This window comes from Salvelinus fontinalis, chromosome 12, assembly GCF_029448725.1.
Source record: "Salvelinus fontinalis isolate EN_2023a chromosome 12, ASM2944872v1, whole genome shotgun sequence".
In the NCBI taxonomy this organism is placed as follows: domain Eukaryota; kingdom Metazoa; phylum Chordata; class Actinopteri; order Salmoniformes; family Salmonidae; genus Salvelinus; species Salvelinus fontinalis.
The window spans coordinates 31375624-31447712 of record NC_074676.1 but is presented as its reverse complement, the minus strand read 5'-3'; the positions used below and the strand labels follow the sequence as shown (position 1 = coordinate 31447712).

Genomic DNA, 72089 nt, shown 5'->3' with positions numbered 1-72089 from the left:
CAGACACTCAATGAATCCCCGATTAACTGCCCTGATGCACACACATGCGCACACACACACACACACACACACACACCACACACACACACACACACACACACACACACACACACACACACTAATTCATTGATGAAGTTCCATGGATGGCAGGGAAGTTTGCTGATGACATCGAGGCCTAATGTCATTAAACCCTGATAACTGTGATGTGTGCAGCCAGCCATGGGTGGCTGTGTTGATACTTACCACTGTGGGCGCTAAACCATCGGGGTGCAATGTGCAGGGGCAAGGTGTCTGCCAATGACCCTCGGGAGCCCAGATAGAGCATACCATCTGTGTGATGCCCGCTGCCTGTTTCCTGGTAGCCATTACCATGGGCGGCGTTAGTGCCAGACCCCCCTCCGGCCCTGTCCGAGTCTGTTCCTCTGGGGGTATAAAACCCAAAGGGCACCGTAGGACTATGTTCTATGCCCATACCAGCCACAGAACTCACTGAGCGGCTGCGTAACCCCATAGTGCCACTTGGTCGGTAGTGCCCAAAGTGGGCCGAGGGTGGCACTGCGCTGTCATCCGCCGAGACACCGTGAAAAGCACCCCGGGGCCGCCCTGCCGTACTCTGCTTGCCCCCCATCCAAATCGCCCGATAAAATTGGGTGGGGGCTGTTGAAACAGGGCTCCGCAAAGAGTCGAAAGCCGTCACTGGAATCGCCCCCGACACGCCTGTCTGCAGTGCACTTGATCGCCCCTTGCCAGGGACAAAACGGCAGCTTTAAAAAATCCCGGTTGTCAAGTCTGACTAAAGCAGCTGTGTATAACAGACGCAACAGCCCATTTCCCTGACAGGAACATGAGCGACTCGAATGTTTTGATTCAGCTCAACAGAGAAAAACGATCCTTTATAGGAGGATGATGTCAAATTAATGATAGAAAAACAATTCCCCTTGATGAAGATAAGCTAAACGCAAGACGTTTTCCCCTCACAACGAATGACAGGACAGCCTGCTCCAAATCACAACAGGGATGATGACAAGCACAAAGCGCAACAACGGTTCCGACAGTCGCGCTTCTCTGCAGTAGGCTAGGCTACCCCCCTTTAATGTTATTATTTTTGTCTTGAAGACTGGTTCAGCTGATCATAACCATAGCCATGACAACTGTTGCTGTCTGTCTGCCAGTCTGTCTTTCCAACGACGTATGTGTGTCCGGGTCCGCTTGTTCTCCGGTTCCCGGAGATTTGGGTCAATGTATGCCGCTCCCCTGCATTCTCATATCCGCGCGCTCGCTCTCACTCCTTGCTGCTGGTAGACAATGGAGGCGTTCAGTGCGCATACTCGGATTAACAATATAACGCGTGTGAATAGGGAATATACAGTAGTCTATATATATTCTTAATCACGAGGAATTGAATATAATATTGCCCTAATTGTCTGTTTATCTTTTAGAAATCCAATGAAGGCGCTTGTCTGGCTCGCCCCAGGCTACCATGTCAGACGAACGCAGTGTGAGCAGAGGACAGAGATTGATATGAGCTAGTAACGCTGTCATAACCAAGTTAACATGCAGATGGCACAGCATTCATATACGTTTTTTTTAACCAAATGCTGAATTATTGAGATTGTTGACAAATGGAAATTAGCAGCCTAAATGTATTTCCCCCAAATAGGCCTACTTGTTATTGGCATGAATTTATCACGCAATTAGCATACAACTGTTTATTACTGCTTCTTAAACTATACATTTAAAAAACTATAAACACTATTAACCATTAACAAACCCTTTATAAACGGTACGTAAATTATTACTGCCTCTGTTTGCTATCAATGAGAAAACTATTAATCATGCATGCATCAAAGTTGAAAGACAAATGATATACCATGAACACATCGTGTGTGTGGAATGTATCAGTATGACGAGGATGATCTCTTGGATTTAGGCTAATGAGCAGGTTCGAGTGACAGCACAGTCAGTCACTCCCATTCACTCCTGCAGAATAAAGCCAGTCTAACACACAGATTCTCTGATTCTCATATCTGAGGTCAAATAACCCAATTTAGGACATCATTGTTGATGTATAGTCATTGCTGCTGCATTAAACATACACACACGTACAGACATACTGTACACACACACACACACGTACAGACATACTGTACACACACACACACACACGTACAGACATACTGTACACACACACACACACACACACACACACACACACACACACACACACACACACACACACACACACACACACACACACACACACACACACACACACTAATTAAAATGCCAACCTGGCCCTCATACCTTCATGGACACTTAATCCCCAGCTTCCTATTGGCTCATTCAATCATCCCTTCTCCTCTCCCTTGTAATTATTGCCCAGGTCGTTGCTGTAAATGAGTATGTTCTCAGTCAACGTACCTGTTAAAATAAGAGTAAAATAAATCAAAACAATTAGGGAAATCTACCAACTGCTTTTTAAGAAGGGGCAATTCCATGGTAACAGAATGATGCTGAGACTTGAATTATTTCACTGTAAAATGTATGTCAAAATGCAGATGCAAAGTTTGGTAACAGAATCAGGGCACAAAGAGCACAACCCATCATTATGTTACTAATCTTTGCATCTGCACGGTTCTTCAAGTGATTTTGTAAAATCTTCTGTGGAAATTGTTAAAGGTAGTCCTTGTTTAACCTTGCAATCATTGGTTTTTGTTTGACATACATTTAAAGTGAAACATCTGAGTCTGAGGATCATTCTGTTATCATGGAATTGCTCAAAGGTAGCCCAACAGGCAGCAAGATGGCGCTATTATTCCTTTTAAGTTGTTTGTCATAGGTTGTTTTGACAATATTCTGTTTTTTTTGCTTGCCAAAATTATAATATAATTTGTTTTTTATTCCCAAAATTATACTAGCATACTCCTGTCTGAACATACATGAATAAAATAATTTAAAATACTACACCAGAGAGCATCATTTAGCCACAGAGGATCAATAGCTTCTAAAAAATAGCTGTGGAAAACATTTTATAGTAAGCACTTACTGTCATGACGGCTGCAATTTGGGCAGCGCTTGCCAAATATAGAACAGCTTGTTGCATTGTGGCCATAGACATATAATCCATAGAAGGATTTTGGAACTTTAACCCCGGCACTTTGACTGTTAAACTCATGTGTACCCTAGAAATGGTTGCCAATCCTGATTTGACTGGAAACTGCATCTATGGATTATATTTCTATGGTTGGTTGTGGCTGTCAATTAGCTTTTGCAAATTTCAAAATACAATCACGAGAAAATCGTAGGCATACAGTTTGGAAAGCAAATGCCTACTGCTGAAAATAAATTACTAATCTGCCTGTAGAAGCTAACCACAATTTTTTGAGTGATTCTGAGCGAACAGCGCTGTTTTTCAAAGTAACTTATTTTAAGATAGGCTATTGATTGGCACGAGCGCATCAGCCATGACAGGTGAGTAGCCTAGGTTTCATCTTCATCATTGGGTGAGTCAGTGTCACTGGAAAGTCTATTTTGTAGCCTACTGCAGCCTATAATATATACTGTATATATATATTTACTGAGTATAGCAAACATTAGGAACACCTTCCGAATATTGAGTTTCACTCAGAACAGCCTCAATTCATCAGGGACATGGACTTTACAAGGTGTCGAAAGCGTTCCACAGGGATCCTGGCCCATGACTCCAAGGCTTCCCACAGTTGTATCAAGTTGGCTGGATGTCCTTTGGGTGGTGGACCATTCTTGATACACACTGGAAAATTTTGAGTGTGAAAAACCCAGCAGCATTGCAGTTCTTGACACAAACCAGTGCCCCTGGCAACTATTACCATACCCCATTCAAAGGCACTTAAATATTTTGTCTTGCCCATTCACGCTCTGAATGGCAACAATACACCATCAAATCAAATCAAGCTTTATTTATACAGCACATTTCAAACATGGAATGCCATGCAATGTGATTTACAGGAAAAAACAAATTAAAAACAATGAAAATTAAAGCAAAAACTTTACTACACAACAAACATAAGATAAAAAATATAGAATGACACAAACTGAACAACTAAAAAGCACCCTAAGGAAAAGCAGTGTTTTAAGATGTCTTTTAAATACTGTATATCCACCCACAGTTTCAGCCCCTCTCAGGTTCTCTGGCAGGCTATTCCAGAGGCTGGGCGCATAATAACTAAAGGCTGCCTCTCCATGCCTCTTGGTCCGAGGCATTGGGATAGTTAAAAGGCCAGTGATAGATGACATGAGGGACATACTGGGTACATACCTTAAAAGGATGTCTGACATGTATTAGGGATTCAACAAGTGACATGAATAAGGGATAATAGCATGTGAACACTCCAAGCCGTTTCCCCTAAGTAGACAAGTCATTCCTCCGATCACTCCGACATGACGTTAAGGCAGGTTCAATCGAGTTAAGAAGGAAACCGACTCCTTTGCAGCCTGAATGGAGGATGTTTTATATACGAGCCGGTCCATAGGGGACGCTAATGTATTACCGGCTGGGCTGACTGCGTCGAAACCTACAGGTATTACAACATCAGGAAAATTACGCCCTCTAGGGGTCTCGGCCCTAGCTCAAAAGCGACCTTGGGCACTCCACTGGATAAATTACTAATTGCAAATGAAATCGCTCACCTACACTGAAACTTTTTTGTTGTTGCAAAGGAATACAAGTCACCTAAGATAAACATGCTGTCTACTTTATCTTCAGAATTTAATATCGAGAATGTGTTTAATGAGACAGGTGAGCCTATTTATTCTGTGAAAATGTAGCAAGTCTGCTATATATTTTTTAAACGATTAAGCTAAGCACATGTCTCTCATGTGCTCTTCTCATAATACCACGTAATTACAGGCCAAATGTTTACAAAGCTCTCTGTTTTATCCAATTGTTTTGACTGTTGGAAATTGATTGCTCTCGCTTGACTCAATAGCTGACTGTTGCGCCATTTCGAAGTTTCGTGCCAAATCAGGGAAGCAAAGTGTAAACACACCAGGGAAGCAAAGTGTAAACACACAGCAGAAACTAGTAGCTAGCGAATTACTTGTTACTTGGCAGGTATCTACTTTTTAACTACAGTGACTTTTTAATGGAGACAGTCGGACCTTCCCCTGCCTCCCTCTTCTCCCTTGAAGATATTTTGCTTCCTCACGAGAGGCTGCCTAGCCGGACAGAACGCACGTTTCCCTGACTTGAAATCCTGGAGAAATCTAGTGACCTGCGGGGCATTCAAGAGGTCCGTCGCAAATGCGAAACAATGAACAGTGCATTCGGAAAGTATTCAGGCCCCTTAACTTTCTCCACATTATCTTACGTTACAACCTTATTCTAAAATGGATGAAATTATCTTTTCCCCCTCATTTCCCCTACACACAATACCCCATAATGACAAGGCAAAAAGTGAAATATCACATTTACATAAGTATTCAGACCCTTTACACAGTACTTTGTTGAAGCACCTTTGGCAGCGATTATCAGCTGAAGTATTTTTGGCTATGACTCTACAAGCTTGGCACACATGTATTTGGGGAGTTTCTACCATTCCTCTCTGCAGATCTTCTCCAGCACTTTTTATTTTGACTGTATTTTATTTAGTAAATATTTTCTTTTTCTTGAACTGTACTGTTGGTTAAGGGCTTTTAAGTGAGCATTTCATGGTAAGGTTGTATTCTGCACATGTGACAAATAAAATTTGATTTGATTTGAGTGAAATGCTCGCACTGTGGAGCCCTGATAACCCGCTACTGTGGCTGGTGAACTAGTCATCTTACCCGCCAATGCCAAAATGGCAGGTGGCGGGTGTTAATTTTAGGCCCTGACCGCTAGGTTTCATGGGTATTATGACACCACTGTGGGGCTCTATTATACCGGCACCAGCGCTCGTCGTATGTGGTAGGGCTTGCAGACGATAACGGATTACAAAAGGAAACCCAGCCGTGAGTTGCCCAGCGATGCAGAACTCCCAAATGAGATAAATGTATTTTATGTTCGCTTCGAGGAATATAACACTGCCTTGCATGAAAGCTCCAGTTTTTCCGGATGACTGTGTGATCTCGCTCTCTGTGGCTAATGTGAGAGAAACTTTTAAACAGGTTAGCAATCACACGGAATACCAGGGCGATCTTAAAACATGCACAGACCAGCTGGCAAGTGTCTTCATGGATTTCAATCTCTCCTTGTCTCAGTCTGTAATCTCAACATGTTTCAAACTGACCACCATTGTCCCTGTTCCCAAGAGCACCAAGGTAACCTGCCTAAATTACTATCACCATGTAGCACTCACATCTGTAATTATGAAGCGCTTTGCAAGGCTGGTCATGACACACATCAACACCATCATCCCAGACGCCCTAGAGCCACTCCAAATCGCATACCGCCTCAACAGATCTACAGATGAGACTCAATATAAATTGCACTTCACACTGCCCTCTCCCACCTGGACAAGATGGGAAATAACTATGTGACAATGTTGTTTATAGACTACAGCTCAGCGTTCAATACCATAGTCCAGTCCAAGCTGATCACCAAGCTAGGGACCCTGGGACAAAATTCCTACCTCTGCAACTGGATCCTGGACTTCCTGACTGGCCACCCCCAGGTGGTGGGGGTAGGCAACAACACCTCCTCCACGCTGATCCTCAACACAAGGACCCCTCAGGGGTGTGTGCGTAGTCCCCTCCTGTACTTCTTGTCACCCATGACTGCGTGGCCACACACAACTCCAACACCATCATCAAGTTTGCTGACCACATGACTGTGGTAGGCCTGATCCCCGACGGCAACATAGCAGTGTGGTGCCAGGACAGCAACCTCTCCCTCAATGTAAGTAAGACCAAGGAGCTGATCGTGGATTTTAGAAGAAAGAGGGGAGAGCATGCCCCCATCCACATTGATGGGGCTGATGTGGAGCGGGTCGAAAGCTTTGAGTTCCTTGGCATCCACATCACTAAGCACTTAACATGGTCCACACAAACCCGCACAGTCCTGAAAAGGGGAAGGCAGTGCCTCGTCCCCTTCAGGAGACTGAAGAGATTTGGCATGGGCCCTCGGATCCTCAAAAAGTTCTACAGCTTCACCATCGAGAGCATCTTAACTGGCTGAATCACCGCTTGATATGGCAAATGTACGGCCCTCGACTGCAAAGCGCTACAGAGGGTGGTGTGTATAGCCCAGTACATCACTGGGGCTGAGCTCCCTGCCATCCAGGAGCTCTATATCAGACGGTGTCAGAGGAAGGCCCAAAGAATTGCCAAAGACTCCAGCCACCCAAGCCATGGACTGTTTGGCAAACGGTACAGCAGCATCGGCTCTAGGACCAACAGGCTCCGAGACATCAAAAAGAAAGAAGGACCAATGCACTCTTCATATCAATTCATTCAAATGCCTTTATTTGTATGGCAAGTTCAATGGAACAAAGAATTTAAAACTTCATGGCCTTCATCAGGGAGTTTAAAGATACGATGATACGTCTTATTTTTTAACAAAACATTTTCCAATCAATTCTGATTGAAGAGGGAGTGGTTACAGAATACTTAATAGTCAATATTCATTGGACTAAACAAGAGGCCGCTTGAAACCCCAAAGCCAGGAGACTGCTAAATTCCCAGACTGCTAAATTCCCAGACTGCTAAATAGCCAGACTGCTAAATAGCGAGACTGCAACATAGTCAATTAATGGTACCCAAAATATCTGCACTGACCCTACCTTGTACTGACCCTACGCACACACACTAAACTACAGTATATACTGTATACACACCATATACTACTCACTCATACACACTACATTGACACAAAGCCCACACAAATTCACATAGACTACATACGCACACACACACATAAACACACACGCATACCGACACAACGCGAACACACATATATGCACACACACACACACACACACACACACACACACACACACACACACACACACACACACAGTGCCTTCTGAAATTATTCACACCCCTTGACTTTTTCCACATTTTGATGTGTTACAGCCTGAATTTAAAATGATTTAAGTTGAGATATTGTGACACTGATTTACACATAATACACCATAATGTCACAGTTGAATTTAGTTTACAAATAAATTATAAATTAACAGCTGAAATGTGTTGAGTCAAGTATTCAACCCCTTTTGTTATGGCAAGTTCAGGAGTACAAATTTTGCTTAACAAGTCACATAATATGTTGCATGGATTCACTCTGTGTGCAATAATAATGGTTAACATTATTTTTGAATGACTACTCCATCTCTGTACCCCACACATACAGTTACAGTATCTGGTAGGTCCCTCAGTTGAGTAGTGCATTTCAAACACAGATTAAATCCACAAAGACTATGGAGGTTTTCCAATGCCTCACAAAGAAGGGCACCTATTTATAGATGGGTAAAACAAGTTTCAAGGTGAAGTTAAATTACGCTTTGGATCGTGTCTCAAAACACCCAGCCGCTACAAAGATACAGGCGTCCTTCCTAATTCAGTTGCCGGAATAATACTGCAAAAACTATGGCAAAGAAATTTTTAAAAAGCCATGAATGCAAAACGTTATATTTGGGGCATATCCAACACAACACGTCACTGATTATCACTCTTCATATTTTCAAGCATGGTGGTGGTTGCATAATGTTATGGGTATGCTTGTCATCGGCAAGAACTAGGGAGTTTTTTAGGCTCCCAGATGCTGCACTTCGACAGCCCTGAGAATCCAGAGATTTAACAGGTGGTGCTTCAGGATACAAGTAGGCCTACAGCATGCCCTCAAACACGCAATGCACCTACTCCCTGCTAGTATTTTTGTGTTGAAGAGCACCCTGTCTGCCACCACACGAAGGTGTGTTGCTCAGTTGGTGGGGCATGGCACTTGCGATGCTCACCCTTACAAATGCATTTTTATGCACGACGTAGGTCGCTTTGGGTCAAAGCGTCTGGCGTATAGGCCTATCTGAATCTATATGAAACAGCTCATTTTATAGATTTTGTTTTGTAGATTTTGTTTTGTTGCTGCCATCGGAATCTACTGCATATAGGCTATATTGATCTTGAACTGCTTAATGTGCTTTGTGCAGCACATGATCAATTAACTAGCCTACAGGATTTCATACCACTCAGCTATTGACCTTTCAAAACCCTTTCATAGCCCCTTTGTTCATAATCTTATTCATTACTATTTCTCATTTGTTGTTGCATTGTCGAGAAGAAACCTGCAAGTAAGCGATGTGTACCATACATATCCCGTGCATACAACTAATACAACTTGAAACGTGATGTCCATGAACAACTCATTCAGTGTTATGTCCCATAGTGGGCCACTAGAGGGTGCCATCTGATCATGTTGTCCTCATTGGGCAAATTTGTTTTGCATGGCCCGGTGCCCAAGAAAAGTGGAGATTTATTTAAGGGACAATGGAATGGTTTAAAATATAAAATATAAAATTCAACTCACCCGGGGCACCGAGCCATGTAAAACGAACTTGCCCGTTGACCAATGTAGGCTACTGTGGTGTTGGTTTTTTGCTGGGCAAATCACATCACAGTAATCTTTGAAAAACAACAAACAAGTGAATTCAACAGGATTGTTAGTAGATTCATTTGTGTTTTATCATGTTTTTATTAACCTCTTCTTCTTGAGGTATGTACACTCCCACACGTATTTGTTTGGACAGTGAAGATGAAACATTTCATTTGGCTCTATACTGCTGCATTTTGGATTTGAGATCAAATGTTTTTGAGGCGACAATACAGAATGTCACCTTTTATTTGAGGGTATTTTCATACATATCTGTTTACCGTTTTGGTATTGAAAGCACTTTATGTATCTAGTCCCTCCATTTGAAGATGTCATAAATATTTGGTCCCATATCCCTACCACACATTGATTACATCAAGCTTGTGACTCTTGTCAGATGCATTTGCCATTTGTCTTGGTTGTGTTTCGGAGTATGTTGTGCCCAATAGAAATGAATGGTAAATAATGTAATTTGGAGTAAATTTTATTCAAAAAAAAAATAGAAAATGTTTCTGTACACATTAATGTGGATGCTAGCATGGTTACAGATAAGCATGAATGAATGATGATTGAGAAAGTTACAGATGCACAAAGATCATGTCCCCAAAACATGCTAACCTCTCAACATTACCAATAACTGAAGAGATTAGCATTTTTGGTGCGGTATGATAGTTAATGTTCTCGCTCAAAATTACTTACCATTAATTTATATTTGGCACAACATAATCTGAAACACACCCAAAACAATCTGCAAATGCATCCAACAAGTTTGTAGTTTGATGTAGTCATTGCGCGCTAGGAATATGGGACCAAATACTAAACTTTAGACTAAATTTAATACGATATAAGTGAATTTGTCCAAATACTTATAATACCATGAATGAAAATAACCTCAAATTAAAGGTGACACTCTTTACTGTCGCCTCATATAAAATATATTTATCTAAAATCAAAAATGCTGGAGTCTAGAGTCAAATGAAAAGTTTTAGCTTCACTGTTCTAATAAATAAATAGAAGAGTGTATGGTTGTGTGTATTATAAACCATTGTATTCTGTATGGGGCTCTGTCTTACTTCACCTCTTGTATTTCCTTAAGCTGTTGGTATGGTTGTGTGTATATTTGTTTTTGTTTATTGGTTACCTCTAGACATTCATCTGTCGTTTCTGTCGGACAGTGGATTCTTCCCAGAATGCCTACAACGAGGACACGTCTGCCCTGGTGGAACGCCTGGACTACCTGGAGAGAGCGCTGTTTAGGGCGGGGCAGAGTGGCCTCAACAGCTTCCAGAGCTGGGAGGGGGGCCACGCATCAACCCTCAATGCCTCCAGCCTGGTGCTCAACTACCGCAAGAGGATGATCGCTGATCTGCAGCCCTGAGGGGCATCTTCAATGATACGTCCAGAATGGCACCCTACTTCCTTTATAGTGCACTACTTTTTACCTGAAAGTAGTGCACTATAAAGGGAGTAGGGTGCCATCTGGAACACAATCCAACACAACATAGGCGAAAAAGGACTGAGTTGGAAGTTGAGCAATGAATTAGTGTGTGTCATAAAATATACGTTTCATGTGGGAATCAGTTTAAGGCTGCGCTTAAACTGGCAGCCGAATTCTGATCTTTTTTCTACTAATTGGTCTTTTGACCAATCACATCAGATCTTTTCACATCGTATCTTTTTCAGAGCTGATTTGATTGGTCAAAGAACAATTAGTGGGGGAAAATCAGAATTGGGCTCCTTGTCTAAATGTGGCCAATATTACGGTGTAAGCTTGTGTTTGATTTCTGAGATTTGCACACACATGCTGTACACATGTTTTTCAAAGGCTTTGTTCTATGTTATGTAAGTCAGTCTTTGAATTGGATGTTATCCTTGTTCTTATGTAACATATGAATGCTAGGGAAAAACGGGAAAGGTTTTGTGAGATCTTATTTTGAAAAGTATGTGGTTTGCATATGATCAGAGATGATGTAGGTCAAATAACTTTAAAATGGTTGTGTAACATGTATTTATTACCATAGTCTAGCTCTGCATGTGTAATGAATATAACCTACCCTTTCTCCATAAATGTCATTTCTACAACAACTTAATGTAAATATGCCATAACTAATTTACATCTAATGAGTCCATTTGAACCCCATCTACAGTACATAAACATTAGTCTGCAGAAGAGCTTGGATCTGCCATAGAGTCCATAGTGTCAACATAGTAAACAGCGCGGGAGGTAGCCTAGCTGTTAAGAGCGTTGGGCCAGTAACTGAAAGGTCGCTGATTCCAATCCCTGAGCCAGGTGAAAACCTGTCTATTTGCCCTTGAGCAAGGCACTTTACCATAATTTCTCCTGTAAGTCACTCTGGCTAAAAATGTGAATGGCACAGAGAGGTTGATGCTGCTTCATTGGCTCTTTTTCATTACACTGATACTGTCATAAGGTATTGCCTAGTTAAGAATAGATCTCAGTTGTACTATGTCTGCATCATAAAGTTTCAGCCTGTGAAAAAAAATGAATCACAGGGTATGATTCTTGACTAAAACACGTGTAAGAAAAACTCATTCTCGCATTTCTTTACCTGTAATGTTGACATTTAATAATAATGACATCTGATTTTATCCTCTCTTTACAGTATATATTCATGAGATGCATTGTCTCCATATATATATATATTCTCACCAAGCTGCTTGCCTATTGTCCTGTAGCCCATCCCAGCCTTGTGCAGGTCTACAATTTTATCCCTGATGTCCTTACACAGCTCTCTGGTCTTGGCCATTGTGGAGAGGTTGGAGTCTGTTTGATTGAGTGTGTGGGCAGGTGTCTTTTATACAGGTAACGAGTTCAAACAGGTGCAGTTAATACAGGTAATGAGTGGAGAACAGGAGGGCTTCTTAAAGAAAAACTAACAGGTCTGTGAGAGCCGGAATTCTTACTGGTTGGTAGGTGATCAAATACTTATGTCATGCAATAAAATGAAAATGAATTACTTAAAAATCATACAATGTGATTTTCTGGATTTTTGTTTTAGATTCCGTCTCTCACAGTTGAAGTGTACCTATGATAAAAATTACAGACCTCTACATGCTTTGTTAGTAGGAAAACCTGCAAAATCGGCAGTGTATCAAATACTTGTTCTCCCCACTATGTCTGTAGTGTCTATGTTAATGTTTTAAATATACGTAAATTGTAAAGTGTATTTTTCTGTAATGTCTTTTTCGTTATGTGTTGGACCCCGGGAAGAGTCCCTGTCACTAATGGGGATCCTAATAAAAATCATAAATCATGTCTGCAGTCAGGGAGCCCTCAGGAGATGTTATAGCCAGCTGAGGGCACATGCTTACAATGTCAACCTTTAATGTTTTATTTGGAGAAGTGTTTTAGTGTTAATGTGTGATACATGAATGTGAGTGTGTTGAACTTTTACTGCCGCTGTCATTCACTAGCCTTAGTGTTAATGTGCACTGCCTGTTTCCCAGAGGTGACATTGACACACGCATCACATTTCTGTGTGTGAGAAATCAAAAGCTCCATCTACGTCATTATGCACAAGGGCAAATCTCAGACTTGGTCCGCAAACCTCAGCACTTCACACGCACACACACACACACACACACACACACACACACACACACACACACACACACACACACACACACACACACACACACACACACACACACACACACACACACACACACACACACACACACACACACACACACACACACACACAAATGACAGACCTATAGGAATTTAATAGGACCTATAGAAGTTTACTAAGGAGACTGAGTGCAGCACATTCTCTGTTGTCAAACTATTGCACTTCATCCCTGTTGGGAGGAAATGCACATACCATTTGTGTCGTATACAGGTGGTTGGTGGCACCTTAATTGGGGAGAACAGGCTCGTGGTAATGACAAGTGGAATAGGTGGAATGGCATCAAATACATCAAACACATGGTTTCTAGGTGTTTGATGCCACTCTATTTGCTCCATTCTGGCCATTATTATGGTGTGGTAGTTAATCAGAGTGTGTTTGTTTAGTGCAGTGAAAGTCCTAGCTGTTCTCTCATGTGTTAAATGTGGGTCAGCTGATGGCTGTCCTGTCCTGTTAGTGAGTTGGTGATGTGATGGACGCTATTGACGTTCCCCTCGTGGGTCTAGCTATTGATCCTGGGGTGACTGCCCTCTATGGGGAGGGGTGGGGTTGAAGAATATGATCAAACTTTACCTCGTGATGGTCCTACATCACAATGTACTGTAACTTTTTATGCTGGACCATCAGGAATCTTACCAGTCCAGACCATTTGGAGGGACAATGCAGTATAGATGGAAGAGGAAGCGAGACATCCCACTCCCTAATATTTATGTTTAGATGAAAGTCAATGAACTTAACAGACTGCTATCGCATTGGTGTCTATGGGAGAGCCACCCCCTTAAGCAGACAATGGTAAATGGCCTGAGTGAGCTATCTTAATTTATTCACCATCTTTGTCTGCAGTTCTGGTAATGGTAGTAGTGTGTTGTCATTGATTGGGCAAAGAGTGTTTCCTGACCACATGACCTGACCAGGAAAACTTCTGGTTCCAGTCATTGATGCTGAAGAAATGTTCTTAGCTCTAGCACGGGATCTATTTCTCCATGGTCTTGAGGTAAGAGTGAGACTATCATGGCTTGGCTTGAGTAGCTGTCAATCAATGATCCGCCAGACTGAGCCAGGGTTGTCTATCAGGGATTCCCAAACGGAGTCCTGGGGCCTCCCCTGGGTGCACGTTTTGGTTCTTTCCCTAGCACTAAACAGCTGATTCAAATAACCAACTCATTATCAAGCTTTGATTATTTGAATCAGCTGTGTAGTGCTAGGGCAAGAACCAAACCGTGCACCCAGGGGAGGCCCCAGGACTCCGTTTGGGAAACCCTAGTCTAGAGCACTGGTTTTCAACACTGGTGTTCTGCGGGGTTACTGTAAGTGGGCCGCATTTTTTTATAAAAAAAAAATATATATATTCCAAAACTAACATTTGGGAGTATTCATTTTACTATAAGCAATCATTTTGATCTACAAGTTATTTTATGTTAAAAAAAATCTGGGATTCCATTTAATGGTGTTCCTCGAGCTTTTGGCAGTGAATTGGTGGTCTCCGGAAGGTAAAAGTTTGGGAACCGCTCATCTAGATATCTGAAGATTGTAATGCAATGTGTGTGCGTGCGATTGTAATGTATGGCTGATTTGCAGACTTCTAGAAAGTTCTGGTCTGCTCTTGTCTGGTGCTGTGACGACTGTCAGAGCTCTCCCTGGAGCCAACTAGAGACTATGCTTGGCCAAAAGATTATAATTAACAGGGTAGAGTTGCAGATGGAGTCCAGGAACTGACACACACAACCCCATACAGCAGCCTCTGCTTTCTGTTTAGTTTAAGGGTCTCTGACAGGGGAATTTAAAACTAACCTATTTATGTACTCTTGCAGTGTTGAAGTAAACTTCCATCTAATTTTCTAGATGTTATGCAGGCAGAGTTGGGCTTTTATTATGACCGTAGTGGCCAATACTACTACAGCACTTCTCATTAAAGTCGTTGTCCTTATTTGAATAATGGTGGAAGTGGACGAGTACTTTTTCTGCTATAACACTATCTCGTCGAAAGTTGTGTATTCTCACCTTTCTACTTTCTGATCGTCTTCTGTGGTGTGTCTGCCCTTCTTACCCACATGACTTCACAGATAAAAATCAAGGTAATACCAGCATAAAGTATCTTAATAGGGTTTTGTGTCACCTCGAGACAGATAAGTTTCAATGCACTTTGGCATAGATTCTACACATGTCTGGAACTTTTAATTTTTTAAATTATTTTTTAAAATAATGTAGAATAGTCTGTATAAATACTAGAAGTACACAAATAGACAAATAGTCTGGAACTTTACTACCATTCTCCCAAGAGAAATTCCATAATTTGTTGTTTTGTTGATGGTGGTGGAAAATGCTGTCTCAGGCACTGCTCCAGAATCTCCCATAAGTGCTCAATTGGGTTGAGATCTGATGACTGTGAATAGGAAAACTGCACAAAAAGGTGAACAATACCCTACACACTGGAGTTTTATAAGAAGGTATTATCATGAATTTTAAGGAGGTATAATGCCAAATTGTACTCATGTACGTTATGTGTTTGTAATCTTGTGTATAAAACTTATATGCTACTTTCTTGGATACGGCTCACTTGTAAAAATGGATGCCCACCGCAATGTGAACTTCCTGGTTAAATAAATGATAAGATACATTTTTTATAGAATGTCCAATACCTGACCATGTTTTGAACTACACTGTCCAGTGGCATAAAGTATCTTGTTTAATCAGTACCATGACTTCAGTGAGGTAAAACTTTAACACAAGCAACTAAAAGTCAACTTTTGATGAGGTGTACTTCTGTGAGAGATGACACCTTCCTCTCATCCTCACCACAGGGAGCATGTAGCCTAGCTACATCAATAGAACTATCGCTGCATCTGTCTGCTTTCTCCTCTTCCTCTCTGTCTCCTCAGACTCCATGTCTGTGTGAGTGCTCTGCAAGAAGCTGAGGCTAACAGAGGCCCCCTGCCTGAAGGCATAGTGAGGGAGAGGAGCTGAAGCGAACATTGCAACCACAGTGATGAGGTGTCAGGATTAGCCATATCTGAGCGAACACCCCCACAATGCTCTTCAAATGGTTATAATCTCCCCCCCACTTTGCACTCATTGGCACCGATGCAACAGCCCAACAACGCCATGGGCTGGAGGTGGGAGGATAGAGAGAGAGGAACATATTCTTCCCAAAATTATGTGGCAAACACTGGTTTTGTAATAGGTTGTAAACAGCTAGGTAGTGGTAATGTAAAAACGGTGATACAGAAACATTGTTTGCCTATAGTAGGTGATGACACACAGCATGGCTAAACTACCTATACACGCTCTATAAAGTATACCTTAATGTACAGTACCGGTCAAAAGTTTGAACACACCTCCTCATTCAAGGGTTTTTCTTTATTTTTACTATTTTCTACATTGTAGAATAATAGTGAAGACATCAAGACTATGAAATGACACATATGGAATCATTTAGTAACCAAAAACCAAAAAAGTGTTAAATCAAAATATATTTTATACTTGAGATTCTTCACAGTAGCCCACCCTTTGCTCCCGAGTGGCGCAGCGGTCTAAGGCACTACATCTCAGTGCAAGAGGCGTCACTGCAGTCCCTGGTTCGAATCCAGACTGTATCACTGTAGTATCTGGGATCTACATCTGTTTATATTTGTTACTAAGCGGTGATGTATTACGACAGTGTTACGTTACTACACCTAATAGGAAATGCACATGCACACTATTGTGCCCGGGAACTGTAGAGCACGAGAGGTTTTGACTAAACAAAATCTAACTGTACTCCCGTCTCCTGCCTGGTAATTTCTCCACAACACAAATATTACAGTGGCGACGAGGTGATTAAACTTCTTTAACGGACATTGCTTGAAGGGAAGAATGTTGCGTGAGTAATGAAACTCCAAATGATGATGTAATTCGTCAGTTATTTTTTATTTTCTTTCGGCAGTGGAAAAGGCTAGTACTGCTAGTAAGTACAGTGTTCAGGAGCTGCCAAGTAGCAAGACTATTGGAGTCCAGAATAGCAACACTGCTCTCTGGTGGTTACATTTTTTAAAAACTCATTGAACCCATTGAAATTAGGTGATCTCAGTGGAGAAATATTGTCAAGAAGAGAAAAAAAGGAAGAAGGAACGTAACACGGTGTGTACATTATTACAAATGAGTGCAGTGAATGAAGTAATTGCAGAAACTTCTGAAGTGAAGAATTAGATGAAAATCCTGAAAATTAAGGAATACAAGGAATAAGGAAACTGAACAATTAACTGTGAAAATGGAAACCATTGGTTGAGTACCAGAGTTTGAGGCTACAAAAGAGGATTTTGATTCCTATTTGGAGTGTTTTGAGCATTGGCTGGCTGCAAATGAAATCAAAGATGAAAAGAATGCAGACGTATTTCTCAGTGTTTTGGGTCCAACTGAGTATGGATTTCTGAAAGGTCTCATTGAACAAATAAAAGCAGTGGAGTTGAACTATGCAGAACTGACTGAAACTCTTTCAAGGCCTTTCGAGCCTAAGCCAATTCTCATTGCAGAACGTTTCAGATTTTACCAACGTCATCAGAGTCAAGGGGAAACCGTGGCTGACTACATCCTTGCTTTGAAAAGGCTGGCAAGTACATGTGAGTTTGCACAATTTCTTGATGATGCTCTTCGAGACAGGTTTGTATGTGGTCTCACAGGTGAAGCATATCACAAAAGGCTTCTGTCAGAGAAGGACCTGACCTTTAAGAAAGCCTGTGATATCGCACTTGGACTCGAGCTTGCCCACAGGGATACTATTGAGCTATCGGGACATGCAGAACGTCAGAAAGGTGTTTACAAGGTCAGTGATGCACGTGGTGTAAAAGGCTCACAAAAGTCACACTTTTCTCAGTCCCAACCTCAAGGTTACACAAGAGCAAAGCAGCCCACATCTCAAAGGTCTAAGCCAAGTTGCTACAGATGTGGGAGAGATAATCATCAGCACAGTGAATGTCGATTCCAAAATGAAAAGTGCCACAATGGTGGAAAGGTTGGACATTTACAGAGAGTGTGTAAAGCCTCAAAACGCACAGCAAGAGCGCACAAAGTGTCAGACGTAGCACAAGAAGAGGAAGGTACTACTGAAACAGTATTGGAACTGTTCACAGTGTACACAGCTCAACAACAAAAAGATGGAATCTATCTCAACATGGAGTTAGCGGGGAAACCAGTAAAAATGCAGCTGGACACTGGAGCGTCTGTATCTCTGGTTCCAGAGAGACTCTACAAAGAAAAACTGAAAGAGTGCCCTCTTCAACCAACGTCCATCCGCCTTTCTTCATACACTGGTGACACTATTCCTGTGTTAGGGCAGATCCAGGTACCAGTCCGGTATGAGGGGAAGGAGTGGACGCTACCGCTTGTCATTGTTAAAGGAGACAAATCAGCCTTGCTAGGCAGAAACTGGCTACAAAAGATCAAGTTGAACTGGGAAGAAATCTTCGGTCTGAGAAATGACAAACCAGTGAGTCAGGCTACACTCACTAACATGCTGGAGAAGCACAAATAACTTTTCAAAGATGGCTACGGCGAAATACAAGACTTCACAGCTAAAGTCAGAGTGCAAGAAGGAACCAAGCATATCTTTCACAAACCACGTCCAGTTCCCTATGCTCTTAAGGAAGCAGTAGAGAAGGAACTGGACCGCCTACAGAAGAATAACATTATCACGAAAGTAGCGAGGAGCGACTGGGCCGCTCCGATTGTTGTAGTCCCAAAGAAAGACAAGACCGTCAGAATGTGCGGTGACTACAAGGTCACAGTAAATCGCTGCATACTACCAGAGGAATATCCACTACCAAACGCTGAAGATCTGTTTGCCACTCTAGCTGGTGGGAAGGTTTTCAGTAAGCTGGACCTGGCATTCGCTTATCAGCAACTGAAGCTGGATCCGGATTCAGAGCAGTATCTGACCATCAATACACACAAGGGGCTATTCAGATTCAATCGCTTGGCCTATGGAATCTCAACAGCTCCAGCGATATTCCAACACACAATGGATCAGATCTTGGACCATATAGACAACGTTGTGTGCTTCATGGACGACATCCTCGTGTCAGCACCAACCATTGGAGAGCACCTTGCTCCTGAACTATTACGGAAAGTGTGTGGCAAACTTGTCCACATTGTTGCATCCGCTTCACCAACTGCTGCAGGCCGATACAAAGTGGAATTGGTCCCCACAATGCGAAGAAGCATTCAAGACTTGCAAACAGCGTCTGCTAAAGAGCAAGTGGCTTGCCCACTACAACACAGAGATGAAGCTGAGACTCGCGTGTGATGCATCTCCATACGGAGTAGGAGCCGCCATCTCACATGTTCTATCGTCAGGTGAAGAACACCCTATTGCATTTGCATCACGGACTCTGTCACCAAGTGAGAAAAATTATGCTCAAATTGAGAAGAAAGCCCTGAGCATAATATTCGGAGTGAAGAAGTTTCACAAATACCTATACGGAAGGAAGTTCCAACTGCTGACAGATCACAAGCCTCTGTTGGCCATCCTTGGACGAAAATCAGCTATACCAACCCTTTCTGCACTTCGAATGCAACGTTGGGCTCTGATATTGTTAGCCTACGACTACGAGATTGAGTACAGACGATCCAGTGATCACGCAAATGCAGATGCACTATCAAGACTACCATGCAATAGTGACTCCGACAGTGAAGATGACAGAGCAGTCCTCCAGATCTCTCTCATTGACGAACTGCTCATATCTGCTTCAGACATAGCAGAGGAAAGGAGGAAAGACCCAGTGCTTTCCAAAGTCTTGGACTTAACATTAGGCGGTTGGCCAACCTTCGTAAATGGCGATAACCTTCGTCCATTCATCGACAAGAAAGACCAGTTGTCCACTGATCAAGGATGTGTTCTGTGGGGATCAACGGTGGTGGTACCTCACAAATTCCAGAGACTGCTATCTGACCTGCATGAGGGACATCCAGGGATCACTCGAATGAAAGCACTCGCTCGCAGTCATCTGCTACGGTCCAACGCCCCAGGAGAGACGTGCCGAGAGAACAAGAACAATAACGACCCCCAGGACTATTCTCCTGACTGTGGACGTATGGGAGAGACAGAGCCTGACCTTCCACCCGAACCTAGCCCACCACCGGAAGCCCATGAGGAGCGAAGATATCCTATTTGACCGCAAAGGGCACCTCAAAAGCTTGACCTGTGAGTTGAGCTGTTTAAGGAGGTAACAGACAGTAAAACAAACAAACACTTTAATATGTCCTAGATAAAAGGAAAGAAAAAGGACATTACCTGGGTTAGTTATTAGGACACAAACTCCATCTTCAGGGCAGAATAATCCCCTGGATTTGTGCTGGGCTCTGAAAAGTCTGCTTCAACCCAGTAGTTGAAAAATGTTTAAGAATGCATTGTTCAGATATTGCATTAGTAGTTCCCTAACATATTTACCTTGTTCTCTGGGAGTTAAACACTACGGGGGAGGAGTGTTGTAAGGGCAGTCTAAGTCGTCCTCCTCCTCAGACGAGGAGAGGCGAGAAGGATCTGAGGACCAATGTGCAGCGTGGTAATTTTCCATGATTTAATTAACACAAAACAAGACACTATACAAAATGACCAAACAAACTAACCGTCACAGTCCTAGCTGGTGCAGACAAAACACAAAGACAGGAAACAACCACCCACAATCCCCAACACAAAACAAGCCACCTATATATGATTCTCAATCAGGGACAACGATTGACAGTTGTCTCTGATTGAGAACCATATTAGGCTGAACACAGAAACAGACGAACTAGACACACAACATAGAATTCCCACCCAGCTCACGTTCTGACCAACACTAAACAAGCAAAACACATAAGAACTCTGGTCAGGACGTTACAGTACCCCCCTCCTGAGGTGCGGACTCCGAACGCACCCCTAAAACTCAAGAGGAGGGCCTGGGTGGGCATCTGTCCACGGTGGCGGCTCCGGCGCAGGACGAGGACACCACTCCACCACTGTCTTTATCCCCCTCCTTAGCGTCCTTTGAGTGGCGACCCTCGCCCACGACCTCGGCCTAAGAATCCTCCCCAAGGCCCCCACATGATTTAGGAGGTAGCTCAGGACAGAGAGGTAGATCAGGACAGAGAGGTAGCTCAGGACAGAGAGGTAGCTCAGGACAGAGAGGTAGCTCAGGACAGAGAGGCAACTCCGGACAGAGAGGCAGCTCTGGACTAATGGCAGATCCGGACTGAATGGCAGCTCCGGACTGAGTGGCAGCTCCGGACTGAGTGGCAGCTCCGAACTGAGTGGCAGCTCCAGACTGAGTGGCAGCTCCGGACTGAGTGGCAGCTCCGGACTGAGTGGCAGCTCCGGACTGAGTGGCAGCTCCGGACTGAGTGGCAGCTCTTGACTGTAGGGCAGCTCATGACTGTAGGGCAGCTCATGACTGTAGGGCAGCTCATGACTGTAGGGCAGCTCATGACTGTAGGGCAGCTCATGACTGTAGGGCAGCTCATGACTGGAGTGCAGCTCATGACTGGAGTGCAACTCATGACTGGAGTGCAGCTCATGACTGGAGTGCAGCTCATGACTGGAAGGCAGCTCATGACTGGAGGGCAGCTCATGACTGTAGGGCAGCTCTGGCAGCTCCTGACTGGCTGGCGGCTCTGGCAGCTCCTGACTGGCTGGCGGCTCTGGCAGCTCCTGACTGGCTGGCGGCTCTGGCAGCTCCTGACTGGCTGGCGGCTCTGGCAGCTCCTGACTGGCTGGCGGCTCTGGTAGCTCCTGACTGGCTGGCGGCTCTGGCGGCTCCTGACTGATGGACGGCTCTGGCGGCTCCTGACTGACGGACGGCTCTAATGGCTCGGGACAGACGGGTGGCTCTGAAGGCTCGTGGCAGACGGATGGCTCAGATGGCGCTGGGAAAACGGATAGCTCAGATGGCGCTGGGCAGACGGATGGCTCAGATGGTGCTGGGCAGACGGATGGCTCAGATGGCGCTGAGCAGACGGATGGCTCAGATGGCACTGGGCAGACGGATGGCTCAGATGGCGCTGGACAGACGAGCAGTGCAGGCAGCTCAGACGGTGCTGGGCAGACGAGCAGTGCAGGCGGCGTTGGACAGACGGCCGACTCTGACCTGCTGAGGCGCACAGTAGGCCTGGTGCGTGGTGCCGGAACTGGTGGTACCGGACTGGAGACATGCACCTCAAGGCTAGTGCGGGGAGCAGGACCAGGGCACACTGGACTCTCAAAGCGCACTATAGGCCTGGTGCGTGGTACCGGCACTGGTGGTACCGGGCTGAGGGCACGCACCTCAGGGCGAGTGCGGGGAGAAGGAACAGTGAGTACAGGGCTCTGGAGACGCACAGGAGGCTTGATGCATGGTGCCGGAACTGGAGGCACTGGGCTGGAGACACATTTACATTTACATTTAAGTCATTTAGCAGACACTCTTATCCAGAGCGACTTACAAATTGGTGCATTCACCTTATGATATAGAGTGGAACAGCCACTTTACAATAGTGCATCTAAATCTTTTAAGGGGGGGGGGGGGGGGGTTAGAAGGATTACTTTATCCTATCCTAGGTATTCCTTAAAGAGGTGGGGTTTCAGGTGTGTCCGGAAGGTGGTGATTGACTCCGCTGTCCTGGCGTCGTGAGGGAGTTTGTTCCACCATTGGGGTGCCAGAGCAGCGAACGGTTTTGACTGGGCTGAGCGGGAACTGTACTTCCTCAGAGGTAGGGAGGCGAGCAGGCCAGAGGTGGATGAACGCAGTGCCCTTGTTTGGGTGTAGGGCCTGATCAGAGCCTGAAGGTACGGAGGTGCCGTTCCCCTCACAGCTCCGTAGGCAAGCACTATGGTCTTGTAGCGGATGCGAGCTTCAACTGGAAGCCAGTGGAGAGAGCGGAGGAGCGGGGTGACGTGAGAGAACTTGGGAAGGTTGAACACCAGACGGGCTGCGGCGTTCTGGATGAGTTGTAGGGGTTTAATGGCACAGGCAGGGAGCCCAGCCAACACCGAGTTGCAGTAATCCAGACGGGAGATGACAAGTGCCTGGATTAGGACCTGCGCCGCTTCCTGTGTGAGGCAGGGTCGTACTCTGCGGATGTTGTAGAGCATGAACCTACAGGAACGGGCCACCGCCTTGATGTTAGTTGAGAACGACAGGGTGTTGTCCAGGATCACGCCAAGGTTCTTAGCGCTCTGGGAGGAGGACACAATGGAGTTGTCAACCGTGATGGCGAGATCATGGAACGGGCAGTCCTTCCCCGGGAGGAAGAGCAGCTCCGTCTTGCCGAGGTTCAGCTTGAGGGGTTGATCCGTCATCCACACTGATATGTCTGCCAGACATGCAGAGATGCGAATCGCCACCTGGTTATCAGAAGGGGGAAAGGAGAAGATTAATTGTGTGTCGTCTGCATAGCAATGATAGGAGAGACCATGTGAGGTTATGACAGAGCCAAGTGACTTGGTGTATAGCGAGAATAGGAGAGGGCCTAGAACAGAGCCCTGGGGGACACCAGTGGTGAGAGCACGTGGTGAGGAGACAGATTCTCGCCACGCCACCTGGTAGGAGCGACCTGTCAGGTAGGACGCAATCCAAGCGTGGGCCGCGCCGGAGATGCCCAACTCGGAGAGGGTGGAGAGGAGGATCTGAGAGGAGGATCTTCACAGTATCAAAGGCAGCCGATAGGTCTAGAAGGATGAGAGCAGAGGAGAGAGAGTTAGCTTTAGCAGTGCGGAGCGCCTCCGTGACACAGAGAAGAGCAGTCTCAGTTGAATGACTAGTCTTGAAACCTGACTGATTTGGATCAAGAAGGTCATTCTGAGAGAGATAGCAGGAGAGCTGGCCAAGGACGGCAAGTTCAAGAGTTTTGGAGAGAAAAGAAAGAAGGGATACTGGTCTGTAGTTGTTGACATCGGAGGGATCGAGTGTAGGTTTTTTCAGAAGGGGTGCAACTCTCGCTCTCTTGAAGACGGAAGGGACGTAGCCAGCGGTCAAGGATGAGTTGATGAGCGAGGTGAGGTAAGGGAGAAGGTCTCCGGAAATGGTCTGGAGAAGAGAGGAGGGGATAGGGTCAAGCGGGCAGGTTGTTGGGCGGCCGGCCGTCACAAGACGCGAAATTTCATCTGGGGAGAGAGGGGAGAAAGAGGTCAAAGCACAGGTTAGGGCAGTGTGAGCAGAACCAGCGGTGTCGTTTGACTTAGCAAGCGAGGATCGGATGTCGTCAACCTTCTTTTCAAAATGGTTGACGAAGTCATCCGCAGAGAGGGAGGAGAGGGGGGAGGGGGAGGAGGATTCAGGAGGGAGGAGAAGGTGGCAAAGAGCTTCCTAGGGTTAGAGGCAGATGCTTGGAATTTAGAGTGGTAGAAAGTGGCTTTAGCAGCAGAGACAGAAGAGGAAAATGTAGAGAGGAGGGAGTGAAAGGATGCCAGGTCCGCAGGGAGGCGAGTTCTCCTCCATTTCCGCTCGGCTGCCCGGAGCCCTGTTCTGTGAGCTCGCAATGAGTCGTCGAGCCACGGAGCAGGAGGGGAGGACCGAGCCGGCCTGGAGGATAGGGGACATAGAGAGTCAAAAGATGCAGAAAGGGAGGAGAGGAGGGTTGAAGAGGCAGAATCAGGAGATAGGTTGGAGAAGGTTTGAGCAGAGGGAAGAGATGATAGGATGGAAGAGGAGAGAGTAGCGGGGGAGAGAGAGCGAAGGTTTGGACGGCGCGATACCATCTGAGTAGGGGGGAGTGGGAAGTGTTGGATGAGAGCGAGAGGGAAAAGGATACAAGGTAGTGGTCGGAGACTTGGAGGGGAGTTGCAATGAGATTAGTGGAAGAACAGCATCTAGTAAAGATGAGGTCAAGCGTATTGCCTGCCTTGTGAGTAGGGGGGGAATGTGAGAGGGTGAGGTCAAAAGAGGGGAGGACTGGAAAGAGGGAGGCAGAGAGGAATGAGTCAAAGGTAGACGTGGGGAGGTTAAAGTCACCCAGAACTGTGAGAGGTGAGCCATCCTCAGGGAAGGAACTTATCAAGGCGTCAAGCTCATTGATGAACTCTCCAAGAGAACCTGGAGGGCGATAAATGATAAGGATGTTAAGCTTGAAAGGGCTGGTAACTGTGACAGCATGGAATTCAAAGGAGGCAATAGACAGATGGATCAGGGGAGAAAGAGAGAATGTCCACTTGGGAGAGATGAGGATCCCAGTGCCACCACCCCGCTGACCAGAAGCTCTCGGGGTGTGCGAGAACACGTGGGCAGACGAGGAGAGAGCAGTAGGAGTAGCAGTGTTATCTGTGGTAATCCATGTTTCCGTCAGTGCCAAGAAGTCGAGGGACTGGAGGGAAGCATAGGCTGAGATGAACTCTGCCTTGTTGGCCGCAGATCGGCAGTTCCAGAGGCTGCCGGAGACCTGGAATTCCACGTGGGTCGTGCGCGCTGGGACCACCAGGTTAGGGTGGCAGCGGCCACGCGGTGTGAGGCGTTTGTATGGTCTGTGCAGAGAGGAGAGAACAGGGATAGACAGACACATAGTTGACAGGCTACAGAAGAGGCTACGCTAATGCAAAGGAGATTGGAATGACAAGTGGACTACACGTCTCGAATGTTCAGAAAGTTAAGCTTACGTAGCAAAAATCTTATTGACTAAAATGATTAAAATGATGCAGTACTGCTGACTGGTGAAGTAGGCTAGCTAGCAGTGGCTGCGTTGTTGACTTTGTTTGAAAGTGTTGTTGGCTAGGTAGCCTCGATAACTGGCTAGGTAACCTCGATAACTGGCTAGGTAGCCTCGATAACTGGCTAGATAATTACTCTAAACTACACAATTATCTTAGATACAAGGACAGCAAAGACAACTATGTAGCTAGCTAACACTACACTAATCAAATCGTTCCGTTGTACTGTTTCGGTAGAAGTTGGCTAGCTGGCTAGCTAGCAGTGTTGACAACGTTAGGATGGCGAAAATAGCTGGCTAGCTGACTATGTTTGAAAGTGGAGCTGGCTAGGTAACCTCGATAACTGGCTAGATAATTACTCTAAACTACACAATTATCTTAGATACAAAGACAGCAAAGACAACTATGTAGCTAGCTAACACTACACTAATCAAATCGTTCCGTTGTACTGTTTCGGTAGAAGTTGGCTAGCTGGCTAGCTAGCAGTGTTGACAACGTTAGGACGGCGAAAATAGCTGGCTAGCTGACTTTGTTTAAAAGTGGAGCTGGCTAGGTAACCTCGATAACTGGCTAGATGATTACTCTAAACTACACAATTATCTTAGATACAAAGACAGCAAAGACAACTATGTAGCTAGCTAACACCCCCCCCCCCCCCCCAAGACATTTTTCATTTTTGGGGTTTCTTCACGGGCTTCCAGCCACGCTTCCGTGCTGCCTCCTCATACCACCGCTCCTGGGCTTTAGCTGCCTCCATCTCTTCCCGAGAGCGGCGATATTCTCCAATGTGAGCCCAGTGTCCTTTACCCTCAAGAATTTCCTCCCATGTCCAGGATTCCTGTGTAGTGGGCCGCTGCTGCTCGTACTCACGCTGCTTGGTCCGAGTGGGGTGGGTGGTTCTGTTCCCACCCAGCTCACGTCCTGACCAACACTAAACAAGCAAAACACATAAGAACTCTGGTCAGGACGTTACAAGTGTAGTATCTGGGATCTACATCTGTTTATATTAGTTACTATGCTGTTACAAAGCAGTGATGTATTACGACAGTGTTACGTTACTACACCTAATAGGAAATGCACATGCGCACTATTGTGCCCGGGAACTGTAGAGCACGAGAGGTTTTGACTAAACAAAATCTTACTGTACTCCCGTCTCCTGCCTGGTCATTTCTCCACAACACAAATATTACAATCACATCCGCCCGTGATTGGGAGTCCCATAGGGCGGCGCACAATTGGCCCAACATCGCCTAGGTTTGGCTGGGGTAGGCCTTCATTGTAAGAATTTGTTCTTAATTGACTTGCCTAGTTAAATAAAAATATATATAAACCTTGGGCCAAACAAGTCTCTTCTTCTTATTGGTGTCCTTTAGTAGTGTTTTCTTTGCAGAAATTCGACCATGAAGGCCTGATTCACGCAGTCTCCTCTGAACAGTTGATGTTGAGATGTGTCTGTTATTTGAACTCCGTGAAACATTTATTTGGGCTGCAATTTCTGAGGCTGGTAACTCTAATAAACTTATCCTATGCAGCAGAGGTAACTCTGGGTCTTCCTTTTCTGTGGCGGACCACATGAGAGACAGTATTATAATAGCGCTTGATGGTTTTTGTGACTGCACTTGAAGAAACTTTAAGTTCTAGAAATGTCCCGCATTGACTTAAAGTAATGTCTGTCGTTTCGTTTCTCTTTGCTTATTTTAGCTGTTCTTGCCATAATATGGACTTGGTATTTTACCAATTTTTTAAAATTTATTTATTTTATTTATCCGTTATTTTACCAGGTAAGTTGACTGACAACACGTTCTCATTTGCAGCATCGACCTGGGGAATAGTTACAGGGGAGAGGAGGGGGATGAATGAGTCAATTGTAAACTGGGGATTAGTAGGTAACCGTGATGGTTGAGGGCCAGATTGGGAATTTAGCCAGGACACCGGGGTTAACACCCATACTCTTACGACAAGTGCCATGGAATCTTTAATGACCTTAGAGAGTCAGGACACCCGTTTTACGTCCCATCCGAAAGACGGCACCCTACACAGAGTAGTGTCCCCAATCACTGCCCTGGGGCATTGGGATCTTTGTTTAGACCAGAGGAAAGAGTGCCTCCTACTGGCCCTCCAACACCACTTCCAGCAGCATCTGGTCTCCCATCCAGGGACTGACCAAGATCAACCCTGCTTAGCTTCAGAAGCAAGCCAGCAGTAGTATGCAGGGTGGTAAATAGGGCTGTCTTCTGTATACCACCCTTACCTTGTCACAACACACCTGATTGTCTCAAACGGATTAAGAAGGGCAGAAATTCAAATGAACTTTTAACAAGGCACACCTGTTAATTTAAATGCTTTCCAAGTGACTACTTCATGAAGCTGGATGAGAGAATGCCAAGAGTGTGCAAAGCTGTCATCAAGGCAAAGGGTGGTTACTTTGAAGAATTTAAAATTTCAAATATATTTTGATTTGTTTAACACTTTTTTGGTTACTACATGATTTAATATGTTTTTTTCATACTTTTGATGTCTTCACTATTATTCTACAATGTAAAAATAAAGAAAATCCATTGAATAAGTAGGTGTGTCCAAACTTTTGACTGGCACTGTACATGTAAAGTGTTACCACTCATCTATCTCTCTTTCTGTCTTGATTGACTCTCTCTGCCTTGATCCCTGGTTATCTCTGTGTTCTATACCTCTCTGTTGGTGGATTGAATGTAGCACTGGGTGTTCTGTCAATGGACAAGGGAGCGTCTCAAGAGAAGAGGTTTCCATAAATACATCAGAGGAGAGTCACCCTCGCTGCCTGAGAGCTGCCCAATCTCAGCATAACACACAGATGAGTCATTACTCAGCTCACTGGCACTCTGGGTGCCTGTCACCACCACAGCCCCTCAACTGGCACAGGAGCATTAGTGGTGACAATTAGGGTCTCTTACTGTGGGCGATGGATGAACAGATGGACAGCAGATAGGAGTGTTGGAGTTTATTTACTGTTTAAGGCATGTTGTTGTCAACATGCAGCACAATGAGAGGGCTACCCACTAGGGAGATGTTGGGTGTGATTGATTGTGAAATTGGAAGTGTTAGCGAATGGGCAAACAAATGGAATCAAAGTGATTTCAATAAGCACGCAGAACTAAACCAAAACTAACCCACAAAGGCTGTTCACCACTTCACACTGTGTCTCAAATGGAACCGTATTCCTTATTGGTGAACTACTTTTGACCAGAGCCCTGGGCACTATAAAGGGAATAGGTTGCCATTTGGGACACAGTCCCTCAGTGTGCCAGGCCTCCCCTCAGCCTCTCAGCTGGCCACGCCCCTTCAGCTAACGGCTGTTCTCTACTCAAGTCTACTCTCCTGTCTACAACCTAATAAAGTCTCTGACCTGTTTACTGTACCGGACCATCATCACCAGTATCCCTGCACAGAGACAAATTAAGGCCAATTGCTCCCTGTTTGTGAACACTGTGTATACTAATCTGTCTGGTGAAGACTGAGCATTTTGTCCAGACCGAACAGGTCAGCGTAGACTGTGACTCACCCTGCTAAATTAGCTTTTCTTGGACATTCTCTCTCTGGCCCCAAAACATACATGGCACTGGTCCCAGCAGTGGATTGTCAGTTCTCTTTCTTAAGAGCATGGTCCTCTATTTGTATTTCTGCTCCTGTCAAATGTACTTATGTTTGGTCTTGCTGTTAATGAAACTGATCGAAGCACTGGCCCAAAGGAGATATTTTTCTAGTAAAGCGGGCTCTGACGAAAGGCTGTGTCCAAGATGACCGCACTGGCAGCCTCAGGATGCTAGATAGATTATTTATGAGACTTTGATATTACAGCTTGTGACACATGTCACTCCATAAGTGTATAATAATAAAAGATGACACTCCTCACTCATGGTGGTGGTCAACAACCAGGCTGTGGTGGTACGCTCTGACAATCTGTACAACTGTATGCACTCCATGTTCAACAGTGACCTCACTGAACCTAAAATAAATTGGAACCCTGGTACTGTGTGTAGCTAGTGTAGATATACAGGTAACGGCCAAAACAAAGGAAACGCCAACATTGTGTCTTAATAGGGCTTTGGGCCACCACGAGCCAAAACACCTTCAATGCGCCTTGGCATAGATTCTAGTGTCTGGAACTCTATTGGAGGGATGTGACACCGTTCTTCCACGAGAAATTTGGTGTTTTGTTGATGGTGGTGGAAAACACTGTCTCAGGCTCCAGAATCTTCCATAAGTGTTCAATAGGGTTGAGAGCTGGTGACAGAGACGGCCATGGCATATGGTTTAAATCATTTTCACACTCAACAAACCATTCAGTGACCACTCCACTCGTGCCCTTTGGATGGGGGCATTGCCATCCTATGGGGGCATAGCCATAGTTGACAAAATAATGGCCAGCCCAGCTTTTTTATACATGACCATAAGCATGATGGGATGCTAATTGCTTAATTAACTCAGGAACCACACCTGTGTGGAAGCACCTGCTTTCAATATACTTTGTATCCCTCATTTACTCAAGTCACATCACACCCACTATACTACTACCATCTTTCTCACAAATGCATACAATTGTACAGACATGTTCTACATACCTCTTTAAAGTGCACATCCTCATCTGTGAGCAACCGATTGAGTCTGACAGCCTGTCAGGAGCTGCATGAGACATTTCTGAGGTGTCTGAACAGTCAAAACAGACAATAGACCGTAGAGCCATAGCAACGCAATACCGTTCTCAGACATTTTACATTCACATTTTAGTAATTAAGCAAATGCTCGTATCCAGAGTGACTTACAATTAGTGCATTCATCTCAAGAGTCAAGATACTGTAGCTGGGTGAGACAACCACATATCACAGTGGTAGCAAGTACATGTTCCCTTAATAAAGTAGTTATCAGGAAAGCCAGTGCTAGTAGGAAAATACTCTTTGAAAAGGTAGGGTTTCAGACGTCTTCGGGAAGATGGGCAGTGAGTCTGCTGTCCTAGCTTCAGGGGAAGCAGATTCCACCATTGGGGTGCCAGGAGAGCTGTTCAATTGGGTTGAAGAGCTTTGACTGGGCTGAGCGGGAGCTGACCACCCATAGGGGTGGGGCGGCCAAGAGACCAGAGGATGGCGGAACAGTGCTCGGGTTGGGGTGTAGGGTTTGAGCATAGCCTGAAGTTAGGGAGGGGCAGTTCCACTTGCTGCTCCGTCGATAAGCACAATGGTCTTGTGGTAGAGCCAGTGAAGTTTGTGGAGGAGTGTGGTGACATGGGAGAACTTGGGAAGGTTGAATATGAGGTGGGCTGCAGCATTCTGGATAAGTTGCAGGGGTTTGACAGCACAAGCGGGGAGCCCAAACAACAGAGAGTTTCAGTAGTCTACAGTAGATGGGAGATGACAAGAGCCTGGATTAGGACCTGCGCCGCTTCGTGTGAGGAAAGGTTGTACTCTACAGATATTGTAGAGCATGAACCTGCAGGAGTGTGTCACTGCTTTGATGTTAGCAGAGAATGACAGAGTGTCGTCCAGGGTCACGCCAAGGTTCTATGCACTCTGGGAGGGGGACACCATGAAGTTGTTAACCGTGATGAAGATGTCTTGGAGCTCGCAGGCCTTCCCAGGAGGAAGAGGTTGAGCTTGAAGTGGTGAGCCGACATCCAAGCTGAAATGTCTGCCAGGCACACAGAGGGATGACTCAATAACCAGGACACACTAATTCAATAGGCTGGTCATCGTGCCACAGTCGAATTGATCGCCCAGATTAAGACGATGGGGGAGGGGGGGATCTTGTCAACTCTTCCTTTTCCCTCTAACCAGGGAAGATTATAACAAATGCCCCTCAGACATCCATTCCAGCTGTGTCGACCTATCTCTAGATAGCTTATGATTGATATATATCTTAAGAGAGATACCATACAATAACAAAAAACATGTGTGATTTATCTCAAATAATGTACCAGTTTACCTCCACTTACAAGGAGAAAAACACGTAGAATATAATTTACAGTAATGATTACATTTCATGAACGTAAATTCACATACGTTAGACATAAGCATATTTGAAACCAGGGGCGCAACTTTCACTGGGGACGAGGGGGACATGTCCCCCCCACATTCTGAAATTGCATTCCCCCCACAGTTTTATCACTGGAATGTGATACAAAACGAGGTAACGGTGTGCTTTTGGACCATGCGAAAGCCTCCGACCGATTTATTAATTTAAAAAAAAGTGATGCCCCCCCCACTTCTAAAACCAAAGTTGCACCCCTGTTTGAAACCTTTTTTAATTATTGCATACAAACAGTCTCCTCTTAGCTGAGATAAATAAGGTATGAAAGAGATTTTGGCAATTGCTCCATCTTGTCTGATACCACTGTGTCTAGTCCGTCTGATAACACTCTGTGTCTAGTCAGTCTGATAACACTCTGTGTCTAGTCAGTCTGATAACACTCTGTGTCTAGTCAGTCACACATTGATGTTCTAAAGTAGGTCACTTTGTCACTGTGAAATGAAGAAAACAGACGTTAATCTAGACGTAAGGGACAACAGAGTGCGAAGAGAGAGGGGAGAGATGTGATGCGGCATGTTCTCTGGATTCAGCAAATAAACACAGATCCAATGTTGTCTGCATGATGTCCACTGTGTTTTGATATCAAAGGAGAAAAAACATTATGTTCAAAAGTAAACCGTCTGATCCCCGGTAGCTCATTGTATTGGTTTATGCCTGTGTGGGTGTGAGGGAGCCTGAGAGAGGCTGAATGTGAGTTGAAATGTGTCAAAGGGAATGATAAATCCATTATGTACTATATTTTTTGTGTCATTTTGTGGGTGTTGTTAAAAATAGTATTCTGAAACTCTATGTATTCTGAAACATAATTGTGAACTTATTGGTGCAGTGGAAGCTTCACTCTTCTGTTTTCAAGAGCAATAATTGTTACCCCAAAAGGATCTATCCTTTATCTTCTATCACTCTAAATCTCACTTTTATGACCATATCCTTCTCTCAAGCAGGCTCTCAGCATCTCTCCTTATCTCTATCCTCTATTTAATTTACCTTCCATCACTTTCACTTTTCCCTGTTTAATTTCATCACCCTCTCCCCTCTCCCCTCCTCTCTCCTCCCTCGCCTCTGATCTTTTAGTGTGGTGGCGCTCTCATGCTGCATCATCGGGGATAACACGTGCTCTCTGTTTATTATCAGGGAGGGAGGGAGTTGGAGAGAAAGAAGGAGGGAGGATGAAAGGGTAGCAGAGAACCCATAGAGTAGACAGCCTTTCTCTGTAGCACACACAGACACACAGACCAGAACAGACTGGGGGAAAGAGAGAGGGAAACAGAGGCACTGCAAAATCCAGACGCATCAACAGCCACCCTAGCAGCTCAAACCACCACAGCAGGTAAGTTCTTATCTGTCTGTATGTTCACTGTGCTCAGTTTGGATCAGATAACAAAATACCTACATGAGATAGAATGACAGAACAAATTTTTGCAAAGCTTGACTTAACTCTTTTGTAGTGCATAAGGACGTTATATTACATAGATGATGGGAGAGGGAATTGACAGTATAGAGACATTAGCCCCCCAGATCCTCTACTGTCTCCTCCTAGCTGTATAAGTGAGACTCTGACTGTGACCCAGTGCTGTAGGACAGTGTGCCAGCCTCTGCATTGGCGCGAGTATGAGGTCGTCAGGTTGAATTTATTAACCCTAGAAACAGGAGTGCGTCATATAGAACAGTACTGCCTTTAGACGTCCCTGGCAGCCTGCGTATTAATACGTCATGTAGAGAATATACAGCCAACTTTCTTACCAGGTGCAGGCCTTCTGCTTTCCAGTTGAAGAGACTGGCGAACAGCGAACTGCTTTCCGTTGTTGTGTTCAGTTGTGTGTCAGCCGTAGAACACGGTTTACGTTCTACCCTACCCTTTAATAAACAGCAGCCACACTAATCACAAAAAAACCAAACTTCACATCTGAGGCCATTGCATGTGGCAGAGTTAGAGATAGAGGCAGGACAGTTGATATTCTGGTCCAAATAGACTGTTACAAGTTTTACAGTTTCAATAAAGAGTTCATCAGAGGACATTTAAATCGGATATCTGTTACCTCTCCTTTGATACCTGTGTGTGTCTGTAGATGTTAATTTACATGCTGTGTGTGCACGGCCGCCTGCCTTGTTGAATGGTAGTTGCACACTGGGACCTGTAGGAAAAACGTAGAGATCTGAGGCTGAATGTCAGGCCTGACATGTTGTGAGTGATCACCATCTGTCAGAAAAATGATGACATGCTCCTGGTCTGGGATGAAGGTAAATGCTGATATGTATGATTTTCACCCTGTGAGAAATATGTTCTGTTCATTTGTACAGTTTCTGTCGACAAGATAATATGAAAACATATTGGTGCAGCCCCAATTCATTGTATTATATTAGACTGGTGGAGAACCCTAATACTGTACATTTGATTATAGGATCAAACGCTTTAACAATTGGACATTAGACACAATGTTCCTGTTATTTAATTCACACTGTTTATTAGGTTGTATTCTCACCCTGTACAGTGTAAAAATAACAGTTATGAGGTTCACTTTTTCCTTTAGCATATGCAAGCTCAACAAAGCCCACTGTATGGGACCAGGTCTGTTTCTCTGCTGCTTCTGGGTATTGATAAAACTTCAAAGAGCAATATACCCGGTGTGTTTGTTCCTCCATGTAAAGCTGCTCTGTTCCTATCACTGTAAAAATCGACCTATGAGTCATGATGATATGGCTTAAACTTTGCTGTTCACTTTTTTCCCCTCTTTCTTTCAATCACCAATGGATGATTTTATTTTGTACTGATAGATGGGGCCCGGATTGTTTTGGAACTTCTCTTCAAAGGCTAACTGCTCGGTGCCGCAGAGCCTGCTGCAGACCATGTACGTAGTGCCTTCTGGAATGGACTTCATATACTGTATATAGCTTCCATAACTTGTGTTTTTGGCGTCTCGTACATCACTCCTTCCATTCACTGTCCATCCTTCTTAAAGCCATGGGCTGATGACTGCAGTGTTCCACACCAAGGCCTAGCTTGTGGACCGTAACTTATTGTGCTGGAGTACAAGCCAATGGCCAATCACTGCATAGCCTTGGACCACAACTCATGAATCTGATTGCTGCTCGGTGTTGGAACATGTCTTTTGAGTCATTAAACACTTTTTGGCAAAGTTGAAAGAGACTCATGAGCCATGGACCAATCACAGCAGAGCACTGGACCAACACATCATTTGATGAATCGTATCTCACTATCACCCCATTAAGGCCCTATTAATGATGGTCAGAAGAGCTGTAGCCAAGCATCACAGCACACATTCTCTATGTGTGTGTTATAGTACCAGCCATCAACTTCAACCCCAACCATGGCTGTTTCTGTACTGTGTTGTACCAGTCTGGACGGAACTGCATGTTCCACACATCTTGCATGCTAATCATGTCCTTGCTTTACGGTTTGTGGGTATAGTCTAAAAACTCAGTATTATCATCTCTTTGATAGTCTTTTGGCATAAGGTATAGCTAGTTGTCAAGTGGTTGAAACCTGTTGCATATTTTCTCTGTTTAGGCTTTTGGATTTGTTTCCTGAGACTAACCACCTTACTTACTACTTTTAGTTTTCAATATCTCAAATACAAATTGTCCTGCTCAATCAAACAACCTGAGTTTGGGGGACAATAAAGAGACATTGCGTGCTATAGGCTGAAATGTTGTGGATGTTTAGCTTAGAATAGCCAGAGAATGGGTGATTTCATTGAAGGGGATGATGTAGCTAGTTGACATATTGGTCATTGAGTGTGCCTTTACTGGGCGAGGCTGTTGTCACTAACGGCTGACATCTGACATCCAATGTAGGGCCTGGCAGCATACTGTACCATGAGATAAAACAGGATTTTCTGGCAAGTGTAGGTATCCACCACTATGTAACCTTTAACAAAACTGAGTCAGGTGGAAGAAGAGGGCTGGATTTCTAAGAGATTCCAAGAAGCTTCCAAGATCAGGGCAGTCAATGTAGGGCAGATACTTCCACATCTACCTACAATACTTATAGTACTTTCTATTGGCTCGTTTACAGTAGGCCTATCGCATTTAATATTAAAATCATTAAGAGATCCATCTTTTGATATACAAGTACGAATGCAGCGATAAAAAATGAAGTCTTCTGAAACAGTAGTGGTCAGTCGGGAAGGTTTTAAGAGCTCCCCTGCCTCTTCCTTCTCTGTTTTGCACGGATCCCATTGAGAGTCATATGCCGTGCCCTTCTGTCCAGCTTGCTCTGTCCCATAGCACAGGGTACTTAGTGACAGGATGCAGGGCCAAGCCAGGTCAGGCAGGCTGTAGCGACAGCCCTGTGGATTCCTCAGGGGCCACTGTTCTATCAGGCTGTCTCTGATGCCAGCTCTGAGAGCAGCACAAACATGGAGATAGAGATAGGCTTGCCTCCCAAATGGAACCCTATTCCCTTTATAGTGCACCACTTTCGGCCAGTCCTGTAGGAATATGTCCAATAGGGCTCTGGTCAAAAGTACTGGGAGGCAGCCTATCTCTATCTCCATGTTTGTGCTGCTCTCAGAGCTGGCATCAGAGACAGCCTGATAGAACAGTGGCCCCTGAGGAATCCACAGGGCTGTCGTTACCATTTTGTAGTCTCTAAGTTTATCCAATGTAAAAAAAACACAATTTCATATTTTGCGACATGAGACCGATTTGAGCCGGTCGGTCACATATTGTACATTACTTTTGACCAGCGCTCTGGTCATAAGTCATGCACTATATAGGGAATATGGTCCCATTTGGGATGTTTTAATCCAGGATCTATCAGTAAGCGCAAAGCCTCAGGTATGGCCAGTGTTCTTGTTTGTGCTCCCTTCCTCTCTTTCTCCGATATTAATTTGTTAGTGTGTTTAATTGATTTTGTTTCTTGGGTTGTTAGATTCCACAAGCGTGAAGGTGTGGTCTGTGCTCTCTGCTGCAGAGCGGAAAAAGGCCATTTTATCCTTTGGATGAGTTGGCCTTTAATCCTCTCTAATGTTATCGTCCATATGGCTAATTAATCAGCCGGACCAGAGTTAATTATGTTACTGACAGCGAGAAGGCTTGAAAAATCATGAATCAAGTCACAGTGCCTTTCTGGATGTTTTTTAGGGATCACTGCTGGGTCAGTTTTGTTCAATTTCTGGGAAAAACAAACTGTTCAAACACACACACACACACACACACTGCACACACACACTGTACACACACACTGTACACACACATAACACAGAGCTGAACCTGGCCCAGTTTCCAGGTATTGATTCTGAATTTGTGCATTTGGTCTGATGCTTCCCCCCACATACACATCCCATTGATTTCCTGTCCAGCAGAATGCTTTTCCCACAGCCTTGTCGTCCCCATCTCCCCATAGCCTCTTTCAGACACTGGCTGTGTCTATCTCCCTCCCTCACACTCAGCCTCACTCACTCTCTATCACAGATATGAGTCACACAGAATGGACCTTATCCCCCTGTGAGAGAGATTCTCAGTAACCCTCCAGCACTGCACCCTATGAACTCCATGAGAGTGGGAGAGTGCTGTTACAGTAGATATACATGATGGGGTGGGAATGGAGCATGGCCAGCCAGACTGAGATAGGGGGGGGGGGTAGATGGGAGCGGGGAGCAGCTGGTGGAAATGAGATGATGTTAAAAGGAAAAGAGAAGCTAAACCAGGTCCTGTTAGAACCCAGCCGGGCTGGGCCGACAGCGCTGCTGGTGGTTGTCATGGCAACAAAGTCTGGGTAGAACCGAGGCCCGATTAAAGAACAGAGGAGAGGGAGAGAGGGGTATGAGAAAGGAGAACAGATTTATTTTACCCTCCTTGACCAAATACTGTAAAAGGAAGATCTTCAACCTCACGAAGAAAAATAAACTTCACCTCATCTTCTTTTTACTGTCAGAGAGCATATTCAGAGAGCAGATTCAGAGAGCAGATTCAGAGAGCAGATTCAGAGAGCAGATTCAGAGAGCAGATTCACAGAGCAGATTCAGAGAGCAGATCCAGAGAGCAGATCCAGAGAGCAGATCCAGAGAGCAGATTCACAGAGCAGATTCAGAGAGCAGATTCAGAGAGCAGATCCAGAGAGCAGATCCAGAGAGCAGATCCAGAGAGCAGATCCAGAGAGCAGATCCAGAGAGCAGATTCAGAGAGCAGATTCAGAGAGCAGATCCAGAGAGCAGATTCAGAGAGCAGATTCAGAGAGCAGATCCAGAGAGCAGATCCAGAGAGCAGATCCAGAGAGCAGATCCAGAGAGCAGATTCAGAGAGCAGATCCAGAGAGCAGATTCAGAGAGCAGATTCAGAGAGCAGATCCAGAGAGCAGATTCAGAGAGCAGATCCAGAGAGCAGATTCAGAGAGCAGATTCAGAGAGCAGATTCAGAGAGCAGATTCAGAGAGCAGATCCAGAGAGCAGATTCAGAGAGCAGATTCAGAGAGCAGATTCAGAGAGCACATTCAGAGAGCAGATTCAGAGAGCAGATTCAGAGAGCAGATTCAGAGAGCAGATCCAGAGAGCAGATTCAGAGAGCAGATTCAGAGAGCAGATCCAGAGAGCAGATTCAGAGAGCAGATTCAGAGAGCAGATTCAGAGAGCAGATCCAGAGAGCAGATTCAGAGAGCAGACCCCAGGCCCACATTGGATGAAAAGAGACTAAGAAGTAGCACTTGACCCTTTTGACTCCATAGACCATGGATGCACACACACACACCACCTGCACCACTGGAAAGTGAAGTTGATGTTTCCGATCAGACTCATTTTAGGTGAATGAAGTCCCACTCATTTAATTCCATTAGTGCGATGAATAGTTCCTCAGAAAAAAATCTAAAATCATATTTGTGGATTTAGGGAATATGAAATAAAGCAGCAAGCAAATAAAAGTAATGAGTCATCTAAACCCAAATCAGTGGGTTTGAAACAGCGTCAACAGGGACAAATATAGACTGTGTAATGATAATTGATTTCACAGTGAGCCATCTTATATAAGGAGGGAGGGAGGGAGAGAGAGAGAGAGAGAGAGAGAGAGAGAGAGAGAGAGAGAGAGAGAGAGAGAGAGAGAGAGAGAGAGAGAGAGAGAGAGAGAGAGAGAGAGAGAGAGAGAGAGAGAGAGACTGAGAGTTAAGCAGGCAGATTGATGAGGCTGGTGTCTGGTTAGTTCCTAATTAAAACTGGTCATGGGCCCATTGTCATGCTTATGCAAAGGTCACTTTCAAACAGAGAACAGCAACAGTGTTGTCAACAAAGAGAGGAGTATGGTTTGGTTTTCAAGTATCTGCAAATTACTTTTATTTTGCATTGTCTGCATCTGGGTTTTGTCTGTTTAAGGGTGTTCATGGTACACAAAGACAGGTTTGGAAACAGCTGAGAGAGAGAGAGAGAGAGAGAGAGAGAGAGAGAGAGAGAGAGAGAGAGAGAGCGAGAGAGAGAGAGAGCGAGAGCGAGAGAGAGAGAGAGAGAGAGAGAGAGAGAGAGAGAGAGAGAGAGAGAGAGAGAGAGAGAGAGAGAGAGAGAGAGAGAGAGAGCTGTCCAGCTGATGATTTTACTGCATCCCAGTCATTAAACAACCTGTCACGGTGTGAACTTACCGTTTCTAAATATTTATGGGGCCACAGCTCCTCCGTGCCTGACTCAATTTGATAGGGAGACTCAAACAGAAAATCTTTTGGTGATAACTGAGTCTATATTTCTGCCAGTAAGGTACTTAATCCAGGAAGGACTAGTTGTTAGTCTCATAGGTTTCCATATTTCCCATACTGTACATGCTTATTGTGCTGGCAGTCACTCATTACTGCTTCTTTACCTTTATGTCTTGCTCATCTGTAAATGTTTTATTCAATAAGCTTTCTTTTATCTTGTTGCATTTGTTTTTCTTGACAATGAACAAGTTAATGTGTCTGTGTGTGCATGCACAATGTGTATATGCAATGTCTAACTGCAACTGTGAGTGTGTGTGTGTGCACTCGCATATGTGTGCTTAAGTGTGTGAGTCCATGTGTGCATTGGCTGTATTTCAGGCTGTATCACACCTGGCCGTGATTGGGAGTCCCATAGGGCGGCGCACAATTGCCACTGCGTCGTCCGGGTTTGGCCGGTGTAGGCCATCATTGTAAATAAGAATTTGTTCTTAACTGGCTTGCCTAGTTAAATAGAGGTTACATTCTGCTCTGCTCTCAATGGGTTTAGCGGTGCCCTTGTATCAACATATCACTCAGAATTGATAGAGTCCCTCTGTGTCCACTGTCATCAGCCACACTGCTGGAGTTTAATTATATCCTAATGGGGAAGCTCATTGTCTGACTGTCTGGCTGGGTCCTCAGACCTGCTTTATTCAACAGTCTGTGACCCAATCCATGAGCTGAAACCACTGGAGACCCAAAGAGAACAGACTACTACTGTTAAATCTGTTTTCCAACAGACTAACACCAGAATGTATTCTCTATTCAGATACTGTGCATCACTGGACCTCCCTTTACATGTCCAACATAAGGGGACTATGAAAACATTGGGAGGCTGGTGAATCAATTATATTGGAAAAAGTAGAAAATGGACTCGCCCAGGCCCAGCCACAGAAACCATGGTTGATATATTGTAGATCATTATTGGGGGAAGAAACCTTCTGATAGGGGTTTGCTGCAGGGATTTGAGTTGGTGGATGGATTTAAGAGGTTTTACTAAAGTAACAAAGTGGGCTATGTAATCTCAGGTGTGCATTGCCATGGTAATTGCAGGTTGCTCTCCAGGATGGCTGGGATGAAGGAGCAGCAATTTACTGAGGAGAAACCCCTACTGCAAGAACAGAGAGGACAAGACACTGAAATGGTGAGCATTTTCTTTATGTACCTCTGTGTGTGTGTGTGTGTGTGTGTGTGTGTGTGTGTGTGTGTGTGTGTGTGTGTGTGTGTGTGTGTGTGTGTGTGTGTGTGTGTGTGTGTGTGTGTGTGTGTGTGTGTGTGTGTGTGTGTGTGTGTGTGTGTGTGTGTGTGTGTGTGTGTGTGTGTGTGTGTGTGTGTGCGTGCGTGTGTGTGTGCGTGTGCGTGTGTGTGTCTGTGTGTCTGTTTGTTAGTTATTCTGTGCGTGCGTGCATTGGAATACTCATTTATTTTTGTGCATTTGTGCAAGTGTGTGTAGTTGATATAATAGTGTATTTGTGTGTGTCCTGGTTGGGAAACAGAAAATGTGTTTAATTGTGTAGGAGGGATTCATCATACAGTGCATTAATATTCACATTTAGGAGTGTGAAATGATGGGGGAGTTGAGAGACTGCAAGGTCTTACAGAAACCAGTGACAGCAACAGTATACTTCTCTTAGCATAATTTTTTTAAATTTATTTTACCGTTATTTTACCAGGTAAGTTGACTGAGAACACGTTCTCATTTGCAGCAACGACCTGGGGAATAGTTACAGGGGAGAGGAGGGGGATGAATGAGCCAATTGTAAACTGGGGATTATTAGGTGACCATGATGGTTTGAGGGCCAGATTGGGAATTTAGCCAGGACACCGGGGTTAACACCCCTACTCTTACGATAAGTGCCATGGGATCTTAAATGACCTCAGAGAGTCAGGACACCCGTTTAACGTCCCATCCGAAAGACAGCACCCTACACAAAAAAAAAAAAAAAAAAAAAATTCTTGATAATGATTGAGAGAGTGGAGAAACTGATTACTCAGACAATATCAAGACAGTGGCCGTTAAAACACAGAGGCCAAGTAAAAATGTATTAATCAAAGCAATGTTGATTATTGCTGATTATTACATAGTGGTAATTAACCATGAGGACTTACAGTGCAAATTGAAATAAAGAGCTATGTGGAGTGGATGTGTGACCCAGATTTATTTGTTTCCTTTAAAATACTGTGTTTTGATTTGATCAGGATGACATCATGACAGCAGCTTATCCAGACAGCCTTGCCTCTCTTGTCCTCCTCTACGTGGGTCATGACCTCCCAGGTCTGTTAGATACAGATGTAGGATCTTAATTTGATCACTCTTTTGTTGATGAGAATGTTCCTACACAACAGGAAATGCAAACGTGTAGTGTATTTAAGGTTTTCCACTTTAAAATGTCATACTTGATTTGCCCTAACTTAAAATGTATCAAACCCTACAAAAAATGTTCATTAATTATAATCCACAAAATAAATCACATTTCATTTTGCTGCAGGTTTATTTTACTGCTGCAGGATTATTTTCCTGCTGTAGCAAACTGGCTCAAATTAAGATCCTACATCTGTAGTCTTCACCCCTCCAGGTCTCTCCCGGCCTGGACCTCTGAGGTGGACTGATCAGCCATTGTAACACACCTCTGTTTGTGTTTATGACACAGAAAGACCAAGGGTGGTGTATGAACGCACTCCCCTGTGCAAACCCTGCGCCCCTCACTAACCCACTCTAACTCAAGTCACCCCCAACAACAATGTCATGTGATCGCGCGGCACTGGCTCGGCCAGACCCGCAATCAGTCCAGTGGGTGCATCCCGGTAATTACAAACCCAGAACACGCCCTGCAGGGGGACTAGTCCCCTCGCCCAGTGGGGGCACCAAATCTCGGATTCCTTCAGCTGTGCTATTGGTTGCGCCTTTACATAGCTTATCCTCACCTGCAACACATGCTGAGTCACATAAATATGGAGGCCACAAACAACAGGGGGAAGAAACCATTGATGCACAGCCTATAGTAATAGAATCAGCAGGGTGTCATACTTCCAGATAATCACACAGGATCATTTCATATAGAGAAATGTTCAACTTCCTGAAGAACAACATGCATCCAGCCACCAGCAGCACAGTGCCACAGCTCCCTCCCCACCATGCTGTGCTACTGCAGTCACATCTGGGCTCCAGAGGACAAGAGTGACACCTGCTGGTCCGACCGCCCCACTGAAGCAACTAACCTGCTGTCTCACCTCTAAGAACAAGTGCATGACATACCCCTCTCTAGTCGTGTCTCTGATCTTAATGGCATCACCCTCTATCAATGGACTGCTGATGTGTTCTGATAATAATGCAACCATTTGACAACTTTCTTCTTTTCTTCACCTCATCTGTGTTTTTATGTATAATCCTTTTGTGTTTCCTGAAACCACTGTATATGAATGCACTAGGATTCCACCTTCAGGATCTCTAAGGGTTAGGGGACTATTTTTCTTAAACCACTCTAATGATGCTTGGTCTGATTCAACAACAGTATACCCTCCACAGATATAACCTCTCTATATATAACCTCTCTCTCTATATATAATGTCTCTATATGTATCCTCTCTATATATAACCTCTACATATAACCGTATAACCTTTATATATAACACTTATATATAACCTCAATATATATAACCTCTATATATATATAACCTCTATAGATATAACACCTCTCTATTTATAACCTCTCTATAGATAACCTCTATAGATATAACCTCTATATATAAATAACCTCCATAGATATAACCTCTATATATAAATTATCTCTATAGATATAACCTCTATATACATAACATCTATATATAAATAACCTCCATAGATATAACTCTATATACATAACCTCTCTATATATAACCTCTCTATATATAACCTCTATAGATATAACCTCTATATATATAACCTCTATAGATATACCCTCTATATATACCCTCAAAGATATAAACTATATGTATAATCTCTATATACATAACCTCTATATATAACCTCTCTATATATAACCTCTCTATATATAACCTCTATAGATATAACCTCTATATATATAACCTCTATAAATATACCCTCTATATATACCCTCAAAGATATAAACTATATGTATAATCTCTATATACATAACCTCTATATATAACCTCTCTATATATAACCTCTGTATATATAACCTCTATAGATATAACCTCTATATATAACCTCTATAGATAACCTCTCTATATATAACCTCTATAGATATAACCGCTATATACAAAACCTCTATATATAACCTCTATAGATATACCCTCTATATATGCCCTCAAAGATATAAACTATATGTATAATCTCTATATACATAACCTGTATAGATAACCTCTCTATATATAACCTCTATAGATATAACCGCTATATACAAAACCTCTCTATATAACCTCTATATACAGAATCTCTGTATATAAACTCTATGGATATAACCTCTATATATACATAACCTCTATATATAACCTCTCTATATATATCATCTCTACATATAACCTCTCTACATATAACCTCTGTAGATATAATCTCTCTCTATACATAACCTCTATATATAAACAATTTTTATATAACCTATATATATAACCTCTTTATATAACCTATATATAGAGAGAGATTTAACCTCTATAGATATAACCTATATATATAACCTCTCTATATAACCTCTAAAGATATAACCTATATAAATAACCTCTATATATAACCTCTAAAGATATAACCTCTATATATAATCTCTATAGATATAACCTATATATACACTGCTCAAAAAAATAAAGGGAACACTTAAACAACACAATGTAACTCCAAGTCAATCACACTTCTGTGAAATCAAACTGTCCACTTAGGAAGCAACACTGATTGACAATAAATTTCACATGCTGTTGTGCAAATGGAATAGACAAAAGGTGGAAATTATAGGCAATTAGCAAGACACCCCCCAAAACAGGAGTGATTCTGCAGGTGGTGACCACAGACCACTTCTCAGTTCCTATTCTTCCTGGCTGATGTTTTGGTCACTTTTAAATGCTGGCGGTGCTCTCACTCTAGTGGTTGCATGAGACGGAGTCTACAACCCACACAAGTGGCTCAGGTAGTGCAGTTCATCCAGGATGGCACATCAATGCGAACTGTGGCAAAAAGGTTTGCTGTGTCTGTCAGCGTCTGTCAGAGCCCTGCAAAATGACCTCCAGCAGGCCACAAATGTGCATGTGTCTGCTCAAACGGTCAGAAACAGACTCCATGAGGGTGGTATGAGGGCCCGACGTCCACAGGTGGGGGTTGTGCTTACAGCCCAACACCGTGCAGGACGTTTGGCATTTGCCAGAGAACACCAAGATTGGCAAATTCGCCACTGGCGCCCTGTGCTCTTCACAGATGAAAGCAGGTTCACACTGAGCACATGAGCACATGTGACAGACGTGACAGAGTCTGGAGACGCCGTGGAGAACGTTCTGCTGCCTGCAACATCCTCCAGCATGACCGGTTTGGCGATGGGTCAGTCATGGTGTGGGGTGGCATTTCTTTGTGGGGCCGCACAGCCCTCCATGTGCTCGCCAGAGGTAGCCTGACTGCCATTAGGTACCGAGATGAGATCCTCAGACCCCTTGTGAGACCATATGCTGACACATGCACATTTGTGGCCTGCTGGAGGTCATTTTGCAGGGCTCTGGCAGTGCACCTCCTTGCACTAAGGCGGAGGTACCGGTCCTGCTGCTGGGTTGTTGCCCTCCTACGGCCTCCTCCACGTCTCCTGATGTACTGGGCTGTCTCCTGGTAGCGCCTGCATGCTCTGGACACTACGCTGACAGACACAGCAAACCTTTTTGCCACAGTTCGCATTGATGTGCCATCCTGGATGAACTGCACTACCTGAGCCACTTGTGTGGGTTGTAGACTCCGTCTCATGCTACCACTAGAGTGAGAGCACCGCCAGCATTCAAAAGTGACCAAAACATCAGCCAGGAAGCATAGGAACTGAGAAGTGGCCTGTGGTCACCACCTGCAGAATCACTCCTGTTTTGGGGGGTGTCTTGCTAATTGCCTATAATTTTCACCTTTTGTCTATTCCATTTGCACAACAGCATGTGAAATTTATTGTCAATCAGTGTTGCTTCCTAAGTGGACAGTTTGATTTCACAGAAGTGTGATTGACTTGGAGTTACATTGTGTTGTTTAAGTGTTCCCTTTATTTTTTTGAGCAGTGTATATAGCCTCTATAGATATAACCGCTATAGATATAACCTCTATTTATAACCTCTATTGATATAACCTCTATATATATAGATATAACCTCTGTAGATATAACCTCTATAGATACAATCTCTCTATATGGGGCGGCAGGGTAGCCTAGTGGTTAGAGCGACTAGTAACCGAAAGGTTGCAAGTTCAAATCCCTGAGCTGACAAGGTACAAATCTGTCGTGCTGCCCCTGAACAGGCACTGTTCCTAGGTCGTCATTGAAAATAAGAATTTGTTCTTAACTGACTTGCCTAGTTAAAAAAAGGTAAGTATATAGATATATCCTTTATAGATATAATCTCTACAGATTTAACCTATATATATAACCTCTATAGATATGACCTCTCTATATATGGATATACCCCTGTAGATATAACCTCCATAGATATAATCTCTCTATATATAACCTCTCTATATATAACCTCAATAGATATAACCTCTCTATATATATAACCTCTAGAGATATAACCTTGTAGATATAACCTCCATAGATATAAACTCTCTATATATAACCTCTCTATAACCTCTCTATATATAACCTCAATAGATATAACCTCTCTCTATATATAACATTTAGAGATATAACCTTGTAGATATAACCTCTCTATATATAACCTCTTCATATAACCTCTATATACAGTATTTAACCTCTATAGATATAACCTCTTCATATAACCTCTATATACAGTATTTAACCTCTATAGAGCATGTCCTCCTTGTTACACTGACGTCTAGGGGAAACTTGGGTTCTGGTTTGACTCTTCGGGCAGGGAAAGGCATCTTTCTGTCTCTCCTTTCTCCTCTCTCCTACGATCTGTTTGTTTGGACCCAAACAGCATCTATCTATGTTACTCTCTGGATCCATCCCTTCATCTCGAACAGCCTTCTCAGCCCTGTGGCGTCTCATAGGTTTAACCAGAGTGACTGTGTCATAATGAGCGTCAATTGACATTGACAATTGACAATTGACATTGTTTCTGTTCTCTCTCTCTCTCTCTCTCTCTCTCTCTCTCTCTCTCTCTCTCTCTCTCTCTCTCTCTCTCTCTCTCTCTCTCTCCTCTCTCTCTCTCTCTCTCTCTCTCTCTCTCTCTCTCTCTCTCTCTCTCTCTCTCTCTCTCTCTCTCTCTCTCTCTCTCTCTCTCTCTCTCTCTCTCTCTCTAGGAGAACTGTGAGACCCTGATGCCCATTGGAGACTGGAAGGTACTGAAACGGTTTTCTATATTTTCAATGTACCGTACTCTCTTTCTCTCTGTATCGTTCTCTGGTTGTTGTTATTACTGTACATCCCAGGAGGCTGCTGAGGGGAAACGGCTCATAATAATGACCAGAACGGAGCAAATAAAATGGCATCAAACACCTGGAAACCATGTGTTTGACCTATTTGATACCATTGCACATCTTCCGCTCCATACCACTAGCCCGTCCTCCCCAATTAAGGTGCCACCAACCTCCTGTGCTGTACACTCACCCACGTAACCATGGTGACTCATTGGGAGGAGAAGAGGGAAGAAGATGGGGAGAAGGAGAAGTGACTGTTTGGTCATGGCACAGCCTAATATGAGTTGGGACCACTACATACTGATGGAATCATTCACTATCACACAGCAGATCTCACACAGTGCAGAACCACAGTAGTTTTGAAGTCCTTAGAAGTTGATTTCTGTACCGTGATGTTCAGAGTCTATTTTAACATGAATCCACGTAGCGATGAAATCAGAGATATGACTAATCGTCTAGACACCTCCTTTCTCCCCTCTGTCTGACACCTCCAGTGTCACCTCCCCCCTCTCTCACCTCCCCCTCTGCCCCCCTCTGCCTCCCTCTTCCCCCCTCTCTCACCCTCTCAACTCAACTCATTTCAAAGGGCTTTATTGGCATGGGAAACATATGTTACATTGCCAAAGCAAGTGAAATCGATAATAAACAAAGGTGAAATATACAATTGAAAATGAACAGTAAACATTACACTCACAAAAGTTTCAAAGGAATAAAGACATTTCAAATGTCATATTATGGCTATGTACAGTGTTGTAACTATGTGGATATAGTTAAAGTACAAAAGGGAAAATAAATAAACATGAATATGAGTTTGTTCTTCAATGGGCGCCCTTTTCTTCTGGTTTGTTCTTCACCGTTTGCCGTTTTCGTGTGGCAACAGGTCACAAATATTGCTGCTGTGATGGCACACTATGGTATTTCACCTAATAGATATGGGAGTTTGTCAAATGTAGATTTTTTTTTCTAATTCTTTGTGATCTGTGTAATCTGAGGGAAATATGTCTCTAATATGGTCCTACATTTGGCAGGTGGTTAGGAAGTGCAGCTCTGTCTTCTCTTGAGAGCCAGGTCTGCCTACGGCAAGGCTATGCTCACTGAGTCTGGCTATGCTCACTGAGTCTGGCTATGCTCACTGAGTCTGTAAATAGTCAAAGCTTTCTTTAATTTTGGGTCAGTCACAGTGGTCCGGTATTCTGCCCCTGTGTACTCTCTGTTTAGGGCCAAATAGCATTCCAGTTTGTTCTGTTTTTTTGGTTAATTCTTTCCAATGTGTCAAGTAATTATCTTTTAGTTTTCTCATGATTTGGTCGGGTGTAGTTGTGTTGCTGTCCTGGGGCTCTGTGGGGTGTGTTTGTGAACAGAGCCCCAGGACCAGTTTGGTGAAATTAGCTGTGGTGCTGATGTTCAGGCCAAGGGAGGTATAGTTTTTTGTGTGCTCTTGGGCAACGGTTGTCTAGATGGAAATTTTATTTGTGTTCCTGGCAACTGGACTTTTTTTGGAACACCATTTCCTGTCAGGGCCCAAGTCTGACATTATCTGTGCAGAAGATCTAGGTGCTGTTGTAGCCCCCCCCCCCCCTTCTCTCTCTATCTGTTAAATGCTTTGCACAAATCAGCAGGCCTCAAGTTGTATCACAAAGTGGTTGATTGTATGGTGCCATGTAGCTCAGTTGGCAGAGTGTTGCCCTTGTAACGCAAGGGTTGTGGATTCTATTCCCACTGGGGACCATTACGAAAATGTATAAAAGCTAAAAATGTAAATGTTTGTATGTGTGTTTTGCTGAGGGTGTCCTTGCGTGTGTGTGTGTGATGACAGTGCATATGATTATGGGTGAGAGAACGAGGTTGTGTATTTAATGAAGACTGGAAATGTTGAGTCAGCCGGGGAGTGGGTTAATCCCTCTCTTCCGCAGAAAAGGGGGACCGAGCTAGAGAGAAAGAGACATGGAGAGTTTACAGTTGAGTCAGCTTGCTAAGTTCCCTGTACACAGGAAAGGCGGATACCGACGAGAGAAAGAAAAAAATGATGTTGTGGAGAATATGGACAATGGCTCCTGGTGTGAATAAATGTAACCTACAGCAGAGAGAGCCACTACTGCCATATTGATCTGTAGTCAGCACTGTTCCATCATCTCCTGCTCTCTGAGTAGACGTACGCACATACAGTACTCTGCTCCGCTCTACTGGTGACCTATGGCCAGTTACTGTCCCATCAATGTCCCATTACACAGAGGCATGGAGGAGCCTACTGGCTGCTGCTGCTGCTGCTGCACAGAGACAGAAAGAGACGTCACTGTTCTCTGTTTAAATTTTATTTGTAAAAATAAATCTCACTGCAAGCTAAGCATTTGTTTATGCATCACCGTCCATGACTGTTAAGGAGCAATAAGAGGGATGGGAAAGGAGAGGAGACAGGTAGGACAGGGTCAATGAGAGAGAGAGGGAGAAAAAGAGAGAGGGAGATAAGCCATCTTCTCCTGAAACAGAGCACTGGTGCTGATGAGAGAGCAAAACAAGAGCACAGCAGAGAACCTGCTGTGACTGACAGAGCAGCCAACCAATCATGTGCAGAGAGGCAGCACTGGCAGCGAATAGGCTTGAGTTCGGCACGCCCTTATGGTGGGCTTTATAAGGTGTCGGGGGAAGAGAGGGGGCACAGCACTGCAGCGCTCAGCCCCAGAGCAGGACGAGGCTAGGCGAGACAAGACAAGACGAGACAAAGAGACCACCAGCAGAATCCCCCAGCAGGCTCTGCTCTAAAGCCAGGACCTAGTCCCACTACAGGAGAGGACTGGCTCTGTCTGTCTGTTTGTCTGTCTGTCTCGTCTCCACTGGCTGCTCCTCCTCCTCTTCCTCCTGCCATTCTTCCTCCTCTTTCTCCTCCACCGCTGAGCACGCTTACTGAGGCACCATGCCTGAATGCTGGGATGGGGTGAGTGACAGTATAATGTATCTACAGCTTTATACTGAGTGACTGCTTGAGTGTGTTCAGTGTTTCTGCTGGTGCGTGGATGACTCTGCATATTTTGGTTGATAGAGTGAGAATATTTTGATGAAGGGGAAGTGAATCCACTACGTCTTCATTAATAAACGCCTTTGTTCATGGATATGTATGTCATGCACATACACACCCACCTCTTACCTTATTCATGTTCTCATATCATGTTTATACCTTATCAAAATAACTAGCTATCTATGATGTACCGTGCTGTTGTAATACTCTGGAATAATTAATTTGCTATCTATGATGTACCGTGCTGTTGTAATACTCTGGAATAATTAATTAGCTATCTATGATGTACCGTGCTGTTGTAATACTCTGGAATAATTAATTAGCTATCTATGATGTACCGTGCTGTTGTAATACTCTGGAATAAATGTGCATTGGATAAGATCATCTGTAAAAGATTCTCTAGTTATGTTTATATTGAATGTTTTATTAACTAATGGAATGTATGCGTTAATCATGCATACTGAAATGGTTGTTGTACTGTTATTGTGTTCCTCTAATGATCAGTCATGTAATGTATGAGTCTTCGTGGAGACAAGCTGACACACTAATGCTGCGACAAACAATAATGCATTCTGCCACACATGCATGTCTAACAGGGAAATAGACATGAGAGTGAGTGTGTATGTGAGTCTTGTAAGTTGCCTAATTATTCCGTACTAGGACAAACGTCTCTCTGACCTTGGGAGCCAGAAGGAAGGGAGTGAGAGAGGAAGATGAGAGGGAGGGACTGAGAGAAGAAGTGAGCGAGAGAGGAAGATGAGTGAGAGAGAACGGGAGCATGGAAGGGACTGAGAGAGGAAGGGATAGAGGGAGTGTTTGCAGTATGTGATATTGGCGCTGTTTTTACCTGCAGTCTATTGTGCTCCACCGAGGTGGTCTTTGTCTTTGTCTATGATATTTCAGACAGGCAGCCATACAGAAAATACTAAATCATTTTTAGTATTATACTATCAACCCCTATCATACTGCAATCGTGTATCGCATAATCTTTAGCGCCCGATATGACCTTGTTGACCTACATTGTATCTGTCAATCGTTCACGCAAGCAATTTATGTTACACAAAGACAAAAGAGACAACAGATATTACAGGTGATTAAATGTATTGCAGTACCTGCAAATGTATAGCTTCACTGCAGAATACTGTCAGATATATTTGGTGCCAGAATGTTGCGTGGTTAGGGTGCACTTTCCGTGACAGACTATGTCTGCATCCTTAATGGCACCCTATTCCTTATTTAGTGCACTACTTCTGACCAGGGCCCATAGAGCTCTTGTCAAAAGTATATAGGAAATAGGATGCCATTTTGGACGTTTCACTGCACTGCACTGCTCTCAAGAAATCAAGAAAGGTCAGAACAAATGCAGTTAACACCCTGAATAACACTGTATCAGTCATCCACACGCAGTGTATGAGTATATACACCGAAAATATATACTAAGAATGATATGTACAGCAGTAGAAATATTCACTATGTCAAGAATCCAGTATATAAATACACGGTGTGTATAAACAGTGGAACAAAATGCAATGTACAGACATATTAGAATGAGCTATGTGGAGAATCCAGTATATAAATCCAGTGTGAAAAACAGTATACAAGAAACAGGAAGTGTCCAGTGTTTAATGTCTCTTTATACATGGGACAGGAGCATTGGCTGTGGGAGTTTGTTTGTACAGTATGCGTGTGTGTTTGTGAGTATGGGCATATGGGTGTCTGACTGTATATGTGAGTACAGGAGTCTGCGTGTGTATGTGGCGTGTGAGCTTGTGTGTGTGTTTTGTGTGTGTGTGTGTGTGTGTGTGTGGGTGTATGCTGCACATAATGTTTTTTTCCCCCTCACCAGAGAAGAATATTATACACATAATGTGGGCCAGACATGTCTTTGCAGTACTCTATATACACCGTGTTGTCAGTCATCTCTATCAGCATTCCCATGTGAATCCGTAAAGCTTTTATGTTGATCAGAGGCAGACAGTTGAGTATGCAGCCTATTATATCAGTCATAGTTATTGGGTGATAGTAACTCTCTATGGTCATCAGTGAACCCAAGATTGTCTGTCTGAAGGTACAGTATGTCTCTGTGAGTGTAAATCTATGCATTCCCATTAGAAATAAGCATTTGTATGTTTCAGGAACATGACATTGAGACTCCTTATGGGATGCTTCACGTGGTGATCCGTGGTGCACCCAAAGGAAACAAGCCTGCCATCCTCACCTACCACGATGTTGGGCTTAACCGTGAGTACACATTGTCCCTCTACCTGTGTGTGTGTGTGTGTGTGTGTGTGTGTGTGTCTGTGTGTGTGTGTGTGTGTGTGTGTGTGTGTGTGTGTGTGTGTGTGTGTGTGTGTGTGTGTGTGTGTGTGTGTGTGTGTGTGTGTGTGTGTGTGTGTGTGTGTGCGCATGTGTGTTTTGTGGGTGTGCTCCATGTGTGCGTGATCATATCTGTGTTGCACCATCATCAGTCACACAACAGTGACCTGCAGCTGGTTCCAGGAAGCATCTCTCCACACTTCCTCAGAGTGTTGTTCATGGTGTGACCTGGCAGAGATATCTGTGGAGCTGTCAGCCTGTTATCTGAGGTGATAATGGGACTCCATTCTGGGAGCTATACCATTCCCTGACAGCCATCCCACTGCAGAGTGCAGACAGACAGTATGAATCTCTCTCTACCTTTAAGGGTCTATTAGACTACTGTACCAAACAAGTATGCGGACACACAGCAGTGTTCTAGAATATTGGACCATCGCCATTCTTACTTTTCAAAGTGAAAAGCTCAAGCAATTTCTCCAACAATCAACACATTCAAATGAAGAGGACACGTACCAGAGACGCGTTGGTTTGGAATTGTAGGGAGGTGCATGTTCGTGCTGTACGTCTCCCGCAGATGGTGGTCTCAGAGCATGTAGCTACAGTATGTTACAATCGGATGCCAGACGCTTTACCCAGAATGTCTGTTTCTACCTCCCCACAGAGCCTGCTCGTTAGCTCCTCTAATTGGTGGATGGGGACGACTTTTCAATGTTGCTGCAGTTTGCAGGGTGTCTTGTCAGTGGTCAGAATGACTCATAGATACAAAACACAATATTTATTCTGCATTACAACAAATTTACATTACCAGTTAACTGCAATTTGAAATACATTCCCACAAAAAATCCAGTGTGTCTATTGAAATTGCCAACACAACCTGCATTCCACAAGATAACACTGTCGGTCAGAGTGGTCAATAATTCAATAAAGGAGTGGATAATTGAATGATGATGGAGAGAGAAAAAGAGAAATAGCAACAGGAAGGGAGGGAGAGGGAGAAATGTAGGTCAGAAAAACATCCCTATCATGCAGTGTTAAAGCGAGGGGAGGGAGGGAGGGCTGGAAGGCAGGCAGGGTGGGGTTGTTGTTGGGGGATGGTCAGAATTGCGGGGCTGTAGATCAGCTGCCTGCCTCCCTCCTTCCCTCTGCAGCTGCAGCTGGGGCTATTAGTATGCACTGCCAGGAACCACAGCTCTGCAGCCTGACTCAGTCTACACAGATGTAGGAGGAAGGGTGAGGGGAGAGGAGAGGGGAGAGAACAGGGGAGAGGACAGTGGAGAGAATGAGATAGAATAGAGGAGACCCTGGCCTATATATGGCTCTGTTACTCCTGTACTGTGTCCTTCTGCTGTGCTGGGGAGGAGATGGGTCAAGTTTCCACAGGGAGACAATACGCCTGTGGAGGATGAAGATTAATGGTCTTCTATTGCCCTATTGCTGACTGTGTGTGGGCGAATCAGAATCACCTCGCTGCCATTGCTGCCAGATAAATTCAATAGCACAGAACACACCAGCTTCATCCCATTTAAGCTTTTTAATTTCTGTCCGGTTATTGGTTAATTAGCCTGTGTAATGATGTTTGTTGGTTTTTGATGAGATGGCATTAATGTCTCAGTGTTTTTATCACCTTCTTAGCTCAATGGAGTAGAACAGTGGTGTTTTTGACTGACTCACCACAAACAGAAGACAAGAAGGACATCAGTGGTGGTGGGAGGGGGGAAACAGAGCTGTTGATATCAGAGTTGTTGATATAAGAGTTGTTGATATAAGAGTTGTTGATATTAGAGTTGTTGATATCAGAGTTGTTGATATAAGAGTTGTTGATATCAGAGTTGTTGATATAAGAGTTGTTGATATCAGGGTTGTTGATATAAGAGTTGTTGATATAAGAGTTGTTGATATCAGTGTTGTTGATATAATAGTTGTTGATATCAGAGTTGTTGATATAAGAGTTGTTGATATCAGAGTTGTTGATATCAGAGATGTTGATATAAGAGTTGTTGATATAAGAGTTGTTGATATTAGAGTTGTTGATATCAGAGTTGTTGATATAAGAGTTGTTGATATAAGAGTTGTTGATATCAGAGTTGTTGATATCAGAGTTGTTGATATAAGAGTTGTTGATATAAGAGTTGTTGATATCAGAATTGTTGATATCAGAGTTGTTGATATAAGAGTTGTTGATATAAGAGTTGTTGATATAAGAGTTGTTGATATCAGAGTTGTTGATATAACAGTTGTTGATATCAGAGTTGTTGATATCAGAGTTGTTGATATAAGAGTTGTTGATATAAGAGTTGTTGATATAAGAGTTGTTGATATAAGAGTTGTTGATATCAGAGTTGTTGATATAACAGTTGTTGATATAAGAGTTGTTGATATCAGAGTTGTTGATATAAGAGTTGTTGATATCAGAGTTGTTGATATAAAAGTTGTTGATATCAGAGTTGTTGATATCAGAGTTGTTGATATAAGAGTTGTTGATATAAGAGTTGTTGATATAAGAGTTGTTGATATCAGAGTAGTTGTTATAAGAGTTGTTGATATAAGAGTTGTTGATATCAGAGTTGTTGATATCAGAGTTGTTGATATAAGAGTTGTTGATATAAGAGTTGTTGATATAAGAGTTGTTGATATAAGAGTTGTTGATATCAGAGTTGTTGATATCAGAGTTGTTGATACGATTGCAGATTTTCAGAGGTACTATATAAATGTTAAATGTCACATCACATCTATTCTCCCTGCTGACAGGGTAGCAATGGCACAGATGGCCACCTTCAAGGTTCTCTCTCTTTAATGCATATTTCATGTGTTTCGCCTCTCTGTCTCTCCCTCTGTCTCTGCCCTCCACAGACAAGCTGTGCTTTAACAGCTTCTTCCACAATGAGGACATGCAGGAGATCACCAAGCACTTTGTGGTGTGTCATGTGGATGCTCCTGGACAGCAGATTGGAGCCTCTCAGATGCCACAGGGGTAATATATAGTACCTCCACATTCACATGCACACACGTTAGACACACAGACACACACACACAAGCGTGTACACACACACATGAGAATTCTTGCACACACACACGTATACGCAAGTATGCATGTTTCCTTACACCTCTGTTGTTGTATTGCATTGACTGGAATATGCACATAGACAGTCATTTCTACAGTGATGTCTCTCTCTGCCATGTCACTGTTTAACTAAAGGATTCACCTCACCTCTCCACAGGTACCAGTACCCCACCATGGACCAGCTGGCAGGCATGCTGCCCAGCGTAGTGCAGCACTTTGGGTGAGTGGGCCTCCAATTCCTTTCTCTCCTAGTAAACAGTACATTCATCATCCATCCAAAAGGGTTATTCTGCTGTCCCCATAGGAGAACCCTTTTTGGTTCCATGTAGAACCCTCTGTGTAAAGGGTTCTACATGGAACTCAAAAGGGTTCTACCTGGAACCAAAAGGGTTCCACCTGGAACCAAACAGTGTTATTCAGAGGGTTCTCCTATGGGGACAGCCGAAGAACCCTTTTAGGTTCTAGATTGCACCTTTTTTTTCTAAGAGTGTATAGTTGAACTTTGAATGAATTAATACTACTGATAAACCTTTAAAGTAATTCAAACCATTCTAATATTCCAGATTCAAGAGCATTTTGGGCATTGGAGTTGGAGCAGGCGCCTACATCCTGGCCAAATTTGCTGTAAGTTATTCCCTGTTATTGTTCTTTACTTGTCCATATATTTCATATTTGTGTTGCCTGATGAACCCAGGTGTATCTAACATAACAGACCCCTGCTCTGCTCTGTCCTCAGCTGATCTTCCCTGACCTGGTGGAGGGCCTGGTGCTGCTCAACATCGACCCCAACGGGAAGGGCTGGATCGACTGGGCCACCGGCAAGGTAGCAGACACTGCACTTATGTGGCAAACACGTAAACATAGTTACCTTTAAAACAGCCATTTTATCCCAACTATCAAAATGGCTGCTCTTGTTGCAATGGGTGCAAGGAAATAATATATCTTTCATCCTCCCTCTCCCTCTCCCTCTCCCTCTCCCTCTCCCTCTCCCTCTCCCTCTCACTCTCCCTCTCACTCTCCCTCTCCAGCTGTCTGGTCTCACCAGTGCTCTTCCAGACACTGTGCTGCCCCACCTCTTTAGCCAGGTGAGCTCTCAATCCAGATAAATCATTACCCACCTACAACATTTTGTGGCAACACATGGTACTACATACAACAACAACACTAGCCTACGGGGTTTTTATGCTCATAAACCTTTCAGAGACACCAGTCTCTCAGTCTACCTGTGCTAATAGTTGATTGGTGTACAGGAGGAGCTGATGAACAACACAGAGCTGGTCCAGAGTTACCGTCAACAGATCAACAACACTGTCAACCAGGTCAACCTGCAGCTCTTCTGGAACATGTACAACAGGTAACACACACACACACAAACACAACTTCAGACTGTGTGTGTGTGTGGCAGATGGGAAGAGTTCTATATTCTGTGAGAGAATGTAAGCAGTGTGTCTCACAGTTTTCTTCTCCTTCTCAGCCGTAGGGATCTGGAGATGAACCGCACCGGGACCATCATCAATGCCAAGACACTGAAGTGAGTCTCTCTACTACACTAGACAATTATCCATGGTCCTTCATGTCATTGGCGAATACTGTTTAAGTACCCTTATCATTCATAACAGGTTACTTGGGATTTGCCATGTTTACTGTTTGTGTATGTGTGTTGGTGTTGTTTGCTGATCTGTGCTCTATGTTTCCAGGTGCCCCGTGATGCTGGTTGTTGGTGACAATGCTCCAGCTGAGGAGGGAGTGGTGAGTCCTCTTCCTTCTACACCTTCTCTCCATTTCTATCTCTTCCTTCTTTACCACCTACTCCCTCACTCCCTGTCTCATCTCCCTCCCTACCTGCTCTCCTGCACCCCCCCCCCTGCTGTTTTTGCCCTCACTGATGTTTGCCCTCACTGATGTTTGCCCTCACTGATGTTTGCCCTCACTGATGTTTGCCCTCACTGATGTTTGCCCTCACTGAGGGAAACAGAAGTAGGTCAGTAAATTGAGGAAATATTTAATGATGGGGGGAGGGGATGGGAAGGGGAGAGTAGAATGAGAGGTTATACAACCTAGTTAGGGAGGGAGAGTGAAAGAGCGGGAGGGAGGGATATCAAAAACAGACGGAGGAGGTGGGGTGAGGGAGAGAGAGATATGAAGACAGAGATGAAAAACAGAGAGAGATAGAGAGACAGACAGAGAGAGAGAGAGAGAGAGAGACAGAGAGAGAGAGAGACACAGAGAGAGAGAGAGAGAGAGAGAGAGAGAGAGAGAGAGAGAGAGAGAGAGAGAGACACAGAGAGAGAGAGAGGTGACAGCATTCCCTCCCCCATATGCCCCCCTAGACACAACTATGACAACATAACCAACAAAAACGGGTCACAACTCCTGCAGCTCTGTCGCACGCTGGGTATGTACATAGTCAATGGTAGGCTTCGAGGGGACTCCTATGGCAGGTACACCTATAGCTCATCTCTTGGCAGTAGCACTGTAGACTACTTTATCACTGACCTCAACCCAGAGTCTCTCAGAGCGTTCACAGTCAGCCCACTGACACCCCTATCAGATCACAGCAAAATTACAGTCTACTTGAACAGAGCAATACTCAATCATGAGGCATCAAAGCCAAAGGAACTGAGTAACATTAAGAAATGCTATAGATGGAAGGAATGCAGTTTGGAAACCTACCAAAAAACAATTAGGCAACAGCAAATCCAATCCCTTTTAGACAACTTCCTGGGTAAAACGTTCCACTGCAATAGTGAAGGTGTAAACTTGGCAGTAGAAAATCTTAACAGTATATTTGACCTCTCAGCTTCCCTATCAAATCTAAAAATCTCAAAAAGAAAACCGAAGAAAATGAACAACAATGACAAATGGTTTGATGAAGAATGCAAAAATCTAAGAAAGAAATTGAGAAACCTGTCCAACCAAAAACATAGAGACCCGGAAAACCTGAGTCTACGCCTTCACTATGGTGAATCACTAAAACAATACAGAAATACACTACGGAAAAAGAAGGAACAGCATGTCAGAAATCAGCTCAATGTAATTGAAGAATCGATAGACTCTAACCAATTCTGGGAAAATTGGAAAACACTAAAAAAACAACAACACGAAGAATTATCTATCCAAAATGGAGATGTATGGGTAAACCACTTCTCCAATCTTTTTGGCTCTATAACAAAGAATAAAGAACAAAAACATATACATGATCAAATACAAATCCTAGAATCAACTATTAAAGACTACCAGAACCCACTGGATTCTCCAATTACCTTGAATGAGTTACAGGACAAAATAAAAACCCTCCAACCCAAAAAGGCCTGTGGTGTTGATGGTATCCTTAATGAAATGATCAAATATACAGACAACAAATTCCAATTGGCTATACTAAAACTCTTTAACATCGTCCTTAGCTCTGGCATCTTCCCCAATATTTGGAACCAAGGACTGATCACCCCAATCCACAAAAGTGGAGACAAATTTGACCCCAATAACTACCGTGGAATATGCGTCAACAGTAACCTTGGTAAAATACTCTGCATTATCATTAACAGCAGACTCGTACATTTCCTCAATGAACACAATGTACTGAGCAAATGTCAAATTGGCTTTTTACCAGATTACCGTACAACAGACCATGTATTCACCCTACAAACCCTAATTGACAACCAAACAAACCAAAACAAAGGCAAAGTCTTCTCATGCTTTGTTGATTTCAAAAAAGCCTTCGACTCAATTTGGCATGAGGGTCTGCTATACAAATTGATGGAAAGTGGTGTTGGGGGTAAAACATACGACATTATAAAATCCATGTACACAAACAACAAGTGTGCGGTTAAAATTGGCAAAAAACACACACATTTCTTCACACAGGGTCGTGGGGTGAGACAGGGATGCAGCTTAAGCCCCACCCTGTTCAACATATATATCAACGAATTGGCGCGGGCACTAGAACAGTCTGCAGCACCCGGTCTCACCCTACTAGAATCCGAAGTCAAATGTCTACTGTTTGCTGATGATCTGGTGCTTCTGTCACCAACCAAGGAGGGCCTACAGCAGCACCTAGATCTTCTGCACAGATTCTGTCAGACCTGGGCCCTGACAGTAAATCTCAGTAAGACCAAAATAATGGTGTTCCAAAAAAGGTCCAGTCGCCAGGACCACAAATTCCATCTAGACACCGTTGCCCTAGAGCACACAAAAAACTATACATACCTCGGCCTAAACATCAGCGCCACAGGTAACTTCCACAAAGCTGTGAACGATCTGAGAGACAAGGCAAGAAGGGCATTCTATGCCATCAAAAGGAACATAAATTTCAACATACCAATTAGGATCTGGCTAAAAATACTTGAATCTGTCATAGAGCCCATTGCCCTTTATGGTTGTGAGGTCTGGGGTCCGCTCACCAACCAAGATTTCACAAAATGGGGCAAACACCAAATTGAGACTCTGCACGCAGAATTCTGCAAAAATATCCTCCGTGTACAACGTAGAACACCAAATAATGCATGCAGAGCAGAATTAGGCCGATACCCACTAATTATCAAAATCCAGAAAAGAGCCGTTAAATTCTACAACCACCTAAAAGGAAGCGATTCCCAAACCTTCCATAACAAAGCCATCACCTACAGAGAGATGAACCTGGAGAAGAGTCCCCTAAGCAAGCTGGTCCTAGGGCTCTGTTCACAAACACAAACACACCCCACAGAGCCCCAGGACAACAGCACAATTAGACCCAAACAAATCATGAGAAAACAAAAAGATAATTACTTGACATATTGGAAAGAATTAACAAAAAAACAGAGCAAACTAGAATGCTATTTGGCCCTAAACAGAGAGTACACAGTGGCAGAATACCTGACCACTGTGACTGACCCAAACTTAAGGAAAGCTTTGACTATGTACAGACTCAGTGAGCATAGCCTTGCTATTGAGAAAGGCCGCCGTAGGCAGACATGGCTCTCAAGAGAAGACAGGCTATGTGCTCACTGTCCACAAAATGAGGTGGAAACTGAGCTGCACTTTCTAACCTCCTGCCCAATGTATGACCATATTAGAGACACATATTTCCCTCAGATTACACAGTTCCACAAAGAATTCGAAAACAAATCCAATTTTGATAAACTCCCATATCTACTGGGTGAAATTCCACAGTGTGCCATCAGAGCAGCAAGATTTGTGACCTGTTGTCACAAGAAAAGGGCAACCAGTGAAGAACAAACACCATTGTAAATACAACCCATATTTATGGCTATTTATTTTAACCTGTGTGCTTTAACCATTCGTACATTGCTACAACACCGTATATATATATAATATGACATTTGTAATGTCTTTATTGTTTTGAAACTTCTGTATGTGTAATGTTTACTGTTAATTTGTATTGTTTGTTTCACTTTTGTGTATTGCTACCTCACTTGCTTTGGCAATGTTAACACATGTTTCCCATGCCAATAAAGCCCCTTGAATTGAATTGAATTGAGAGAGAGAGACACAGAGAGAGAGAGAGAGAGACACACAGAGAGAGAGAGACACACACACACACACAGAGAGAGCGACACAGAGAGGGAGAGAGAGATATGAAGACAGAGATGAAAAACAGAGAGAGAGAGAGACACAGAGAGACACAGAGAGACACAGAGAGACACAGAGAGAGAGAGAGAGAGAGAGAGAGAGAGAGAGAGAGAGAGAGAGAGACAGAGCGAGAGAGAGAGAGAGAGAGAGAGAGAGAGAGAGAGAGAGAGAGAGAGAGAGAGAGAGAGAGAGACACAGAGAGACACAGAGAGACACAGAGAGAGAGAGAGACACAGAGAGAGACACACACAGAGAGAGAGAGAGAGAGAGAGAGAGAGAGACACACAGAGAGAGAGAGAGACACACACACACACAGAGAGAGCGACACAGAGAGAGAGAGAGACACAGAGAGAGAGAGACACACAGAGATTGAGACACACACACACACACACACAGAGAGCGACACAGAGAGAGAGATTAAAAACAGATGGAGGTCACTAATATTTCATGCTATTTGATGTGAAGAACCCTGCTGCTCATTTCAACTTGAGAGAGAGAGAGGGAGAAAGAGGATAGAGGGTCAGGGACCTGTTTTGACCTAGAAAGCCATCTCTCCATTTCTTTGTTATTGTTCTGAGAGATGGGTGGGTGCCAGCGCACATCTGTACACACCCCTGGCTGTGACTTCGCAGCCTCAAATGTGTGTTGAAATGACTCATCACTGCAGCAGACTGCATTATCTGGGTCATCCCTCCCTCCCCACTCCCCCGACTCCCTCCAAGCGTCTCTTCCATTCACAACATCTACATGCCTGAAATCCTATTGATTTCATGTTTTTTTAAATCTGAGAATATTAATATCCAAGCACCTTGGACCTCATCGTTTAATATGGTGTTGTTTTTCTCAAGGTCGAATGCAATTCCAAACTTGACCCAACCAACACCACCTTCTTAAAGGTATGAGTGCAAAGTAATGTTGAAGATTATTCATCTTTATTGGATTGTCTTTATTGATTCAAATAATTCATTAATTAGTTAATGAATTAGATTGTACATGCTGTAGTTTGTTAAACCATTTGAAGTAAAGATATTATATATTACTAACTATGGTTGTGTTCCTGTTGTCCCCTTCAGATGGCTGACTCTGGTGGACTCCCTCAGCTCACACAGGTCAGAACACTGCCTTCAGATGGCTCTTTCCATCTTCTCATTTAACATTAAAATACTTCTTCCTCTCTGCCCCATTTCCCCTTTACTTTCTCTAGTTTCTCTTCTGACACAACTCTCAGATGACCCCTAACTTCCTCTTTAAAATGCCCCTCAACCTCTACATGGTGCCTCCCTGTAACCCTCTACCGACCCTCATGTTCCTTTCTTATAAAACGTCCTGCCACCATGAGATGGTTTTCTATATAGGACTCACCACAGCACTCCTCAGAAGTCATTGACCTCATCTGGGGTCAGGGTTACACAGAGTCTAAGCAGGTCAAGTTGCTTACCATATTCTCCTTGTTGTTTTATAGCCTGGAAAACTGTCCGAAGCATTCAAGTACTTCCTCCAGGGGATGGGCTACAGTAAGTATCTAGAACCAGATTACAATAATTTGTCACATATGAGTGAGTGTATGAGACTGTGTGTGGGGGTTTGTGGTCTCTCAGAAACAATGCATCACTACCTTGATTGAGTTTATCCTGTCTGGCTCTGGCGTTCCGTTAGCGGAACTCCTCCCACATTCCACTGAAAAGGCAGAGCGCGAAATTCAAAATATATTTTTTAGAAATATTTATCTTTCACACATTAACAAGTCCAATACAGCAAATGAAAGATACACATCTTGTGAATCCAGTCAACATGTCCGATTTTTTAAATGTTTTACAGCGAAAACACCACATATATTTATGTTAGCTCACCACCAAATACAAAAAAGGACAGACATTTTTCACAGCACAGGTAGCATGCACAAAGCCAACCTAATTAACCAAGGACCAACCAAACTAACCAAGAAACAACTTCATCAGATGACAGTCTTATAACATGTTATACAATAAATCTATGTTTTGTTTGAAAAATGTGCATATTTGAGGTATAAATCAGTTTTACATTGCAGCTACAATCACAGCTACCGTCAGAAATAGAACCGAAGCAGCCAGAGTAATTACAGACACCAACGTCAAATACCTAAATACTCATCATAAAACATTTCTGAAAAATCGATGGTGTACAGCAAATTAGAGACAAACATCTTGTGAATCCAGCCAATATTTCAGATTTTTTAAGTGTTTTACAGCGAAAACACAATATAGCATTATATTAGCTTACTACAATAGCCTACCACACTACCGCATTCATTCATCAAGGCACGTTAGCGATAGCAATAGGCACGTTACCGATAGGGAATAAACCAGCAAAAGATATTAATTTTCACTAACCTTCATAAACCTTCATTAGATGACAGTCCTATAACATCAGGTTATACATACACTTATGTTTTGTTCGAAAATTTGCATATTTAGAGCTGAAATCAGTGGTTATACATTGTGCTAACGTAGCATCTTTTTCCCAGAATGTGTGGATATTTTTATCACACTCCAACTATTCTGACCAAATAACTATTCATAAACATTACTAGAAAATACATGTTGTATAGGAAATGGTAGATACACTAGTTCTTAATGCAATCGCCGTGTTCGAATTCTAAAAATAACTTCATTACGATATGCAGTTTACGTTATGGCGAGAGAGTACCCAAAACCTGGCCGCAAACGACTAGTACAACATGTTCGACAGATATATGAAATTGCATCATAAAATGGGTCCTACTTTTGATGATCTTTCATCAGAATGTTGTACAAGTTGTCCTTTGTCGGGAACAATCGTTGTTTGGATTTAGAATGTCCTCTTCTCCAGTCAATTAGCACGGAAAGCTAGCAAAGTGGCGCTAAGCTCTCCTTCCTGAACAAAGGCACACAACGCAACACGCCTAACGTCCCGAATAAATTTCAATAATCTAATAAAACTATATTGAAAAAACATACTTTACGATGATATTGTCACATGTATCAAATAAAATCAAAGCCGGAGATATTAGTCGTCCATAACGACAGCTTATCAGAAGGCAAATCCAGGTCCCTTCACGCGCTCTCCAGAAAACAGGAAACTGGTGACACGTCATGCCGAGAGCTATTATTCGACCCCAGATAAAGTTATTCACTCCATTTCTTCTCTCACTGCCTGTCGGCATCTAGTGGAAGACGTATGAAGTGCATGTATTCTAATATATATCAAGGACATTAATAGGCAGGCCCTAGAACAGTGCATCGATTTCAGATTTTCCACTTCCTGTCAGGAAGTTTGCTGCAAAAGGAGTTCTGTTTTACTCACAGATATAATTCAAACGGTTTTAGAAACTAGAGAGTGTTTTCTATCCAATAGTAATAATAATATGCATATTGTACGAGCAAGAATTGAGTACGAGGCCGTTTAAATTGGGCACGATTTTGCCCCAAAGTGAAAACAGCGCCCTCTGTCCTCAACAGGTTATCTCTCCATACTGTACCTTAGAAATACATTGTTATTCCCCCTTGTGTGTTTTAATCCTCTGTTTAGACACTGTCTTTATGTTGCGTTGTTCTGAATGGGAGATTGTGTTCTGACTGTGTTGTGAATATGTTGTGAATACAGTATCTTCTTTGGTTTGGTGTGATGTCTATTGCAGGGACCTGTTGTGTTAATCTTGCCCTCTGTTTTCCTGCCTTCTCTCAGTTGCGTATGTGAAGGATCGGAGGTTGAGTGGAGGGCCAGGTACTTCCTGTTTGCTGTTCACCTCTGACCTCTGATCTCCTCTCTTTTTCCCCTACATGTGCAGTGATGATGCTCTGATCACATATCTGCCTTTTGAATTATTATAAAATGTTCTTTGTGTTAGCGCTTGATTTCTGGTCTTTGGCAAACTTATTAAAGATTTTATTACATTTTGTATTTATTTTCCAAATTTCGTTTTTCCTCAGCCTAAGGAAAAATATGCTATTGCTACTTTCTCCCCATCCCTGCCATTGCATTCCCTATCTTGCTCTTTGCATGGCATACAGTTAATTATGATCCAATGTTGAACACTCATTGACACATTGTAGTGTCCAAGTGAAGCAACTTTTTGAGAAATATTTGCATGGAAACGACTAGCATAGAACTTGTCATATTTTAAATGGAGAATTATAGCCAATAGGCATGTTTTGAAGTACCTGCCTTTACTGCAGCTAAATGGATGAGCATATGCACTGGGATGATGTGCCTCAATGGAAAACATACCTTCAGACAGAGCTCCCAAAGTGTTAGAACTGCTACTTCCCAAGTTGAAGATTTTTGGTAATTGTTACGCAAGGTTCATGTTTTCCATACAATAAAATGGTCATAGCTCTACTCTAAGACAATTGCAAAGTCTTCACAGATAAGTTCAGGAGCAGGATAACGCTTGCAGGAGGACGAGCTGACGGAGATCAACTCCTCTGCAGCGTTCAGACTTTCCTCACAGTCCCACTGCATGGTCCTGCTGTACTGTAGCAGGGGGAATGTGTCTGCATGCAGAGTTGCAGGCACATGTTGATGGCTTTACAGAAACTCTCAAGCATCCATAGCTAGCAGGAATGTTTGTTACAGCTAGCTGCCTTGCCGCACTAGCGGCTTGGGTGTTACTTTTCAGTTTACACATTGGCATGTTGTTCCATTTCTCCCAGTGGTTAGCTCATATTGACTTAGCTTTGCCATTGTTTAAATGCAAATATTGTCTTCCCCTCTTTTGTTCTTTCTTTCTTTCTCTCCCTCCATCATCCATCCATCCATCCATCCATCCCTCTCTCTCTCTCTCTCTCTCTCTCTCTCTCTCTCTCTCTCTCTCTCTTTCTCTCAGTGCCCTCTGCCAGTATGACCCGTCTGGCCCGCTCCCGGACGGCCTCCCTGACCAGTGGCAGCTCCATTGAGAGCTCTCGTATCCGGGGTTTTACACACTCTGACAGCAATGAGGGCCAGGTCAGCCATACCATGGAGGTGTCTTGCTGAACCCCCACACACACACAGACAGACATGGGTTGGAGATAGGGACGGATAGAGAGCGAGAGAGGGAGGGAGAGAGGGAGAGAGAGAGAGAGAGAGAGAGTGAGAGGGAGAGAGAGAGAGAGAGAGAGAGAGAGAGAGAGAGAGAGAGAGAGAGAGAGAGAGAGAGAGAGAGAGAGAGAGTGAGAGAGAGTGAGTGAGAGAAAGTGAGTGAGTGAGTGAGAGAGAGTGAGTGAGAGTGAGAGAGTGAGTGAGAGTGAGAGAGTGAGTGAGAGTGAGAGAGTGAGAGAGTGAGAGAGTGAGAGAGAGAGAGAGAGAGAGAGAGAGAGAGAGAGAGAGAGAGAGAGAAATATAGGAGTATCTACTTTTAAATGGTTGGTGGAGGATGTCTTCTATCTATCTCTCTATGTCTTTGTTGTAGTATTACCCCAAATCCCTCAGTATTTGACAACTTCTGTCACCTCCTCCCCTCATTGTAAAAACTGACACCAACGTATTACTATTTCCCTTAAACTTCGTAAGCCGTTTTGCTTTTGTGTCATTTGTGTTTTGCTCAGTGTCTTCTCCCCCCTTTGCCTTTGCCTTTGACTTTTCCCTGCTCCTCTTGCCCTAAACCTACCCTCCTCCTCCCTCCACTCAGACCATGAGCCCCATCTGCCCCCTGGCACCCCTCCACTCAGGCCCCTCCTACACTCATCCGCTTGTCTGCTGACAATCTCTGTGAGGTGATCAATGATGGTAGTTAAGTGGGTTGTATGTAGTCAGTGAAGGTAGTTGGTCATTGGAGAAAAGACATGCTAGCAAGAGGACATTTTGTTGTAGTTGGTACTATTCATGCTATTTGTCTTGAACAATAAGACAGCAGAGATTATGGGCCTTTGTCTGGGAGGTCCCAGATTTGACAGAAAGCAGCACACAACCTATTATATTTTAGAGAGTTTTACATCACACAGTGGATATGCCTCTCTACCTGAAGGCTGCATCTGTGTCACTTTATAGACTGCTATAAAGTATTCCCACTCCACATCCCATGCCATGTGGTTTTCCCATGGATTGTCATACAGAAGCATACATTTACGTGGTGTGATTCTATATACCCATATAGCCACTAGTAGGAGCATCCATTCCTATATAGTTAGTGTGGCCACGGTCATCTCCACCTCCCCAACATGGAAGTGGTTCTGCTGAGGATCGGTTCTAGGTGGTCTCCCAAATGACAATCACATTTTGACCCAAACCAAACCAGACCTAGGAGCCAAGGCAGAACCCGTTACATCTGAGATGTTCTTCTCTCATGTCAGCACCACAGGACGGGACTACAGCTGGCCTCTCCTTCTACAGCACTCAGCCCTACACAAAGAATATACCAAAGCTACACACACACACACACTTACCTATGAGGGCTGGGCTCTGTAAGGGAACCGAGCCAAAGTATATCGGCACTTCTTGACACAGTAGCACAAAACACACGCGTGCCCACACAAACGTACGCATACACGCAAACACACTGTCAATGTGTCATCACAAAACAAATGAGATTGTATTTACCTCCATACCCATACATAACTTACATAGAGAATCAATATCCTAACATCCCACAGACCTCTTTTTCCCCAATGATATTGAGCTGGATACTGGCCGTTGTGACTGGAGAGGCTAGGTGTGTGCTGCTAGCTGCTGAGGTGGACTACCTATTGACTCAGGCTAGTCCTTTGAGGAACTGGGGTCCCTGACAATTTGCACAGTAATAATTTTCTACATTTTATTTGCATTCGTTATTTTCAGTAACAACTGCTCCCTGTCATCTATTTGAATGTCAATCTCTCTGTTTCCCCCAACAGGGGTGAAGTGGGATAACTACTACCGCAGGGGTGCTTCCTGGGACTGTCTGTAAGGGGCAGGGCTTTTTTGGAGCCCATTGCTCCAAGCTCGGAATGTAGGGCAACCCCCACCCCCAACCCCCTCCAACCAAAACCAAAAGCTTCCCCGCCCCTCACAGACACATCCAGTCACCCCAAAAGGGCTATCAGCTGAGGTCACTTATCTGTTCATAGTGCTGCCTAGCAACAGTGTACCAATGTGCAAGGGACCCCAGGGGGGCTGCAGCGAAGATTGTAGGAAAGAGCGAGGGATGAGGAGAGATTCTATCTGGATGAATGAGGTATTTTCATTTGTGAAGATGCAGAGTGTGAGAGCGATGGGTCTACAAAATGTTCTGAAAGGGGGATAATAGAGGGGTGATAAAACATGTCAAATGGGCTTCGGTGAGAGGATATTGGGACTAGTCAGAACAACAAACAATCCTTTCGACTCCTCCAATCTGTTTGCATGCACCGGAGTGTGATATTCAACGTTGTTTCCATGAATTTTCTCTCTGTAAGACTACTGTTGCTGTCAGCTCTGTGCGGACCTGATTTTGCCCCCTTCCTCAGTCTCAAACATACTGCCTAGGGGGCCCTGAATGTAATTTGTCCCTTTGAAATGCTGTACAGTATAGTCAAAGTGCCCCCTTCATTAAACCCACCGCCATTACCCCCGAGGGCTTGTACCTGATATCCTTACCACCCTACACCCCAAATCCTTCCACGTCTTCCTTGAGCTGTACATACTCACTGTTTTTAGAACAGGTTAACTGAAAGAGCACTCCAACACTATTGTATTGTGACACATTCCGCATTTTGGTTCCTCTTTAATTGAGTTCCTCTTTTTATATAACAATAGAATTGAGTTATCTGTGGTATTATTGGTCCTCTTGTATTATCATTGCTACAGTATTATTGGTCCTCGTGTATTATCATTGCTACAGTATTATTGATTGATTTATATTGAGGAAAAAGTTGTTTTCTGACTGTTTGGTTTCACAGGAATCTCCCAGCATTGTTTCTGTTCACAGAGATAGTAGGGTTGAATCTTACCTGCTTCGTCATAAAATGTGAAATGTAAAGTTGAAATATATGTACTGTGAGTGGTCTATGTCCATGTATTGAACATGTAATGAAAACAAATAAAAACTGTCAGCATAGTCACATGTTTAATCAATGCATTTCTTTGCAACACTGGTTTTATAAAAAATGATTGACAATGTGTTTTTCTCTTGCTTCCACTGATGCTGGAGGTGGTAAAGATCTGCACACAACAAAATACACACTGTCAAGTTGTATAACGTTTACCCAAAATGAACCTTGTAGGAAACAACCATCGAATCACTGTAGGCATACAGCATTTGGTCAACGGGGCTGTAGTTGAGGGACTGGATGTTGGTGGACATTTTCTTGATCTCCATACCGATGTCATAACGCTCCCGGCCGCTCACAGTATCAAAGGAGTAGAAGATCTCCTCTGCTTCCTTACTCAGGTACCGCGTGGCGTAGAGCACACCGCACGCCATAAATGTGTTGGTCACAGCCCGCTTGTGAGCTGAAGTGGTCCAGGTCCGGCCCAGGGTGGGAGGACTGTCAGGGATCACCTCAGCGAGGATCAGGTTACCAAAGTTATCAGGGGTGCTGTAGATCACCCAGACACCAGACTCATCAGTAGCCAGGTCCATGTCAGTGTAACCATAACAAGCATCCAGATGGCAGAAGTTGAACTTGCTGTTGAACCCAGTACCTTTGGGCAGGCCCATGGTGGTGACTGTTTTTGCTGTGATGTTGAAGCGGCAGACAGCGTCCTTGTTGTAGCAGTTGTAGTAGAGGGCGTCCCCATACATTACAACGTTCGGCCCCTGGATGGTGTTGGTGGTGGGGTTGGAGGAGTGAATCGCCACACTGCCTGGAACACTGACCCCCACAACCAGAGAGCTCAGACTGCTATAAAGTCTCACAAAGTTAGAGAAGACATTGCTTGAAGTCAAAGGCACTATCCAAAACCAGCTCTCCTTCCCTGCAGCAGGTTTGGGGTCGCGACCCCAGGAGCCATAAGTATATGAGGCACCATACTCAGTGACTGAATATGTGTTGGGACCAGTCACGCTCCGGAGGTGTCCCAGGGGACAGTTTCCTACATGAGACACAGAATGAACATGATGACAGTGACACCAGAGTATCAAAAAACTCTTCAAATGCAGAAAGTTTTAGATTTTAAAACAGGCGTTGCTGTGGGAGAAGGCATGAGAAGACGAACCAGGTGCAGGTTCAGGGGGTGGGGCAGTAGGATGGTGGCCGTTCTGGCACTGGTCCAAGTCCCTCCTCAGACGTTTGTTAACCTCCTTTCCCCTGACCACCTGCATGTTGTCAAATGTCTCCAGCTTCCCCATCTCTTCTTTGAGCTCCTGCAGCTGGGAAGAAGCGCACCTGATCATTCCTCAACACATATAATCAAACTGAGCATCGACACTTCTCTACAACACCTCTAAACTCATACTGTATATGGTCGTCATACATGTTCATACAGTATATAATGTAACTATAATGCATTTTTAATCAGATGTGGCATGACCATTGCTAAGGTAAAGTATTTTAGGCAACTTCTTGAGTAAAATTTTGTTTGATCTCCAGTAAGGCTCCTTACCTGTTCAGCAGTATCTGTGTTGAGGCGTTGGTGGCTGTGAGTGGTACTGTTGAGTTTGGCGATGAGGTTCTGGATCTCAGACAGTTCGTTCTCTATGACCTGAAGAGACACCGTCCCATACAGATCCCCATCGTCCTCCTGCTCCAGCACTGAAACATCAGCCTCCAGCTGGGGTAGACGCCTCTTCAGACCCAGCAACAGACCCTCCACCTCCATAGTCTACAGGTGAACAGGAGATACACTCTTTGGATAAAAAGGTACTATGTAGAATCTTAAAGGATTCTTTGGCTGTCCCCACAGGAGAACCCTTTGAAGAACCCTTGTTAGTTCCAGATAGAACCCTTTTGGTTCCAAGTAGAACTGTTTGGGGTTCCATGTAGAACCCTTTCCACAGCATGGAACCCACAATGGTTCTACCTGGAACCAAAAATAGTTCTACCTGGAACCAAAAACGGTTTTACCTGGAACCAAAAAGGCTTCTCAGTTGGGGACAGCAGAATGACCCTTTTATAGGGAACATCCACTATTACTTTATTTACTTTTATACACAATGAAATGTGAAATATCAGAGATCTGTTTCTCACTATTTGTAGTAATTGTTTTAGAGAAAGTGGGAATTTAGAAACAGGATTTTCGAAGCATGTCTCTTACCTGCTGTGGAGTGATGTTTTTAGTGCACTTTGAGGCACTGTTCTCTACAGTCTGCAGCTTGTCATGAGGGAAGGGGTGCTCAGAGTTCTTCAGGTCACACACACAGTCAGTGGGCGAAGACTGGGAGAAATGAGAGCAAACAATATTATAGTACACATCTGCAGAACATTATTGACATTTATTTTTGTAAAGATTTTGCTGTTGCTTATTGTTCCTGCATGTCATATAGAAAACATGTATTCTGGGCTGAGCAGGACAGTGTCCTTACCTGAGGGAGGATGGAGACAAGCCCAGTGAACATCAATGCGAACACCAGAGAGGACTTCATGTTTGGCCAGAGGACAGTGTGGATGTGAGACCAGTTGCTCTACGAACCATGGAAATATGCAAGGGGATCTGTGACTCTCTCTTGTGCAATTCGCCACTAGGCATGTGGTGGGTGGTGCTGAGAAGAATAGCGGTAAGAGAAGAAAAATAGGGAAGAAAAAATGATGAGAATTTCATTTTTGGAGTATGTCTTGTGTGTGGTAAGGAAGAAATCAGGAACGGAAACTAAACATGTTTGTGTGACATGACAGCTACTTCTGTTCAAGAAGACGACAGGAGAGATGATAACATAAACCTGATTTCTCAAGAGCTTAACTTAATTAACTTACTCTCAGTTCCACTGTTTGCCACACTTGGTTTGTGCAATTAAATTATGGGCTCTTCAGTGCGGGCCGTTCTACTGCCAGTGTTCGTCTGCGGAGATTGGATGGCTGTGTGCTCAATTGTATGCACCTGTCAGCACCTGTCAGCAACGGGGTGTCCACATACTTTGCCTTTCATAAAATAAAGAATACCTGTTCTTTATCAATCCCATCTGATCTTTGAAGATGACAGATTCTCGCTATACACTTT

General features: G+C 43.8%; 3 protein-coding genes across 7 annotated transcripts in view; 1 reads left to right on the top strand and 2 right to left on the bottom strand.

Annotated features, from left to right (window-relative positions):
• LOC129867181 (E3 ubiquitin-protein ligase znrf1-like) overlaps positions 1–1531 on the bottom strand; it is a 56598-nt gene extending 55067 nt beyond the window's left edge. Inside the window, exon 1 of the mRNA XM_055940407.1 lies at positions 244–1531. Within this exon, the coding sequence (XP_055796382.1) occupies positions 244–628 (385 nt within the window). The 5' untranslated portion in view covers positions 629–1531. The remainder of the gene's footprint in view (positions 1–243) is intronic.
• A 31531-nt stretch (positions 1532–33062) lies between these two features.
• LOC129867178 (protein NDRG4) lies at positions 33063–69055 on the top strand. 5 transcript variants are annotated; one of them, XM_055940401.1, is made up of 18 exons: positions 33063–33203; positions 34649–34722; positions 40599–40689; positions 46969–47007; positions 52234–52339; positions 55265–55385; positions 55633–55695; positions 56039–56099; positions 56212–56298; positions 56504–56560; positions 56726–56829; positions 56950–57006; positions 57173–57224; positions 61892–61939; positions 62117–62152; positions 62506–62557; positions 64746–64784; positions 65887–69055. In XM_055940401.1, the coding sequence occupies exons 2-18, from the start codon at positions 34649–34651 to the stop codon at positions 66033–66035; spliced, it is 1236 nt and encodes a 411-aa protein (XP_055796376.1). In that variant the 5' UTR covers positions 33063–33203; the 3' UTR covers positions 66036–69055. The 5 variants fall into 5 exon arrangements, with proteins under 5 accessions (XP_055796376.1, XP_055796377.1, XP_055796378.1 ...); XM_055940402.1 differs by lacking the exon at positions 64746–64784; XM_055940403.1 differs by lacking the exon at positions 34649–34722 and having other exon boundaries at positions 33064–33203.
• On the bottom strand, positions 69039–71584 carry LOC129867177 (olfactomedin-4-like). The gene is made up of 5 exons (XM_055940400.1): positions 71458–71584; positions 71190–71309; positions 70539–70757; positions 70152–70305; positions 69039–70028 (listed from the first exon to the last, which is right to left on the bottom strand). The coding sequence occupies exons 1-5, from the start codon at positions 71515–71517 to the stop codon at positions 69196–69198; spliced, it is 1386 nt and encodes a 461-aa protein (XP_055796375.1). The 5' UTR covers positions 71518–71584; the 3' UTR covers positions 69039–69195.
• Between the last annotated feature and the right edge of the window lie 505 nt (positions 71585–72089).

Bases quoted from the DNA above. Each gene is read 5' to 3' on its own strand.
- LOC129867177 (XM_055940400.1), bottom strand. From the start codon at position 71,517: ATGAAGTCCTCTCTGGTGTTCGCATTGATGTTCACTGGGCTTGTCTCC. The intron at 70,758-71,189 runs GTAAGAGACATG...GTTCACCTGTAG, and splicing joins AAAACATCACTCCACAGCAG to ACTATGGAGGTGGAGGGTCT. The intron at 70,029-70,151 runs GTTCGTCTTCTC...TGTCTCATGTAG, and splicing joins ACCCCCTGAACCTGCACCTG to GAAACTGTCCCCTGGGACAC.
- LOC129867178 (XM_055940401.1), top strand. From the start codon at position 34,649: ATGGGGCCCGGATTGTTTTGGAACTTCTCTTCAAAGGCTAACTGCTCG. The intron at 57,225-61,891 runs GTGAGTCCTCTT...GTTTTTCTCAAG, and splicing joins CTCCAGCTGAGGAGGGAGTG to GTCGAATGCAATTCCAAACT. The intron at 62,558-64,745 runs GTAAGTATCTAG...GCCTTCTCTCAG, and splicing joins CCTCCAGGGGATGGGCTACA to TTGCGTATGTGAAGGATCGG.